The following is a 72,089-nucleotide window of genomic DNA, read 5'->3' as shown; positions in this document are numbered from 1 at the left end:
CCCATACGGGGAAAATCAATTTGAACTAACCAGTACCCCCAGAACTCCTTGGAGCTAAACCACCAATCAAAGAAAACACATGGTGGAATTTGTGGCTCTAGCTGTATATGTAGCAAAGGATGGCCTGGTCTGTTATCAATTGGAGGAGATGCCCTAGATCCTGTGAAGGTTCTATGCCCCTGTATAGGGGAATGCCAGGACCAGGTATGGAATTGGGTGTATTGGGGAGCAGGGGGTGGGGGTGGGATAGGGGATTTTCGGGGGGGGATAGGAAAGGGCATAACATTTGAAATGCAAATATACAAAATATCGAAAAAGAAAAAGAAAGAGAAAAAGGAAAAGAAAAAGAAAAAGAAAAAGGAGTTCAAATTCCAGGGCTATTAGATTACAAATTTCCTCAAATATTTCCCATTTTGATGAAATTCCTTATAAATACATGAATCACATTTTTTCCTGGAAAAAAAATACAGGGTTTTAAGTCTTTATTCAGACTTTTATTTATGTATTTATTTATGTATTTATGTATTTATGTATTTATTTATTTATTTATTACTTTTTTCTTTTTTAACAATCCAAACATTGCCCATTCCCATAGTTCTTCATAACATTCCTCCTGCCTCCTGTCTCCAAGAAGATTTCCTCCACACACCCCTCCTCACCTCCCAACTCTCTGGGGCCTCAAGTCTCTTGAGGATTAGGTGCCTCATCTTCCACCTAGGCCAGGAACAGGCAGTCTTTTGCTGTATATGTTTCAGGGGCCTAGGACCTGCTCCTGCATGCTCCCTAGTTGGTACCTCACTATCTGAGAGATCTCAGAGGTCCAGATTTGTTGAAACTCTTGGTTTTCCTATAGGGTCTCCCTCTGTCTTCCTGTGAGGTTGTCCTCCTCCTCAGCTTCTTCTAGCCTTTCCCTAATTCAACCACAGGGGTCCCCAACTTAAGTTCAATGGTTGGGTATAAATATCTGCATCTGTCACAGTTAGCTCCTTGTTGGGCCTCTCAGAGGACAGCCATGCTAGGCTTCTGTCTATAAGCACACCATAGAATCTGTAATAGTGTCAGGCCTTGGGGCATCCCCTTGAGATGTGTCTGTCACTAGACCACCTATCCCTCAGTCTCTTTGTTTTTGTCCCTGCATTTCTTTTAGACGTAACAATTCTGGGTCAGAGTTTTTGACTGTGGGATGCCAACCCCATCCCTTTACTTGATGCCCTGTCTTTCTAGTGGAGTTGGACTCTATGTGTTCTCTCTCCCCACTGTGATCCTTCACAGGATCATGGGCCTCCCCTCCCATTGATGATTGAAAAGGCCATCCTCTGCTACATATGCAGCTAGAGCCATGAGTCCCACCATGTGTACTCTTTGGTTGGTGATTTATTACCTTGGTGCTCTGGGTGGTTGGTTAGTTGATACTGTTGTTCTTCCTAAGGGGTTGTAAATAAATGTTAATTCAAATTTGTATAATAGTTTTACATGGATTGATGGGTTGTGTAGTTAATTTTCACAGCTGACCTCTGATGATACGTTGAGGATAAAAATAAACAAAATAACAGGACTAGCCACTTTTTATAAGATGATTTGGCTCATCTCACTTATCAGAAAGCACTTTTCTACTATCAAATAAATTAAACACTGATGAACAATAATATGACTTAGATTTTATGTAAATAGAATTCACTTACTAATACTTTTAGAATCTAATTTTGTATAAAGCACTTAGGAAAAACAAAAGACAAAATATCCTTGGGTCAACTTAGAATTAAAAAATAACCGTAAATCAAACAGATATATTCATTGTAAATTTGCTTTTAAATTATTGCAATAATTATGCTGAAGATTTATTGGTCTTCTAATTTTCCTTCTATGTTTAACAGAGATGAATTCATTGCAAGAAAGAAAAAAATGTCTGGACTATTTGTAATCTGTAACACATGTATGATGTTCTAACATACAACTTTATTTTTTAGTTGAACTAATTCATAACATCTCTAACATAGCATCAGCTTTCTTCTAATCTCTATGATATGGGGAAACATTTATTGCATATTTACAATGTTATAGTCACTCTCTAGTTTTCTTTATAACCAGACTATAAGGGAAGCACTATTTTTATTATATTTTTTAAAAGTTCAAGCCTTCCCAAGGACATATAGAGAGGTGGTATACACAATACTATTTCTAACAAATGTGATTGTTCTAGCACATTACAATAGAGCTAACCACAGAAGAATTTAAAGTTATCAAAATCAGCCATCTAGTTTATTTCTAAAATGTGACTGAACAAGGAAATGACAACTGACACCCAAAATGGACAGAAAAAAACACTAAAATAGACACCCCCCCCCCAAAAAAAAATTACAGGCCACTAAGAAATGCTGAAAGTGGCAGAAATATCTTTCCTAGAGAACACACTAATGTATTATCCAATAACAAATGTTCAGTTTTCAAAACATAAATACAAGTAAACATGGAGATAATTGACACTCTACAGACTATGCAGGTGCTATTTAGGAATGTTTATGTAGCAATGATTAATGAAAAAAATAGGCCATGAATGTAAACAGTGCAAGCTCGACTATATCATTTAGAGTGAGAAAAAGGAGGGGAAATGTAATTATATTAGAGTCTCAAAAATAAAAGAAACTCACTACTCACTGGATATCTAAGAGGCCTAGGCTACAACAATAACAATAATGACAACAACAACAACAAATGTCAATGACATGATTCCTAATGATACTCTGCTGTAATCATAGACCAGTGCTTACATCAAACATCATCAAAGAGACTTCATCCAACAACTTAGGAGAGCATATGCAGAGAGGGACACCCAAGCATTAGGCATAAAAGAGAGTAAAGGATTGTAGGAATCAGAGGGTTCCAGGACACCATGAGAACATGGGTCACTTAGTCACCAAAAGGGAGGGGAAGGAAGAGTTTACAAAATGCAAAGTACTATTTTTAATCCAATTCTAGCAATCTAGTCATACTTACTTTTAATGATTATTCCTTCCATAATTTTGTGATTATCCTTATTAAAATGTACTAATTCTTTATTATATTATATTATAAGGCTGCTCAAATTTTAGCATATGCCTACATGTAAATAGAAAAATACAGTATCACATAAGATGTGGCAAGTTCACATGATCTCAATGTCACCATGCCCCAGCTTCGGTTCATAGGATTTTCCTGTTACCTCTGATGGTTTATGTGGCTATTGAGGACCCCAACTCAAGTTCTGATGCTTGCAAAGGAAGCTCTTTACTGAGTGTGTCCCTAAGTTAAAAAGTTTGAGTTAGTTTATTTGTATAAACAAATTAAAAAATAAATCTTTTGAAGTTGTGCAGTTTTCTTACTCTGATAGACACACTTATTAAGAAAGCAAGATTACATGCTTTCACACCAGAAAAAAAATATACAAATATCTTTATGGAATTTAATAAGCAGCTAGCTCAAATACTAAACACTGTATAATTCGACCACTCTACAGGTAAACCTGCTATTGGCTGATGGAATATTAAATGCTTGTTGTCAACTTTGAGGGTTGAATTAATATTTTATTGTTTTCTTATTATTCATTGATTATCATTTTTTAGTTGTAATCTTTTTTTGTTATATATCAGGACATGATAAATAAGACAAATATATAGTGAGAGCCAAAGAAATGCCCAATATAGTAATTTATATTTTAAGAATAATTTTAGATAAGCATAATTACGTATTTCCATAAATTTAGAAAAGAGAATGATGATATTTCTATTTCTAACCACATTGCTCTGTTTCAAACCTCTGCTCACTGCACCAGTAGTTTATGAGACCATTATTTCACTGAAGCAGAAGCCTCTGCTGTTGAAGTGCATACAGGATGACATATCCTTAGAAACTTCATCTCACATTTTCACAGATCCATCTCAAGTGAGCACCAGTTGATCCAACAACCACATGTTAAATCAAAAAATTACTAAGCTGACAGCCTCCCATAGGAGGTACACACCATGTCTATATCCAGGTCTGACACAGAAGTTCCTTGGAGGGTTCAGGAGTGCATGTGTTCTGCTGTATAGCATGGTCCAGAATCACATAATTAACTCAACTATTGGGAGGAGAGATTCTAAGGCTGTCCAGAGATGATGTACATTTACGCTAACGATATCCATCCAAATTGAGCATCTTTATCTAACTGGAAAATTAACCATAGCTGTGCCCCCACCACTGAATGTTCAATTTAATTGTTTCTATAATGACCTTGAACTTCTCCATGCAAGTTTAACTTTTTAAATAATATCTAGTTTATCACTGCTTAGTAATTATTTTTGAGAATTGATATTTATACTACAAGATGGAATGAAGTAGTTTTTCTTTGAAAAAGGACTTCTCAGGTTTCCTTAAATATTGCAATCTCACTTGTAGTGTTGCCATGTTTTCACACCCAGAGAAGAGAGCTGTTGGACCTATATGAAGTTGTTTGATCTTAACCATTCTTGATGATATAGTTTCTATGTTATAATCTGATTGTTTCATTTCCCCACCCTGCTCCCCAACCCACCCTCTCCTGCTTCCTGGTCCTGGCATTCCTTTGTACTGGGGCATACGATCTTTGCAAAATATCAAAGAGTAAAAACACCCAGTCATTAACAACACATGTTATTACCATTCATACACACATTCACACATACATAGTCAATTTGTGTTATTGGAGGTTACATTCTATTAAGTTGCTATCAACAATGAATTGGCAAATATTGAACCATTTCTCCTAGGAGAAAGACAGGGTTAGGAAGCAATGTGCCTACAGTTACAGTGCTTGCAAAAGTCAATCAATACAAATGTTTAGTTCCTGTTTCCATTTAAAAACAGTAAAAGTACAACCATTTACCAAAGATTTTTTTTCACTTTTTTGAAAAGCAGATATATTATAGCAGTCTCATAAAGCTACATGACCCACTGACTCTATAACTGCCTTGACATGTGTGATTCTACTCTGTAAAGTTCTCACCAAGAAGAAAATGCCCAATGAAGCATTTTTAGAACCTGTCTCCCATTGTTAAGCAAACACAGTGATACATGAGTGATTAAATAACAGTAAACTCTAGGAAGTGTGGGCATAACCAAACCAGAGGGAAGCCATAGAGTGCAGGATATCCATGCTTCCATTCATAGAGGCAAGGAAGCTAAATAGCATGGAGAATCCAAGAGAATATGCTTGAATCTCACACATAGGGGGAAATAAAATAGTCATTGGAGGCAGATGAAGTGAGAGAACTGGGTGGGAGAGAGAATAGGAATGGGAACTGGGGCAGGGGGTGGTCATGTGAAGGAAGAGCCTGGATCAGGTCAGAAGAGTGAATTTAAATTTGAATGCTAGGGGTGGGTCAGGGCATCTCTAGGACCTGCAAGAGACCTTGGTTTGGGGAAGCTCCCAGGAGTCTTCAGAGGTAACTCTAACTGAGATGCTTAGTAGTGGTGGGGGTTTGGAACCTGAAGGCAGGAGTCCCAGTGGAGAAATAAAGACACCTACACAACTACAAAAGTTTTGACCCCAAATTTGTCCTGCCTCCTTGAATTGCAGTGACAAAGATGGAGCAGAAGCTAGGGAATGGCCAATCAATGACTGGCCCAACTTGAGACCCATCACATGGGCAAAAAACAGTCCCTGACACTATTAATTATACTCTGTTATGTTTGCAGACAGGAGCTTAGCATAACTGTCCCCTGAGTGGTTCTGCCCAGCAGTTGACTGAAAAAAGATGCATAGACCACAGCCAAACATTAGATGAAGCTTGGGGAGTCTTATCGAAAAGTTAGGGGAAGAATTGAGGAATCTAGAAGAAAGAGGAAATTCACAGGCAGAACAACATAGTCAACTAACCTGTACCATTGGGAGCTCTCAGCAGTTAAATCACCAACCAAAGAGCATTCATGGGATGGACCTACTTCTCCCCTCTGCACATATGTAGCAGAAGTGCAGCATGGTCTTCATGTGGATCACCCTAAACCTGGAGCAGGCGTTGTCACTGATTCTGTTGCCTGTCTGTGAATCCTTTCCTGTTAACTGGGCTGATCTTTTCTGCCCTCAGTGGGAGAGGATGTGCCTGGACACTTCATGTGCAAGCATGTGTTGTTACTCAGGGGGATATTTCCTTTCTCATAAGAGAACTGGTGTGGGAATAGAGGAGGGGTTGTGAGGATAGGGACTGCAATTGAGATGTAAATAAATAAATAAAAACTGAATAAAGAGATAAAAAACATAATTTAGACATATGTTTTTAAGTTGTTTTTGAGAATATCATATATGAGTACAGTATACAATTTATGCTACCACCTTTATTCCACATATGACCATTAAGTCCCTCTCAAATTCATGACCTCTCTCTCTCTCTCTCTCTCTCTCTCTCTCACACACACACACACACACACACACAAATACACACGTACACGGTTTATCCATTCCTTATGCAGACATCAACAGGAGCCTGATACAGCTGTCTTTTGAGAGGTTCTGCGCTATCCTGACTAAAAGAGATGTGGATGCTCACAGCCAACCATACTAAGCACAGGGACCCCAATGGAGCAGTTAGGGGAAGGACTGAAGGAGCTGAAGCAGCCTTAGCTGGCACCGATGGGAGGGGAGGCCCTTGGTCCTGTGAAGGATTGATGCCACAGTGTAAAGGAATGCTAGGGCAGTGAGGCAGGAGAGAGTAGGTTGGTGGGAGAGTAACATCATAGAAGCAGGGTAAGGGGTGGATGGAATTGAGGATTTACAGAGGGGAAACTGGGAAAGAGAATAACATTTAAAATGCAAATAAATAAAATATCCAATTAAAAAGAAGAAGAAAAAATATGTAACGGTATTAAAGATGATTGAAAAAGAAAAAGGGAAGTTTATTATTTCAAAAGGCTACTCAATAAGTAGTACATATACACATATGAATATATGCATATACACAGTTAATGCTCCAAGTATATTAAAGATGCTCACAGTCAGCTATTGGATTGAACAGAGGGCCCCTAATGAAGGAGCTAGAGAAAGTACCCAAGGAGCTGAAGGGGTCTACAAACCTATAAGAGGAACAACAATATGAACTAACCAGTACCCCGTAGAGCTCGTGTTTCTAGCTGCATATGTATCAGAGGATGGTCTAGTTAGCCATCAATGGGAGAAGAGGCCCTTGGTATTGTGAAGATCATATGCCCCGGTAGAGGGGAATGCCAGGGCCAGGAAGCAAGAGTGGGTAAATTGGGAAGCAGGGGGGGAGGGGGGAGGATATAGGGAGTATTGGGGATAGCATTTGAAATGTAAATGAAGAAAATATCTAAGGAAAAATAAAGAAAAATAAAAGATAAAAAGAACCATTTTTATTATATAACTATATTGAAAATAATTTTCAGTGAGAGCTGAAGAATAAAATATGCTCTATTAGACACTTGGTGTTCAGATGTCATGTATTACATTCACATTGCTAATTGGAGACACCTTGAAAGTCCTGAAGAAAACATAGCCATGCACAGTATGCTACCACTGCCTTTTATGAAAATGTACACTTACTGTTTTCCAGTCTCCTTCCAAACAGCAGCTAACCCATTGTAATGAATCTTAATTTAGCCATTATTTAAATAAAACTTGCAGCGAGCATATTTTACTGCCTTGCTAAGACATCCTCAAAATCTTTGAAAGCAGTGTGTTGCCTTCATTTTTTTCATTGCACAGTTATGTGTTCCTTTGACAATCTCCGGTCCCTGGAGATTAAAGTCTCTAGACTAGTTTACTTAAGGGGGAAAAAAAAGGACTAGAAACAGTACCTTAATACAAAAATCTTTAGAGGCTCTGTAACTCCATTTTTTCCTGCTATTTTCTCATTGAAGACAAGAATTTGGTTTTTCAGAATGGGACGGTTGTGATTTTTTCTTATACTTTAGCATGGAAATGAATCTCTGACTTGGGGAAATGCTGTAAGCCTTTTAATTTATTTGGCTTCTTCCGTATATATTCCTGTGACTCCTTCATATTTCTGTGTAGTCTCTTGTGGAAATATATTATTTATATTGAACAAGAAGTTGACACTCTCCTGCAACTTTTCTTCCAAATCACTTAATTTTAAAAGATGGAGTTGAGGAGAGAGGCATGTTGAGTTGAAAGATCTGTCTTTTAAGTTAAGCGTTTGCTTTTCTCGTGTGTATTTTCTTCTTTGCTCTGATTCCTGAATCAAAATGAGAAAAATAAACCAAAATATTACTTTTTAGACCAACCATATCACTCAAAACTCACAAGAATGAACATCGTCAAGTCATTCTCTGAGGAGACCCCATCAACTACTTAGTTGAAAAAAGAAAGAACTGTTTAAATACCCTGACATGTACTTAGAAATTTCATTGTCCTATAAAAACAACTTGCTCAGAAGAATAAGTTGGCCTATTAATATTTATTTAAGTATTTCTTTGGTGAAATTTTATGATCAATTATAAGAATAAAATTGATGACTGTGAAGTGAATATTGATGCAAACAAAACAAACTCCAGCAAAAATTGCCCACATGATTTCATGTTCTCAACAATACTGCAACTGTCAATCTTTTTAAAAACAAAAGTAGAAAAATTAATTGATTAAATTGCTTCACACTCTCTCTGCCAAATCTTCCCTGAGTCATCATTTCATCAGTTCGTCAATTAGACACCATTTTCAAACATGGTTGGTTTCTTTTACAAAATAAAACTATCTACATTGTTTGAGATGGAAAGTGTGTACTAAGGATATGTATATATTCTAGCGAGAGGGATTAAATGTGTGTCATTCCAGATGAATTATGCACACATAGGATGTCTTTGTATGTAATTCTTGCCAGAGCAGTCATTTTGCTAGATTAAAATTTCTCTGTAAAGAATAAAAAATTTTCTCTCTTAAAATTCTTTGTATTTTTTTCTTTTTTTTTAAAATTAGGTATTTTCCTCGTTTACATTTTCAATGCTATCCCAAAGGTCCCCCAATCCCCTACCCACCCACTCCCCCTTTTTGGCCCTGGCGTTCCCCTGTACTGGGGCATATAAAGTTTGCAAGTCCAATGGGCCTCTCTTTGCAATGATGGCCGACTAGGCCATCTTTTGATACATATGCAGCTAGAGTCAAGAGCTCCGGGGTACTGGTTAGTTCATATTGTTGTTCCACCTATAGGGTTGCAGATCCCTTTAGCTCCTTGGGTAATTTCTCTAGCTCCTCCACTGGGGGCCGTGTGACCCATCCAATAGCTGACTGTGAGCATCCACTTCTGTGTTTGCTAGGCCCCGGCATAGTCTCACAAGAGACAGCTATATCTGGGTCCTTTCAGCAAAATCTTGCTAGTGTATGCAATGGTGTCAGCATTTGGAAGCTGATTATGGGATGGATCCCTGCATATGGCAATCACTAGATGGTCCATCCTTTCGTCATAGCTCCAAATTTTGTCTCTGTAACTCCTTACATGGGTGTTTTGTTCCCATTTCTAAGAAAGGGTAAAGTGTCCACACTTTGGTCTTCGTTCTTCTTGAATTTCATGCGTTCAGCAAATTGTATCTTATATCTTGGGTATCCTAAGTTTTTGGGCTAATATCCACTTATCAGTGAGTACATATTGTGCGAGTTCCTTTGTGATTGGGTTACTTCACTCAGGATGATACCCTCCAGGTCCATCCATTTGCCTAGAAATTTCATAAATTCATTTTTTTAATAGCTGAGTAGTATTCCATTGTGTAAATGTACCACATTTTCTGTATCCATTCCTCTGTTGAGGGGCATCTGTGTTCTTTCCAGCTTCTGGCTATTATAAACAAGGCTGCTATGAACATAGTGGAACATGTGTTCTTCTTACCGGTTGGGACACTGAGATTCCACTTCACTCCAGTCAGAATGGCTAAGATCAAAAATTCAGGTGACAGCAGATGCTGGCGAGGATGTGGAGAAAGGGGAACACTCCTCCATTGTTGGTGGGATTGCAAGCTTGTACAACCACTCTGGAAATCAGTCTGGCCGTTCCTCAGAAAATTGGACATAGTACTACTGGAGGATCCCGCAATACCACTCCTGGGCATATATCCAGAAGATGTCCCAACCGGTAAGAAGAACACATGCTCCACTATGTTCATAGCAGCCTTGTTTATAATTCTTTGTATTTGATATTAAATTTACATCTTTAAAAAAACCTTCACTGGTGATTTAATAAAGTATATTGGAGTGGGTGTCAGGAGTGAGTTTTACCTAAATATAATTTGTATCTAAATACTGTAAGTACAATCCAAGAAAGATTTTTTGATTAGTTGAACCTCATTAAAAGTAATTGCTCTTTTTTAATTTTCTCCATAAGATATCTGTGTGCCCTATAGTTGGAGAGCCCTCCTTCCTGTAAATAGTTCTTGATCTGAAGAATGAATGAGTAATTGGTCTTTGAGTGAAAGAGATAACCTGAAAAGTTAATACTCAGAGAAACCTTTGCTTTGGAGAATTTACAAACAGGTCTTTACGATCTTTTCTCTCCATCTTGGAAAGCAGCCTTATCAAGCATACTCAGCCATACTTGTGAAGCTACCAACTCGTTAAGTCCTATGGAGACCATGGACTTATTATCCTTATGTGTCCATGATCCTTGGTTTTCCAACATATTCTCTACCCTTTTCCTACACATGAGCAAGAATTTAAAATCTATGAGAATGTGCTGTCATAGAATGGAAATTATTGTTTATTATTTTGATATTTATTAGTTCTAACTGCACTAGTTTTGCTTAAGATCTTTGTTCCAGTTTTCTATTCCAAACAGAACTATATTATTTATAGAAATTGGAACAATTTTTCTAAGGTCACTGTCAGAAATTTAAGAATGCAAATTGCAGTCACTGCCCCCTCTGCTAAGTACTTATTGTAGTCTTGTGTATAAATGTTACTTCTTTATAGACTTTGACCAAATAGTTACCTTACCACAGTCATTGGAAACTTCCTCAGCTAGTGATGTCTTCTGACTCTGTATGTCTCTTTACACCATATGTGTGAATTTTTTTTGAGGCACATTTTAACAATAATTTAAATTCACTTAGGTTGATTCTAATAGTCCAGGTCTTCCCAAAGCTCCTAACTCAAGTCTTTTTATATTACTCTTTATCACCTAGATGTTTTTTTCTGTGTGACAGATGAATGCATTATTAGCTTTCAATGAGTTCAAATAAATTCATACTCACTCATTTCTTTTCTTTTCCTGTCTTTTCTTTACTTTTCTTCTCCTGTTTCTTAGTCTAACTTTTCCTCAAACATTCAAGTGCTTCCGCATGACTAAATGAATTTACTTGTATTTTTTTTTAGTTGGGGGTGGGGGCTGGAACATGTAGTTAGAAATAAAACATAACCCATAATTTTCAATTTTGAAATTGTCATTCTTTGAAAACTTCTGTGAGGACATTCAAGAATCATGTCAGTAATTATAATAACACATCATTATAGATTAATTTTCATGCCTCAGCGTTCACTAGTTTGACTTAGGCTTACTATTACATGGAATAGTACTAATAAGACCTGTTGTATTTGACTGCACAGTGTATCACAAAATCATGTTCTATACTTCAATTATAAATCTACTTGAGTTACCCCACTATTCATTAATGTCACAATGACAAACAAAATCAAACTATTCATCACCATGTAATCAAAGGACAAACAAAATAGACTCATAACAAAAGGGAATATTAACTGGAAAGAACACAGTGCTGTCATTCATGACAGCAAGCATGCAAATGGGGATTATTATGCTAAGTGTAATAAGCCAGACACAGAAAGGTGAGTACATTGTGCATTATAAAGATGATTTCGCAGAAATTCAAGTAAAGTAGTGGTTACCTGGAACAGTAGTGAGTAGAGGGGGAGTGAGAGACATTGAAAATGTTTTACGTATATTTAGACTGAAAACAAACCTACTGGTATATTATTGTACTTAGGATGAAAATAGGTAGTAAAGATGCATCATTTACATCAAAAAGAGACTTTTAAAAAGTTGAAGAAGAAATATCTTTCCATTCACTTAAACATAGTACAACTTATACATGTATTGAACATTACTTGGACTCAATATGCCTCATGAATATGTACAATTATCTATTAGTTTGTTTGTATCCAAAACTATTTTAAAAACAAAAAATAAAGAATAATATTGTAAAAATGGTAGTAAACATATTTAACTTTTAATAAAACAATATTTTCAATATTTTGTATTCTTTATGTGAATCCTTAAAATGAGGAATCCTGACAATAATTGCAAGTATGCTTTTGCTGTTTTTATTCCTCTCTAGAAATGTACTATCTGGAACCCCTCCTACGGCAACCACAACCATTTGAGGACCATAATCATTTTGACTAATCTCCTGGGCTGCCATTGGACAACTGTTTTTTCCCCATGATCTTTTTTTTTCCATAAAGAATTTTTATTAGATATTTTCTAATTTACATTTCAAATGCTATCTCAAAAGTCCCTTATACCCTCCCCACACCCTGCTCCCCAACCCACCCACTCTCGCTTCATGGCCCTGGCATTCCCCTGTACTGGGGCATATAATCTTCACAAGACCAAGAGCATCTCCTCCCAATGATGGCCAACCAGGCCATCTTCTGCTACATAGGCAGCTAGAGACATGAGATCTGGGGGTACTGGTTGGTTCATATTGTTGTTCTTCCTATAGGATTGCTGACCCCTTCAGCTTCTCAGGTACTTTCTCTAGCACCTCCATTGGGGGTCCTGTGTTCAATCCAATAGATGAAAGTGAGCATCCACTTCTGTATTTGCCAGGTACTGGCATAGCCTCACACGAAACAGCTATATCAGGGTCCTGTGAGCAAAATCTTGCTAGCATGTGCAATAGTGTCTGGGTTTGGTTGCTGTTTATGGGATGGATCCTTGGGTGGGGCAGTCTCTGGATGGTCCTTCCTTCAGTCACAGCTCTGAACTTTGACTCTGTAACTCCTTCCATGGGTATTTTGTTCCCCATTCTAAGGAGGAATGAAGTATCCACACTGTGGTCATTCTTCTTCTTGAGTTTCATATATTTTGCAAATTGTATCTTGTGTAGTCTAAGTTTCTGGTAGTATATTCACTTATCAGTGAGTGCATATGATGTGAGTTCTTTTGTGATTGGGTTGCCTCATTCAGGATGATATCCTGCAGATCCATCCATTTGCCTAGGAATTTCATAAATTCACTCTTTTTTTTTTTTTTTTTTGTCTACCAGATGCTTTTTCTTTCTTTCTTTTTATTTATTTATTTTATTGGGTATTTATTTCTTTTACATTTCCAATGCTATCCCAAAAGTCCTCCATATCCCCCCACTCCCCTACCCACCCACTCCCACTTCTTGGACCTGGCGTTCCCCTGTACTGACTTATATAAAGTTGGCAAGACCAATGGGCCTCTCTTTCCATTGATGGCCTACTAGGTCATCTTCTAATACATATGCAGCTAGAGACATGAGCTCCAGAGGGTACTGGTTAGTTCATATTGTACCCCATTTTTAATGGGATTAACTGATTTTCTGGAGTCCAGCTTCTTGAATTCTTTTTATATATTGGATATTAGTCCCCTATAGGATTTAGGGTTGGTAAAGATCCTTTTCAATCTGTTGGTGGCATTTTTGTCTTATTGACAGTGTCTTTTGCCTTACAGAAGCTTTGCAATTTTTTGAGGTCCTATTTGTATATTCTCAATCTTACAGCACAAACCATGGCTGTTCTGTTCAGTAATTTTTACCCTGTGCCCATATCTTTAGGCTTTTCCCACTTTCTGCTCTATAAGTTTCAGTGTCTCTGGTTTTATGTGGAATTCCTTAATCCATTTAGACTTGAGTTTGTACAAGGAGAAAAGAGTGGATCAATTCACAATCTTCTACAAGATAACTGCCATTTGAGCCAGCACCATTTGTTGGAAATGCTGTCTTTTTCTACTGGATGGTTTTAGCTCCTTTGTCAAAGATCAAGTGACTGTAGGTATGTGGGTTCATTTCTGGGTCTTCAATTCTATAACATCGATCTACTTGTCTGTCATTGTATCAGTACCATGCAATTTTTCTCACAATTGCTATATAGTACAGATTGAGGTCAGGCATGGTGATTTCACCAGAGGTTCTTTTATTGTTGAGAATAGTTTTTGCTATCCTATGTTTTTTGTTATTCCAGATGAATTTGAAAATTGCTCTTTTTAACTTGGTGAAAAATTGAGTTCAAATTTTGATGGGGATTGCATTGAATCTGTAGATTGCTTTTAGCAAGGTGGTCATTTTCAATATATTAATCCTGCTAATTCATGAGAATGGGAAGTCTTTCTATCTTCTGAGATCTTTGATTTCTTTCTTCAGAAACTTGAAATTCTTATCATACAGATCTTTCACTTCCTTAGTTAGAGTCACACCAAGGTATTTTATATTATTTGTGACTATTGTGAAGGGTGTCCTTTTCCTAATTTATTTATGTTTATCCTTTGTGTAGAGAAAGGCCACTGATTTGTTTGCATTAATTTTATATCCAGCTACTACCCTGAAGCTGTTTATCAGGTTTAGGAGTTCTCTGGTGGAATTTTATGGTCACTTATATATACTATCATATCATCTGCAAATAGTGATATTTTGACTTCTTCCTTTCCAATTTGTATCCCCTTGATCTCCTTTTATTATCTGATTTTTCTGACTAGGACTTCAAGTACTGTATTGAATAGGTAGGGAGAAAGTGGGCAGCCATGGCTAATCCCTGATTTTAGTGGGATTGCTTCAAGTTTCTCTCCACTTAGTTTGATATTGGCTACTTGTTTGCTGCATATTGTTTTTATCATGTTTAGGTATGGGCCTTGAATTCCTGCTCTTTCCAAGACTTATACATGGTGATGGATTGTGTCTAATGTGTTCTTTGCATCTAAAGAGATGATAATGTGATTTTTGTCTTTGAGTTTGTTTATATAGTGGATTGCCTTGATGGATTTCCATATATTATACCATCCCTGCATCCCTGGAATGAAGCCTACTTGGTGATGATGGATGATTGTTTTGATGTGTTCTTGGATTCGAACTGTGAGAATTTTATTGAGTACATTTGCTTCGATATTCATAGTTGAAATTGTCTTAAGTTCTCTTTCTTTGTTGGGTCTTTGTCTGGTTTACATATCGGTGTAATTGTGGCTTCATAGAATGATTTGGGTAGAGTACCATCTGTTTCTATTTTGTGGAATAGTTTGAGGAGAATTGGAATTATATCTTCTTTTAAGTTATGATAGTACTCTGCACTAAACCCATCTGGTCTGGCTTTTATTCGGGGAGGAGGGAGATTATTAATGACTGCTACTATTTCTTTAGGTGATATGGGGCTGTTTAGATCATAAATCTGATCCAGATTTAACTTTCATACCTGGTATCTGTCTAGAAAATTGTCCATTTCATCCAGATTTTCCAGTGTTGTTCCAGTATAGCCTTTTGTAATAGGATCTGATGATGCTTAGATTTCCTAAGGTTCTGATTTTATATCCCCCTTTTCATTTCTGATTTTGTTAACTAGGATACTGTCCCTGTGCCCTCTAGTTAGTCTGGTTAAGGGTTTGTCTTTCTTGTTGATTTTCTCAAAGAACCAGCTCCTGGTTTGGTTGATTCTTTGCATATATATTTTTGCTTCTACTTGGTTGATTTCAGCCCTAAGTTTGATTATTTCCTGCTTTCTGCTCCTCTTTGATGAATTTGCTTCCTTTTTTTCTTGAGCTTTTTGGTATGCTGTTAACCTGCTAGTGTATGCTCTCTCTAGTTTCTTTTTGGCGGCACTCAGAGCTATGAGTTTTCCTTTTAGGAATGTTTCTTTTGTGTCCCATAAGTTTGGGTATGTTGTGGCTTCATTTTCATTGAACTCTAAAAAGTCTTTAATCTCTTTCATTTCTTCCTTGATGAAGTTATCAGTAGAGTGTTGTTCAGCCTCCAGGTGAATGTTAGCATTCTATTATTTATGCTGTTATTGAAGATCTGCCTTAGTCTGGTGATCTGATAGGATGCATGGGATAATTTCAATATTTTTGTATCTGTTGAGGCCTGTTTTGTGACCATTTATATCATCAATTTTGGAGAAGGTACCATGAGGTGCTGAGAAAAAGGTACATCCTTTTGTTTTAGGATAAAAAGTTCTGGAGATATCTATTAAATCCATTTGTTTCATAACTTCTGTTTGTTTCAACGTGTCTCTCTTTAGTTTCTGTTTCCAGGATCTGTCCATTGATGAGAGTAGGGTGTTGAAGTCTCCCATTATTATTGTGTGAGGTGCAATGTGTGCTCTGAGGTTTACTAAAGTTTTCTTAATGGATGTGGATGACCTTGCATTTGGAGAATAGCTATTCAGAATTGTGAGTTCATCTTGGAAGATTTTACCTTTGATGAGTATGAAGTGCCCCTCCTTGTCTTTTTTGATAACATTGGGTTGGAAGTCTATGTATTCGATATTAGAATGGCTACTCCAGCTTGTTTCTTCAGACTGTTTGCTTGGAAAACTGTTTTCCAGCCTTTTACTCTGAGGTAGTGTATGTCTTTGTCCCTGAGGTGGGTTTCCTGTATGCAGCAAATTGTTGGGTTCTGTTAATGTAGCCATTCTGTTAGTTTATATCTTTTTATTTTTCTCCACTCTTCTTAGTTTCCTAATCTCTATTGTCGTTTTTGTTGAGATTCATTTTGCCTCTCCTGTTGGAAATAGTCTAATTCTCTTCCTTTTCCAAAATTAAGAACTTTTCTGAACCTTTCCTCACTTGACATAATAAAAGACTGATTACTGACCTTACAACTATAAGCAAGGACCAGAAAGAAAGTGAATGAATGCACATATTCCACTTTTGGGTATCCTTTGGAGAAGAAACACTAGCATGTTTATTGTTTATTGATTATAAGTATGTTGGAGTCCAGATAGACTTCAGTTCATTTCTCAATCCCAAACCCTGACAAAGATGTGGTGTAATGATGTCATAATAATCCAAGCAGAAAGTAATGCATGGGATATATGTCTTCTAAAGCAAATAAATTAATAAATTATTTAATTAATTAAAAAAAACAAAGAAAAAACAAAAAAACCTGTTTGTGGGAATTGCTCAAGTTATGCTTTCTTGTGCTGTATCTAGTAGCTAATTAAACCATATATAAGCAACATTGGGTATATATATTCCCAGTGAAATATACCTGTATTTTATTCTTCAAGTGAACCCAGGTTTGGGTGTCTTTTCTCCTATTATGCTCCCTTTTAGATCCCTTTATTTTTTCCACTGCCATGCTTGCTGCTGCATAAGAGGGTGTGATAAGGCCTTTTGAAAACATCCACTGAAATTTGTTCTAAAGACTATCTTCAAGAGACTCAAGGCAAGCCCAATGGCTCATGGTATTAATGTAAATTTGCATCAAATTTAATGGAAATAGTGTGTTGGTTAAAACCAGATCTTTCCAAAATGGCATCCTGATAATATTTTCAAAGCGAGATACTTACCTTTATTTTATGTATACTAGAATATAAATTTGTTTACATTAGCATTTAAGAAAATGCTTTCTACAGGTCTTTTTTGGTTCTTTGAAGGACAGTCAATATTTTCCTAAGAGTCTTCTTTGCTTATGTGAGTAGAAAAGGCCAAGAGGGGTGATATATCTTTAAATTTTCCATTCTGAACAACCTAATCAATCTACAGTTGGGAGGAGAACCTACATGTGCTCCTTTAGGCAGATATTTTATATTCTGGGCCCATGAAGAGGATGAAATCCATGCAATTGCTGTGTTTTTATTTTATAGATTATAGTAGCTACCACTGGTGTTTTAAAATCTGAAATTTATAGGTTATTTCTAGTAATATTTGATAATATTTAATCTGTTATTGAGACCCCTTCCCAAGCCACATAGAACAACTGAAAAAAACCTCATGATGTATTCAAACAAAACAGCAACTAAGCAAACATTTGTGGGAAAAGAGCAATATTCTTACATTTTAGTCCTGAGATGGTATGTTACTAAAATTGGAAAAGTATAATTGAGAACAAATTCATTCTCCAATCCATAAATCCTATGTGCAAATGTAGATTAAAAGATAATTTCATTATCAAGTAAGTAATATATATCATAAGCAATGTAATAAGACATATTAAAAAGAAAAATAAATTTTATCATTTTATAATATAGAGATTAAACAAAAATATCTGTATGAGTTTTGAGATATAAAATGAGTGAATATCAAGCTAGAAGACCTTCCCTAACAGTATATGTAACTGGTAACAGGTCCAGTACATGTGGTCAAATGCTTCCATCCAGAGTTAAAACCACCACTGTTTTCAAGGTAGACTTCACAGCCTAAATAATGGTACCATGCAAATAGTTTTTTAACTTTCCTATTACAGTGTGGGGATGGTGTTACCCCTGTTGCTCCTATTCTAAGATGCAGGTTCATGGCATCAAGGTCCCTAATGCAACAAATGAGCAACAAACCTCTCTAGTTTTCAAACGAACTTAAAAGCATAACAAAGGATGGAGAAAAATATTCTCCAGCCTTCTAAACTAAGTGCTATGCATAAAATAAAGAAACATTGGAAAATCAAGGGGTCTAGAAAAATAAGTTTCTTTTTAAATGAGTAGTTCTTATCCTTCCTCTAATGTATATCATCACAGTGGATACATGTGTAATAAACAAATGGAGCATAAGCATAGTAAACATGGTATAAGCTGAGAAAAAATACTGTCATGTCTTGAAGGAGATAAAAAATTAACATGTATGAAACACTACAAATACACCAATATACATGTGATTCACAGTACTAGGAAGTCAGCTATGCTTTGTAATGTTTTAACTCACAGATAAAGTCACATTTATTTCTAGCTTTTAAAACAGTGACCATGCAAATCTATCCTTCTTGGGACAGCCAAACCTCTGTTTATTTCTTATCTTGATTTTGGATGTACAATATCAGTATGTGGCTGATAAAATGTTGTTTAAAGGATTATATCTAATAGAATGAACATATAAATGTGGATCTACTAGACTTTTTGCCCTGCAATTGCTGTCTCATACTACAGAACCTGAGAATCTGGTAGCCTCTCAGTCCAAAGGGCTGAATGTCTCAGTAGTCACACATTAGTGCTGACTGTGGAGATTCCTAAAGAGTGAGTGGGTCTTCAGTGTACATGGGAAAATTGAAGATGCTGGTTTTAATATCTGTAAAAAAGTGTCACAACAATAAAATAGACAAATTTTCTAGCAAAAATAAAGCAGGGTTTGGGGGAAGACAGGGTTCCTCCTTCCTGTATTTTTAACTGAGTTGTCACCATATTTAGCATGAGACTGCTTTCTGTAAATAATCTGATTTAAAAGAGAGAGAGAGAGAGAGAGAGAGAGAGAGAGAGGGAGAGAAAGAGAAAAGAAAAAACTCTCCCAGCAGTGTTTTTAGTTGATTACAGATGCACTAACATTGGCATCCAAGAATAGACATTGAACAAGAGAAAGCAGCTAGGGCATAGACATGGCAGAGTTATTCCTCAGCTACCAGCAAACTACTCTAAAAATCAGTAACCGAGTCCATTTCCTTTCCTTTCCTTTTAGCTCTATGTTATAACTGAGAACAAGAGGTAAAGATTTAAATATCTTAATTTCACAAATATACATTTCCTAGCTTCTGGAATTATAAAGTTCAGTGGTCTGTTAGATATACTTGATAACTGTTTTGGTTTGTTTGGTTATTGTTTTGCCTTTTTATTTACTTACTTACTTGTTTGTTTGTTTATTTGTTTGTTTGATACAGGGTCTGAGGGGACTGCATTAGAGCCAGGCTGACTCCATGATAGGTTGCATATTTGCAGTTAGGGAGACTAAGCCTATGTTTCTGTTTCCCAGAAATGAGAACATGGATTGGAACCTGTGGTCACTCAACTAAAGCTGGGAACCACCTTTTCATCTTCGTTGAAGTAAGAATAAGTATGTAGAATGAGCAAGCAAACCCCTGGGATGTCTTTAGAACCTAACCAATAGTAGAATTTGTCAGACTCCTAGAGGTAGAGCTAACCAATCAAGGTGAAAGGGCACATACCATTCCCTGAAATTCCCCTAACTGACAATAAAAGTTGAGCCTGTGATCCCACCAGGTGTCTCTGTTCCAAAATGGGGAGACCCCTGAATGCATGAAATTCAGCTGAATAAATGCTCTTTTTGTTTGCATACTATATGAGTCTAGAACCTAGCAAGTAGGCATTGTTTGTGTTTTCATCTGAAAGCTAATTCCTGACCTCCATACTTCTTGAGCCTTTTGCTATTAACTGCTTAGCAAGGTCAACAACAGGTTTCTTTATAGGAATAGTATCACTCAAATACTTCAAAAATGTGTTTAAATATAAACTCCAAGGAGGAAATCGCAAAGAAAAAGGAATTTTCCTTTGGTATATTTCAAAACATCCTGAGTTCTTCACTATATGATGAAATCACTTCTTACAAACAGTACTTGAGATGTCCATTTCCACAACAGATCTCATCTCCCACTAAAAGATTCCAACAAAATAATAGAACATTATTAATGGAATACTCATGTTGATAGCTAAAGAAAAGATAATATCACATAAAGCTCTCCATCTTCCTTCTTTTATGTAGTGAAATCACTATTGGTTCTTTGATGATACAGACATCCATACACAGCATTACTTATGTCTTCAATACACAAAGAATAAAACAATATATGGGGGATTTTCATAATAATAATTTAAAACTCTTCTTTAAACATGTTACATAATAACACACTAAATTAAATATGCATAATTCTATGCACATATACACTTTTATTCATATTATAAATGCACAAAAACAAACATACTGACATAGGGCAAGTGCACAAGCACACTGACAAATATATTTAAAGCTTCAACAAATTGCATGGGCAGTCCTCAAATATCCTGCTTCATGTATAGAATATGTATCATCAGAAGTGGCAGAGCAGCTAGGACAGGGACCTACAGGCTTACATCTGCATCCAAGAGGTGGGACTGATCCTCAGCCCTCTGTGTACCTTCCATGCCAGAGATGCTTGCCTCCAGGAAGTGTCTGACTGGGGGACACAGATGAGATCGCCATTCTGTCTCCAGTGACTTTCTAAGGCCTGATCACTCAGGAAAACACAGTCCACAGAAGCAGCAGAGCACCTGGGACAGGGTCCTACAGACCTATATCTGCACCCAGGAGGTGGGGCTGTTCTGCAATCCTTTGTGTACCGGTCTTTCAGGGAAAGAGCTGGTCTCCCAGGAGTGCCAACACAGGCTTACAGACTCATAGGAGGAACAAACTCCAGCCAGAGACAGCAAGAACATCGAACATCACAGATTACCAGATGACAAAAGGCAGACACAAGAGTCTTACCAACAGAAAACAAGACTACTTGACATAATTAGAACCCAGTACTCCCAACACAGCAAGTTCTGGTTACCCAAACACACCAGAAAAACAGGATTTTGATTTAAAATCATATCTCATGATGCTGGTAGAGAATTTTAAGGAGTACATAAATAACTCCCTTAAAGAAATATAGGAGAGCACTAGTAAATAGGTAGAAGTCCTTAAAGAGGAAACACAAAAAACCCTTAAAGAATTAGAGGACAACATGGGTAAACAGGTAGAAGCCGTTAAAGGGGAAACATAAAAGCCCCTTAAAAAATTAAAGGAAAACACAAACAAAAGGTGAAAGAATTTAACAAAACCATCCAGGATCTAAAAATGGAAGTAGAAACAATAAAGAAGTCACAAAGGGAGACATCTCCAGAAATAGAAAACCAAGGAAAGAAATCAGGACCATAGATTCAAGCATCAGGATCAGAATACAAGAAAAAGAAGAGAGAATTTCAGGTGCAGAGGACTCCATAGAAAACATTGATACAGCAATCAAAGAAAATGCAAAAATGCTAAAAGATACTAAGCCAAAACATCCAGGAAATCCAGGATACAATGAGAAGACCAAATCTAAGTAAGGGTAATAGATGAGAAGAAAGATTTCCAATGTAAAGGGCCAGTAAATATCTCCAAAAAATTATAGAAGAAAACTCCCCTAACCTAAAAAAAAATGTCCATGAACATACAAGAAGCCTACAGAACTGTAAATAGACTGAACCAGAAAAGAAATTCCCCCGCTCACATAATCATCAAAACACAAAATGCACAAGCAAAGAAAGAATATTAGAAGCAGTAAGGGAAAAAGGCCATGTAACATATAAAGGCAGACCTATTAAAATTACACCAGAATTCTCACCAGAGACTATGAAAGCCAGAAGATCCTGTACAGATATCATTCAGACCCTAAGAGAACACAAATGTAAGCCTAGGGTAATATACTCAGCAAAATTCTCAATTACTATAGAAGGAGAAACCAAAGTATTCCATGACAAAACCAAATTTACACAATATCTTTCCAAGAATTGAGCCCTTCAAAGGATAATAAAGGGAAAACTCCAACACAAGGAGGGAAACAATGCTCTGGAAAAAGCAAGAAAGTAATCTTTCAACAAAATTAGAAGAATATAGCTACTTGAACACAATCCCGACTCTAACAACAAAAATAACAGGAAGCAACAATTACTTTTTCTTAATATCTCTTAACATCAATGGAACCAATTCCCCAATAAAAAAGACATAGACTAACAGACTGGTTATATAAACAGGACCCAACATTTTGCTGCATACTGGAAACACACCTCAGTGACAAAGATAGACACTACTTCAGAGTAAAAGGCTGGAAAACAATTTTCTAAGCAAATTATCCCAAGAAACAAGCTGGAGTAGCCATGGTGCAGATGGCAGACCCATATGGCTAATTTCTGTTTTAGCTTCCTTTGTTTGCTGTTGTTGTTGTTGTTGTTGTTGTTGTTGTTGTTGTTGTTTTGGGGTTTGTTTTGTTTTGTTTGTCTGCTTGTTTTTGTGAAATATGAATAAAAACAAACCTGAAGTGGAAATTTCTGCTTTCTTTGAAGGCAGCTGTGACATGTGATGCTTTTCTGGAAGTTGTCTTACAGAGCATTTTTGCTAAAGCAGACACATGACAGGATGTTTTGCTGAAGCAAATACTTGAGAGGATATATGATGCTTTGATAAAATATAATTAGAACCCAAAATAAAGTGAATCACACTCTTACATTGGTTCACCTTGCCATGCTTCACTGGTCTTCGCTGATGATGCTCTATTGGTTTGCCTTGCAACTCTTTTTCCTGGTCTTCACTGATCTTTGCTTTTCTTTACTTTGTAGACAGAAAAGCTTCAAAGAACTTCTGAGGGCATTCTGGTGGAGCCTTACGGTTTCTTCTGTAGCAGGCCATTGTTACGGCTTCATGCTTGGTATTTGCTGATTGGACTGTACTCTTGCTACTGATTCATGTTTGATATTTTGAAATTAACTGCTAATATCCTGACAACAAAGATTGGAATTGGCCTCAAAGAACTACTTTTAAATAGGTCTATATCCCCTTGTCTTATTAACCATCTTTCTCCCTTGTCTTTGGTTGTTGGGCTAGAAGGGAGGTTGGAACATTTAAAAATCCTTATTAAAGTAGGTTTTGAAAAATGTAAACCTACAAAAACCTGAAAATATAAGCAATTGTAAAGATCCTTTTGGCTGATATTTCAAAGAAACACTCTCATTGTGGAGGGTTCATTGCACAGAGCTTAGATTAATAATTATATTAGATCCATATTCTGGAAGTAGGTAAAAATGAATACTTGTGTTCAGCTTACTATATTGATTTTATACTGTCTAGTTATCAGACATAGAATATGTTGTAACTGACAGTTACAGTGTGTGTGTGTAGATGTCTTTCCACCTCAACTAATATAATCAAGAGAATCTCCACAGGCATGCTTGGAGACAAATTTATTCAAAACCTTCCTCACAGGTGTTTCTGGAGTTGTGGCTCCTGGATGAGTCTAAATCCAGCCAAGTTAATCAGTACTCAACATCACAAACTATTTTCAAATCTCTTCAAAGATTGCATGGTATAAATTCATGTCTCTTAAAAGTATTATCCTGTGTATCTAATAGAAGAAGTGAAAGATAATTTCTACTATCTTCCCAATATATTTGCAATTTAATCTTTAGGTATCAGTCATAGTTTTCACTACAATCCAACAAGGTAGAAAAATATAGAGAAAAAAATTAGATAAATCTTGATATAGTTACAGTCAAGTGAAGCTAGGTCACTTCATTGTTACATATCATTATAAAAGTACTTTTATTATAGAAAGATTAAGCAGAAAGTATCTGAATTAAGTGGGCAGAATTATCTGATTTGTCATTGAAATAACAGAAAACTTAGATGGCCTTGGTATAAAAATCATTTCAAACAATATGTGAGTCTTAAATAAACAATAAGGAATGTCTATCGAAAAAGACAATAAAAAACTTTTTCTACTGAAGCAAAAGTAATGCTACTTTCTAAAGATTAAATTTGTCCTCTCACTTATTACTATCAGAGAATATAAGCAATGATAACTTTAGAATAAAATTTTAAAAATTTAAAACTTGTGCACGAGTCTCTGCTACTTTTATTGTACTTTTTAATCAATTATTCAGAGTAACAAAAGTTTTAAAAATTAAAAACAAATTAGCACTCACATTATCAGGTACAGTCCTTGATGAATGCATAAGAAAATTTTTAATAAACTCATTATTTTAGGCAAACGGATGAATCTGGAGGATATCATCCTGAGTGAGGAAACCCAATCACAAAAGAACACACATGATATGCACTCACTGATAAGTGGACATTAGCCCAGAAACTTAGAATACCCAAGATACAATTTGCAGAACACATGAAACTCAAGAAAAAGGAAAACTAAAGTGTGGATACTTCATTCCTTCTTAGAATAGCTAACAAAATACCCTTGGAAGGAGTTACAGAGACAAAGTTCAGAGCTGAGACAGAAGGAAGGACCATCCAGTGACTGCCCCACCTGGGGATCCATCCCATAAACAACCACCAAACCCAGACACTATTGCATATGCCAGCAAGATTTTGCTGACCGGACCTTGATACAGCTGTCTCTTGTGAGGTTATGCCGGTGCCTGGCAAAAACAAAAGTGGATGCTCTCAGTCATCTATTGGATGAACACAGGGCCCCAAATGAAGGAGTTAGAGAAAGTACCGAAGAAGCTGAAGGGGTCTGCAACCCTGTAGGAGGAACAACAATATGAACTAACCAGTACCTCCAGAGCTTGTGTCTCTAGCTGCATAGGTAGCAGAAGATGGCCTAGTCAGCTTTCAATGGGAGGAGAGGCCCTTGGTCTTGCAAAGATTATGCCCCAGTATAGGTGAATGCCATGGCGAGGAAGCAGGAGTGGTTGAGTTGGGTGGAAGGGTGGGGGTGGTGTACAGGGTACTTTCAGAGAGGAAACTAGGAAAGGGGATAACATTTGAAATGTAAATGAAAAATATCTAATAAAAATTGTAAAAAAAAAAAAAGAAAAAATGTAAGTGATTTTTATTTATGGTAATTTTTTGAATCACTAGTAGTTATATGATCTATTTACCTCATCCTTTTCTTCCTCAATGTTATTATAATAACATCATATCTACTGCAAGGCAAATTTCTTTTATTATGAATGATTCCAATTATAGTGGTTTCTTTTTAATCCCCTGTCAGATAAACAGTCTAAAGTACTGAAGGAAAAGTGCCTTCTTTGACAAAAGCAATTTATTGTGAAATTGATATTCTCTTGACTTGAGAAGAATCACTTACTTTCATGTCTCAGTTTAATTTTGAAAGTCAGCAGACTATTATTCCAGTGCCAGAGGTGGCAAGTTATTTCATACTTCTATAGTTAGACATTCCACTGATAGTACATTTTAATAGCACTAAATAGATTAATCATTTAACATGGTAGTTTTGTGCTAGAAGATTATGTTTATAACTGACTTAATTCTACATTTAAAATAAATAAAATTGGCCTTACCTACTTATAAGTGAAGATAAAAATCTTTATTGAGAGAGCTGGTACTTTTTGAGAGAGAACATATCAATACACTGAAATGAGAAAATAAATTATGAATAAATTAAATAAATTAAAAGGCAAAGAAAAACAAAAGTAAAATTAAGTACACAGCCACCTACATCACATCTTATAGTGGCTTTTGAAAATAGTGCTTCATTTCTACATTAGACTTCTTAAAATCAAACAAAATAAGACAGATATTGAGAAAGGTCTTCTGTACTGTGCAGTGCACAGGAAATGCACAGATTCCAGGTAAAAAGCACACATTGCTGCTGCTGGAGGAGTTGCTTTTTTCCCACTTTTCCTCTCCCTCCCCTCCCCTCCCCTCTCCTCTCCTCTCCTCTCCTCTCCTCTCCTCTCCTCTCCTCTCCTCTCCTCTCCTCTCCTCTCCTCTCCTCTCCTCTCCTCTCCTCTCCTCTCCTCTCCTCTCCATTTCTTCACCTCTCCCTCTCCCTCTCCCTCTCCCTCTCCCTCTCCCTCTCCCTCTCCCTCTCCCTCTCCCTCTCCTCTTCTCCTCTTCTCCTCTCCATTTCTTCCTCTCTCTCTCTCTCTCTCTCTCTCTCTCTCTCTCTCTCTCTCTCTCTCTCTCTCTCTCTCTCTCACATTATCATTTCTTGTATTCTAAGTTTAAAGACTTACAATCTGGGTAATGTGGACTCAGTCACCAAATTCCTAAGTTCTTTCTTTTGTAGAAACAATAAAGACAAATCAGGTTAGTTATTCTGTAAGTAAAGTCAGCTTATTATTAAAAAGTTGTAGCTATAATAGATGTTATTATGATATAGGAAATATGGATCTTTCAAATTAATAAGTTATTTTATTCACTTTCCTGAAATTGATGAGAAGCATTGCAACCTGTGTCATATACCAGTAGTCATCCCTGATCCTTTTTATAATCCAAATGATTCACTTGGCAAAAAATATTTTTGAGAAAAGAACACTAAAAAATCATTTAGCTACTTCTGTCAAATGGTACAATGTATTGAATGAAACTAAAATATTGTGACAACCATAAAATGAATGTCTATGAGAATATGTGACACTGAAATTTTCATTGGATCTATGTAATGCTGAGTGTCCACGGTTTTTACTAGTGTGTGCTAGACATGTAGAAATGTGCTGTATTTACAGAAATCAGTTTTTTATAATGAAAGTGATTGGCTCTGTAAACATTGCCATACAAGAGCATAAGCACTGGCATTAAGTGAAGGAATAATTTCCATAGAAAAATATTCTAATGCAAGTAAATTATACTACATGTACCTCATAACGTATCATTAGAGTACTAAGATGGCAAAATATTTCCAGAGATAAGGAAGTACTTCAATGTGGGATGGTAAAACCATGTCAGGAGACATGGTAAGGTAGAGCAGGCTGTTACCTGGAGACTCAGTGGGCACACACCTGAGATTTAGGAGACTTCCTGATTCCTGTCAGGTTCCTGACTGAGAACACATGCCACATTTCTCACATAAGGAAATATGACCTGTGTTCACGTAGGCCCAGAACAGAGTTCTCCATCATAATGAGGTACCCAGGGGCCCTGAGGGGTAAACGCAGCCAAACTCTCCAGGTTCCGCCTCCCAAGAGCACAGTAGCACAGTGGACCTGCACATCGACTAGTTGAAGCTACAAATGAAGCTTACTTGTGTCTTATCAGAGAAACATTAAATAGAAAGTTCTGGGGATGTAACTCAGTTGCCTCAGTGTTATGCTCATATCTACAAATCCCTGTGTTTGATCACCAGCAACATATATAGTGGTTATTATGGCACATTCCTGTAATCCTAGCTAGGAAAATTCAAGCAAGTACAGTAAAACTTCAAAGTCAGTCTTGGCTACCAAGAAAATTTTAGGCCAGCTGAGGACACATTAGACTTTGCCTCAAAGCTACAAAAGAAGAGGCCTGTTCAATATATTTCTTATAACAAGACCAACAAACCTGATCTTTATAGAGCAATAGGTAGCTTCAACTTCTGTTTATTATATTCATATTTTAAACTTTCTCAATATAGCATTATATTATAAAACTGGGGTTATACCTTTAATAATCAAAATTTATTATCATATATTGAATTTAGATGTACTAGTTTTGATTTAACATTGCTTCAGCCCATTACCATACATCACAGAATGAAAAGCAAGCATCGTGTGTTGTGGGTACTGTATTGGCACTGGAGAAATAACTTTTGTGAATAAACATTCAAATCCAAGCGTTTTTCTAATCAGTTCATCTAACTGATCAGAAAAGGTAAGTGTATTAATGATTCTGAGCCTTTTGAAACTAAATAAAAATGTGTAATTGTTAACTTAATGAGGTGTTAAATAATTTAAAGATAGTCATAAGCAAAAATCTGAAACACCATTCACTCTCATAAATGTTGGTTTCTATGTCTTTTCTTTCTTAGTCTGGTAGTTTACCTCATTTTTAGACATAATTTGCCACATTGAAAACTGAAATGTCTATGGGAGTTATAAGAATTTTATCTGTCAGTCATTTTCAATTGCATATAGTTTTTTTGTTTGTTTGTTTGTTTTGTTTTTATTTGGTTAGGGATGGGAACTCATACCCACTTTCTCCTGTAAATGTTGGAATCTATCTTACTTGAACATGTGTAGGTTGTGTGTGTTGTAGAAGTCTTTGTGAGTTCATATTTGTCTCAAGAGTGTGTATGGAAGACACTTTTTTCTTTGAAGTCATCCATTGCCTCTGGCTTTTAAAATCATCTGGTTCCCCTACTACACAGAACCCCGAGCTTTGAGGGGAGTACTTTGATGAAGATATTCCATTTGAAAATGAGTAATTGAAGTTTCTCACTCTGTACATTGTCAAGTTGGTCTCTGTGTTAATTCTGATTGCTTTAAGAAGAAGTTTCTCTTTTTTAAAACTTTTTATTGGGTATTTATTTCATTTACATTTCCAATGCTATCCCAAAAGTCCCCCATAACCCCCCCCCCACTCCCATCTCTTGGCCCTGGCATTCCCCTGTACTGAGGCATATAAGGTCTGCACGACAAATGAGCCTCTCTTTCCACTGATGGCCAGCTTAAAAAAAAAAGAAACTTATTCTCAATGACAGAAGAAGAAGAAGAAGAAGAAGAAGAAGAAGAAGAAGAAGAAGAAGAAGAAGAAGAAGAAGAAGAAGAAGAAGAAGAAGAAGCTTCTCTAATGCTAGCAGAGTGGGGCACAGATCTATGGATTCTATGGATTTAGTGGAATGTAATTAGGGCTCATTTTATTGTTATATTCATTTAGCAACGTAATATTATTTAGTTTTCCATTCAGTCTGGGATCCATGTAAAATCAAGTTCTTAGAAACTTCAGCAATGCCAAGTATGAGTTTTCTTCCAAAGAATGGGCCATGACTCCAGTTATAAAATGGTTGCCTGTTACCATAACATCCAAGCCACTATTGTACTAGTATATCTTTCAAGCAGGTCACTGTTGTAGGGCTCAGGATTTATAGTCGGGATGATGATCATCACCTATCTCTTCTGGCTGCACAGTGAAAATCTCCCACTATCATGTTTGCTAGCTCCTGTAGGTGAAGTTTTTAGTGAGGAACATACTCGACTTCTACATGTCCAATGATATTTTGTGGAAGATAACCTTGGCAATAGCCTGTGGCATTTAGGAGGTATCCATGAGGCTGCTTTGGCCAAAGAGTCAGAAAAATGTAACCAATTTCTGGCACTGGAGTTTTAAATTGGTGGTATAAGTAAGTAAGGTAGGTATTACTTAGTGATATTTTTGAAGTTTATAAACCTGAGGAAGACTTAATTGTAAAACCACCAATCAAATGCACTTTTTATGTTAGTAGAAAAGATTTAGATCTACTAAATTGGAAAAGGTTTCATAGCATACTTGATACATCTGCTTCTACTATTGGGGTGTTGTGAAAGAAGAGGATGAAATAAGTAAAGGAAAAACAATAAAGGCAATGGCACATGTGATTGAAGAGCTGAATTGTTCTTTAAATTGTATAATTTCAATGAAAGAGAACCCCAGACATTCCCTATGGTCATGAGAATGACATGAATAACAAGATACCTTTCTCTTCATGGTCATGATTCCAAACACCTACCTTTGTATATGTGCTATTCCACCATACAATAATACAAATAAGTAACAAAGAATATTCAGCATGCATATTTAATTAGTTTAGATACACACACACACAAACACAAAATGTGATAAAATAAAATAAAAAATACTGAGTGAACAGGTTATTTTCTAAGGATGACATTAAAATGGATGCTTACTGCCTTTTATTGCAGAAAAGGCCATCGGTAATTACTTCTGAACTGTGTAGCTTATTCCATCCTTCTCTATCAGAGTTTCCTCTGCTAGTTAGGTAGAATTTCAGGTCATATATTTACCAGGGCTAGGGTGGCCTTGGTGCAGGTTTCTGACAGTAGATCATAGAGAGCCTGATGACAGAGCCCCTAAGCCTTTGTGCTTCCACCACCTCCTCATTGCATTAATATGACATTCATTTGCACAAATTAATCTATGAAACAGAAAAGCCCCAGGCCTTTGTAAAGAGGTCCCCAACACACTTTTGCTGTGTGAACTCTTGGACAATTGGTCTGCTTTCATGCTTTTCTTATAATACATTTGGAAGTAATTGGTATACCCAGAAAAAAAATCTTCAGAAAATCTGCCATTTCTTTCGGATGGTCCTGAAAATATGATGATTATATATCAAGTAGCATCCATACTAAACCAGCACCAAAAAGCTAACAGAGTTAGAAGTGGAGAGTTATCTAGCCAATAAATCATCACTTTTTCTTCTTTCTTACTCTCTTCTGAGTACATGCTAGAATGTCTGATAAATTTTATGAATACTAAATTCATCACTCAAAACTAACAAGGCAATGAAAAATTGTGATTGTGTTCACACACATTTATAGGTGGTAAAAATTGTATAGAATCATACACACTCATGAACAAAGAGTACTAATGTGTTAAGCTGATAATCTCTGAATTACATCTATTGGTTGTCTCAGTGTTAATTTACTGGTTCTGACAATTTTGTTAATCACTATTATATACCATTTCATTTAATATGCACAAAAGTTTATAAGAGAAAACAATAATGTTTTATTGCAATGATGAAGAAACAGACACAGAAAATCAACTGAATTTCATGAAGCCACACGTCTAGAATTTAATAAGAGTCTTTAATTGCTCTGTCACTCTTTTGCTTTGGTGAACTTAAATTACCTTTAAAATGTATAACTCATGCCAGAGAGACATCTCAGAGGTACACTTGCTGCCTTCCAGAAAACCAAGTTTTGTTTCTAGCATAGAGTTCAACCAATTTAAGCTTATCCCTGACTAGCTTACAACTAAATAAGAGTCAGATTGTTAATTTATTTGGCTTTGATACTTACTCGGGGTAACCTCTAACCTCCTTTTCTAAGTGCTAGCCTGGCTACCTCCACAGTGATGGTCTCCAAATCCTTGCTGTTTCTCCTGGCCATGTGCTCATGGTACTTCCCCTCTCATGGCCCTTCCTCCTCTCACCTATTACTCAACCCTTACTGCTGCTCTCCAGGTAAATAAACACCTGCCCAACTCTAATCCCCCCAATAGTTGTCTGTAGCAATTTTTATTTAAACAATACCTTTAAGTTAAGAAACAACAAAAATGGTAAACATGAGAATTCACTCATAGGTGAATTTAGAATTCCAGTACAAAATTAAGCATTAAAATATATATAGCAACAGACCAAACCTCAACAATTCCTGCTTTTTTGCCTAAATAAAAGGCTCTTTCTTTTATAATAATAAACAACAAACAGGAACAATTATGAAACAATTATGTAAGAGTTACATTTTAAAAGTTCAGTCTGTCAATTCAGGAGAAAATATTATATTATCTGTCATATCCTGGTCAGTTCAGAGTTCTGTATCTAATTCAATTTCTATCCTAACTAACATTTTAAACTATAACCAGGAGTGGTATAGCTGAGTCCATAGGTAGTACTATGTCCTATTTTCTGAGGAACCACCAGACCAATTTCCAGTGTGGTTGTAACAGCTTACAATCTTATCAACAATGGAAGAGTGTTCCTCTTTTTCTATATCCTCACCAGCATCAGCTGTCACCTGAGATTTTGATCTTAGCCATTCTGACTGGAGTGAGGTGCAATCTTAGGGTTGTTTTGATTTGCATTTTCCTGATGTTGAGCATTTCTTTAGGTGGTTCTCTGCCATTCAATATTCTTCAATTGAGAATTCTTTGTTTACCTCTGTATCCCATTTGTTAATAGGGTTAGTTGTTTCTCTGGATTTTAACTTCTTGTGTTCTTTGTATATATTGGGTATTAGCTCTCTATTGGATGTAAAATTGGCAAAGATCGTTTCCAAATCTGTTGGTTGCCATTTTATCCTATTGACAGTGTCCTTTGCCTTACAGAAGCTTTGCAATTTTATGAGGTCCTGTTTGTTGATTCTTGATCTTAGAGCATAAGCTATTGGTGTTCTGCTTAGAGGTTTAGGCCATTATCCTCATTCCAGGAATCATAACAGCATGCAGGATGACATAGTCCTCAAGAAGGTGTTAAGTGTTCTGAATATTGATCTGAAGGCAAATAGGATAGACTGTCTTAAAAGCAGCTATGAGAAGGAACTCAAAGCCCACCTCCAGAGTGATAAACTTCCTCCAATAAGGCCACACCTACTCAAACAAAGCCACACCTCCTAATAGTGCCATTCCCTGGGCCAAGCATACTCAAAAGCTATAATAACCAATGCTATTGCTGTCATTATTATTAAGATTTATGTACCAGCTATTATGTCACAAAATTAGCATGTTTAAGATTAAAATTTTTATTTGTTGAATCTGTTCCCAGTAACTATACATATTGTGGTTATAGTCACAAACAATATAAAATACCTTGGTGTGACTCTAAATAAGCAAATGAAAGATCTGTATGATAAGAACTTCAAGTTCCTGAAGAAAGAAATTGAAAAAGATTTCAGAAGATGGAAAAATCCCCTATGCTAATAAATTGGCAGGATTAATATACTGAAAATGACCATCTTGCCAGAAGCAATGTACAGACTAAATGCAATCCTCATCAAAATCCCCACACAATTCTTCATAGAGTAAGAAAGAGCAATTTGCAAATTCATTTGGAATAACAAAAAAAATAGTAACAAAACAAAACAAACAAACAAACAAACAAAAAAAACACAGGAGAGTGAAAACTATTCTCAACAATAAATGAACTTCTGGTGAACTCACCATCCCTGACCTTAGGATATATTACAGAGCAATAGTGATAAAAACTGCATGGTATTGGTACATTGACAGGCAGGAAGATCAATGGAATAGAATTGAAGACCCAGAAATGAACCCACACACACCTATGGTCACTTGATCTACGACAAGGAGCTAAACCATCCAGTGGAAAAAAGACAGCATTTACAATAAAAGCTGCTGATTCAACTGGCAGTTAGCATGTAGAAGAATGCAAATAGATTGATTCTTATCTCTTTCTACAGAGCTCAAATCCAAGTGGATCAAGGAATTCCACATAAAACTGAATGCACTGAAACTAACAGAAAAGAAAGTGGGGAAGATCCTTGAACACATGGGCACAAAGAAAACACTACCTAAGACAATGATTTTGAAAGTGAGCTTTGCAAGGCATTTTATTACAAAAATATGTAATCCTTTTCAAGGAATGAATAAGATATGACAAACTTATATTTAACATTTCTTATTCATTTATAATTTGCATATGTAAATTACCTACTTAAAAAACTCATTTGAATTTTTAATAAAAAATTGAGTGCCTGGTCAGAATACATCTCTAATAGGAAAAAAAAAAAACTAAGTGAATTGACTGATTATTATCATAAAATCCCAATAGAGTGATAATTTTTTCCCTGTTTAAGTGTGGGTAAATACCTTATTGTACTTTATTCTTGTGGTCTCTAAGTAAAGGGCATTTTCCCTAGTCTCTTGAGGCTATCTTGCATGAGTAAGTTTATTCACAGACTAGATGCTTGTCTGCTAGTAACTAAAATCTGTGTGTAAAAAGGATGAACAATATTTCCATTTGCCAGTAGGAAACAAGCCTAATGATGCTCACAGCTGTGTTACTCATAGGGTCATTCTTACCATGATTTGGCTTTTACTGGACCTTTTTTTCCAGCTTTCTACAGTGAAGATGAAGCTCTGTAGTCTCTTATACTTCATCTCATGCTGACTTGACTCATTAACTGATTCCAGCTGTTCTTCCATGGCAACAGACAATTTCACATCTGCAGAGCCATTTGGATCGCACATGTGTATAGCAAAGAGCTGCTTGACTGTTTTGCAATTTCAGGTTGTAGTCAGAATTAGAGCCAATTAAAATGAAACATTTTGATTAACTTATATTCTGACAACATATTTAATCGCAACAACTTTATGCTAGATGATCACTAAACTCTACCGTTTGATAAGCATATTAAAATAAGTGAAGACTTCACACAGAGAAAGTAAACAAAAAAAAGGGCTAACATCCAAAAATAAGTGGAGAAAGTCATGTTAACTTTGAATGAAAAATAAGAATGATGGATTTACATTAATGAGCAAGATGACACTAGCCAGTTAACAATCTAATTTTTAGTTGATAAAATAAGGTAAAATTAGATGAATTGTAGTCATCTTTTGCTTTCTAATTTAATGGTATTATAACTTCATTACATAGGTAATATAAATGCCAACAAATCACAATTATTTGAGAAATGAGGATTGTTTTGCAAATGGAAAAGATTATTGTGTAGATTCAAGAAACCTATACTTTGTGTATATAATGTCAAACCACAGTGGTCAAGCAATACCGAGAAAGAGAATCCCAGGCAAAATGGCAATGAACTGTGATATTCATGTTAGTGGTGTTACAAAATATGAATGAACATTAAAGTTAGTGACTTAAGGAACAAGGAGATTGATTGGTTTGATAGGCAAAACTGTGCTCAGTTCTTCTCATTCTCTACCAGAATAGTTGGGAACATTAGAGCAGAAGATTCTCTTAAAGTCTTTTCTTGGAACATTTCCTTCATTCTTCATTACATACTTGAAAAATAAAGCCTTTCCAGTACTTTTGTTGAGAAAGAGTTTTACAAAACTGGTAGATTTTTCTCAGGAAAACAGAAATGTCATGCTTACTTTGAGCACTTTAGGCAGAAGTAATCCAGGCTGATGAATCTCATCTTCAGATCTCCTTCCTCTTCTTTCCTTCTTCTACTCTTCCAGGCTATCTTTGCTCCTTACATCCCTATTCTTTTCAGTAGCCAAAATGAGTGTATTGATTTAGAGAATATATTTTTTAATGTTAAATGTTACTTTAATACGGCATTTGAGATATCAACTACACATTTAAAACGAATTAATCATTTTGGTAAGTCACTCATTTATGCATTAATATTTAACACCAGGGATTCCCATTTATGAATATACTGTACGAAGCAATCCCTTCTTCAGCTAGTATTACGGTAGATATTCATTGGTTAGCTCTTTAAGCTAACACCTTTGTTTCCATTCTATGCAGATATTATTATAGTATTTTCCATCCCTGGAGATTTCTAGTGTTCTCTGTTTGATGTGTTATATGGAGACACTCCGTGGACTACAACGGATAGAAACAATACATTTGCTTTCATAATTGATCTGGGAATTTTCATAAAGACAAGGAGCACTATTTAGCTCTAAATGTTGAATTATTAGAGATATGATATCTCTTGTATAATTTGTTATATCCAGTGAATTGATGTTTCCTCTAATTTTTTAAGGTAAAGAGTACATGTCATATTAGGGAATATGGGAAATGTAGGAATTTTTTTTTTTTTGAGAAATGGGTGGTGTGTATATGGAACAATTGAATTTTCTACATTTTCCTATATACATCTTCTAAACAAGCTGCTGATAAATATTAAATGTCCTTTGAAAATATACTACCCATTTTGTAATTTTAATTTTGGAAACAAAAATAAGAGCTTGCTCTTGATTATCAGAGAAACACACACACACACACATATATGCAAACACACACACATGTCAAGTGTAACTGAGCAACATTTTTAACTGATAGTCTATATTCAAACTCAAGGAATTTGTGTTTAAATATAATCAGAAGAGAGAAGAAAACTTTTTATAAATTCTTAATTTTCTATTCTTTGATATCCTTCTCAAAATAGTAGATACATTTAAATAAAAGAAAATAAAATTATCGACACATTTGTCTAACAATTATGACTAAATATAAGATATAACATATATTTTAGAATGTATTTCAAAAAAATTTTAAAGACAACCAGCACAAGCAAAATGAAAAAAATAGATATATTTGGACTCATGACTTCAAAACCAACCTATTTTTAAATTAAAAGTACCTCCCTCTAATAATAAGTAACACTCCATTCAATAATTTTTGCACTGGGAATAGATGTTAAATTGCATCACTAAAAGTGGTGCACTTAGAGAGATGTGTACAGAAAGATGAACAAGCATGTGTTGTACATTATGAGGAAAACATTTGCAGTTTGTTAATTTCATTTATATCTAGTGGGGAACATACTTTGTCTTTTTTTAATTTCTTTACTTGGTTTGAAAAATATCTCATCCAAAAGCTCTCTCTCTCTCTCTCTCTTGCTCTCTCTCTCTCTCTTTCTCTCTCTCTCTCTCTCTCTCTCGATTTTGTTGGACCACTCCTGGATATCAATCGAAACTATAATTAAGGCACATCATTTATGGCTTTAATGCTACTTTAAGGCAGAAAAGAATTTATGAGTTGTGACAATGACATTTGTTATTGCTTCAATATGAAAGGTCTTCTATTTTCATGCTTTTGGATTTGGACCTCAGCTTATGATACTTTTTTGAAGGCTCTGGGTCTTTATGTTCTCTAAGAAACGGACACAATCCCTTGAGTGAACATTTTCAAAATATTAAAATCACTTTATTATAATAAATTCACAAATAAAATCATCATACATCTAGATTAAGTTAGCTGCTTAAAGAAACACATGTCCATTCCCAAACTCTAACCAGGTCAAAAAGCTTCTACATAGCTTTAATGACCAATAGGAAGCCAGGGAATGTCAATCCCTGTTTTACAGTTTCACCATCAACTACATTTTTATGTAAGTATGATGAGATGTAGATAGATAGAGAACTAAAAAAGAATCAGCTCTATGTCTTATTGCAGAAATCATGTACATTTTGATACAAAGTCTCATATCCTATTTACTACCTTTTAAAAATCTCCTTTATAAATTTTATAGTCCATGTAGACATACAGTTGCTTATTTTTTTATTATTGGGTATTTACTTCATTTACATTTCCAATGCTATACCAAAGTCCCCCATACTCTCCCACACCCACTCCCCCACCCACCCACACACACCTCTTGGCCCTGGCGTTCCCCAGTACTGAGGCATATGAAGTCTGCACAACCAATGGGCCTCTCTTTGCACTGATGGACTACCAGGCCATCATCTGATAAATATGCAGCTAGAGACACGAGCTCTTGGGAGGGGGTGGTGTTACTGGTTAGTTCATATTTTTGTTCGACCTATAGGGTTGCAGATCCCCCCAGCTAACTGGGTACTTCCTCCAGCTCCTCTAATGGGGGCCCTGTGATCCATCCAATAGCTGACTGTGGGCATCCACTTCTGTGTTTGCTAGGCCCCTGCATATTCTCACAAAAGACAGCTATATCAGGGTCCTTTAAATAAAATCTTGCTAGTGTAAGCAATGTTGTCAACATTTGGAGGCTAATTATGGGATGGATCCCTGGGTATGGCAGTCTCTAGATGGTCCATCCTTTTGTCTCAGCTCCAAACTTTGTCTCTGTAGCTCCTTCCATTGGTACCTTGGTCCCAATTCCTAAAAGGGGCAAGTATCCACACCTTGGTCTTCGTTCTTCCCGAGCTTCATATGTTTCACAAATTTTATCTTATATCTTGGGTATTCTAAGATTCTGGGCTAATATCCACTTATCAGTAAGTACATATCATATGAGTTCTTTTGTGATTGAGTTACCTCACTCAGGATGATGCCATTTGCCTAGGAATTTCATAAATTCATTGTTTTTAATAGCTGAGGAGTACTCCATTGTGTAAATGTACCACATTTTCTGTATCCATTCCTCTGTTGAGGGACATCTGTGTTCTTTCAAGCTTCTGGCTATTATAAATAAGGCTGCTATGAACATAGTGGAGCATATGTCCTTCGTACGGGTTGGAACAACTTCTGGATATATGCCCAGGAGAGGTATTGCAGGATCCTCCAGTAGTACTATGTTCAAATTTTTGAGGAACCACCAAACTGATTTCCAGAGTGCATGTACAACCTTGAAATCCCACCAACAATGGAGGTGGAATCTCAGGGTTGTTTTAATTTGCATTTCCCTGATGATTAAGTATATTGAACATTTTTTCAGGTGCTTCTCAGCCATTCAGTATTCCTCAGGTGAGAATTTTTTGTTTAGCTCTGAGCCCCATTTTTAATGCGGTTATTTGATTTTCTGGAGTCTAACTTCTTGAGTTCTTTATATATATTGGATATTAGTCCCCTATCTGATTTAGAATAGGTAAAGATCCTTTCCCAATCTGTTGGTGGCCTTTTTGTCTTGTTAACCGTGTCTTTTGCCTTACAGAAGCTTTGCAATTTTATGAGGTCCCATTTGTCAATACTCGATTTTACAGCACAAGCCATTGCTGTTCTATTGAGGAATTTTTCTCCTGTGCCCATATCTTCAAGGTTTTTCGCCACTTTCTCCTCTATAAGTTTCACTGTCTTGGGTTTTATGTGGAGTTCCTTAATCCACTTAGATTTGATCTTAGTATATGATAACCTTCTACATGATAACCGCCAGCTGTGCCAACACCATTTGTTGAAAATGTTGTCTTTTATCCACTGGATGGTTTTAGCTCCCTTGTCAAAGATCAAGTGACTATAGGTGGGTGGGTTCATTTCTGGGTCTTCAATTTTATTCCATTAGTCTACTTGTCTGTCGCTATACCAATTCAATGCAGTTTTTATCACAATTGCTCTGCAGTAAAGCTTTAGGTCAGGCATGGTGATTCCACCAGAGGTTCCTTTATCCTTGAGGAGAGTTTTTGCTATTCTAGATTTTTTGTTATTCCAGATGAATCTGCCGATTGCCCTTTCCAATCGTTGAAGAATTGAGTTGGAATTTTGATGGGGATTGCATTGAATCTGTAGATAGCTTTTGGCAAGATAGCCATTTTTACTATATTGATCCTGCCAATCCATGAGCATGTGAGATCTTTCCATCTTCTGAGATCTTCTTTAATTTCTTTCTTCAGAGACTTGAAGTTTTTATCATACAGATCTTTCACTTCCTTAGAGTCACACCAAGGTTTTATATTATTTGTGACTATGGAGAAGGGTCTTGTTTCCCTTTTTTTCTCAGCCTGTTTATCCTTTGTGTACAGAAAGGCCATTGACTTGTTTGAGTTAATTTTATATCCAGCTATTTCATTGAAGCTGTTTATCAGGCTTAGGAGTTCTCTGGTGGAATTTTTAGGGTCACTTATATATACTATCATATCATCTGCAAAAAGTGATATTTTGACTTCTTGCTTTCCAATTTGATCCCCTTGATCGCCTTTTTTTGTCAAATTGCTCTGGCTAGGATTTCAAGTACAATGTTGAATAGGTAGGGAGAAAGTGGGCAGCCTTGTCTAGTCCCAGATTTTAGTGGGATTGCTTCCAGCTTCTCACCATTTACTTTGATGTTGCCTACTGGTTTGCTGTAGATTGCTTTTATCATGTTTAGGTATGGGCCTTTTATTCCTGATCTTTCCAAGACTTTTATCATGAATGGGTGTTGGATTTTTCAGATGTTTTCTCTGCATCTTACGAGATGATCATGTGGTTTTTGTCTTTGAGTTTGTTTATATAATGGATTACGTTGATGGATTTCCTTATACCATCCCTGCATCCCTGGAATGAAACCTACTAGGTCAGGATGGATGATTGTTTTGATGTGTTCTTGTATTTGGTTAGCAAGAATTTTATTGAGTATTTTTGCATTGATATTCATAAGGGAAATTGGTCTGAAGTTCTCTATCTTTGTTGGGTCTTTCTGTGTTTTAGGTATCAGAGTAATTGTGGCTTCATTGAATGAGTTGGGTAGAGTATATTCTGCTTCTATTTTGTGGAATAGTTTGTGAAGAACTGGAATTATATCTTCTTTGAAGGTCTGATAGAACTCTGCATTAAACCCATCTGGTCCTGAGCTTTTTTTGTTTGGGACACTATTAATGACTGCTTCTACTTCTTTAGGGGATATAGGACCATTTAGATCATTAACTTGATCCTGATTTAACTTTGGTACCTGGTATCTGTCTAGAAATTTGTCCATTTCATCCAGGTTTTCATGTTTTTTTTGAGTATAGCCTTTTGTAGAAGGACTGATGGTGTTGTGGATTTCTTCAGGATCTGTTGTTATGTCTTCCTTTTCTTTTCTGATTTTGTTAATTAAGATGCTGTCTCTATGCTCTTTAGTGAGTCTGGCTAACGGTTTATCTATCTTGTTGGTTTTCTCAAAGAACCAGCTCCTCATTTGGTTGATTCTTTGAATAGTTCTTCCTGTTTCCACTTGATTGATTTCGCTCCTGAGTTTGATTATTTCCAGCTCTCTACTCCTCTTGTGTGAATTTGCTTCATTTTGTTCTAGAGCTTTTAGTTGTGTTGTCAAACTGCTAGTGTGTGCTCTATCTAGTTTCTTTTTGGAGGCACTCAGAACTATGAGTTTTCCTCTTAGAAATGCTTTCATTGTGTCCCATAATTTGGGTACTTTGTGGCTTCATTTTCATTAAACTCTAAAAAGGCCTTAATTTCTTTCTTTATTCCTTCCTTGACCGAGGTATCATTGAGAAGTGTGTTGTTCAGTTTCCACGTGAATGTTGGCTTTCTATTATTTATGTTGTTGTTGAAGATCAGCCTTAGCCCATGGTGATCTGATAGGATGCATGGAACAATTTCAATATTTTTTGTATCTGTTGAGGCCTGTTTTGTGACCAATTATATGATCAGTCTTGGTGAAGGTACCATGAGGTGCTGAGAAGAAGGTATATCCTTTTTTTTAAAGATAAAATGTTCTTTAGATAGCTGTTAGATCCATTTGTTTCATAACTTCTGTTAGTTTCACTGTGTTCCTATTTAGTTTCTGTTTCCAATATCTGTCCTTTGATGAAAGTGGTGTGTTGAAGTCCCCCACTATTATTTTGTGAAGTTCAATGTGTGCTTTGAGCTTTACTAAAGTTTCTTTAATGAATGTGGCTACCCTGATATACAGAATTGAGAGTTCCTCTTGGAAGATTTTAACTTCGATGAGTATGAAGTGCCCCTCCTTGTCTTTTTTGATGACTTTGGGTTGGAAGTCTATTTTATTAGATATTAGAATGGCTACTCCAGCTTGTTTCTTCAGAACATTTTCTTGGAAAATTATTTTCCAGCCTTTCACTCTGAAGTAGCATCAGTCTTTTTCCCTGAGATGGGTTTCCTGTAAGGAGCAGAATGTTGGGTCCTTTTAGTGTAGCCAGTCTGTTAGTCTCTGTTTTTTATTGGGGAGTTGAGTCCATTGAAACTAAGAGATATTAAGGAAAAATAATTGTTTCTTCCTATTATTTTTGTTGTTAAAGTTGGCATTCTTTTCTTGTGGCTGTCTTTTTTTTAGGTTTGTTGAAGGATTACTTTCTTGCTTTTTCTAGTAAGTGGTTTCCGTCCTTGTATTGTTTTTTTGTTTGTTTGTTTGTTTGTTTTCTGTTATTATCTTTTGAAGGGCTGGATTCGTGGAAAGATAATGTGTGAATTTGGTTTTGTTGTGGAATACTTTGGTTTCTCCCTTTATGGTAATTGAAAGTTTGGCTGGGTATAGTAGCCTGGGCTGGCATTTGTATTCTCTTAGTGTCTATATAACATCTGTCCAGGATCTTCTGCCCTTCATAGTCTTTGGTGAAAAATCTGGTGTAATTCTGATAGGCCTGCCTTTATATGTTACTTGACCCTTTTCCCTTACTGCTTTTAATATTCTGTCTTTATTTGGTACATTTGTTGTTCTGATTATTATGTGTCGGGGGAATTACTTTTCTGGTCCAGTCTATTTGGAGTTCTGTAGGCTTCTTGTATGATCATGGGCATCTCTTTCTTTAGGTTTGGGAAGTTTTCTTCTATAATTTTGTTGAAGATATTTGCTGGCCCTTTAAGTGAAAAATCTTCATTCTCATTTACTCCTATTATCTGTAGGTTTGATCTTCTTATTGTGTCCTGGATTTCCTGGATGGTTTGAGTTAGGATCTTTTTGCGTTTTCCATTTTCTTTGATTGTGGTGCTAATGTTCTCTATGGAATCTTCTGTACCTGTTATTCTCTCTTCCATCTCTTGTATTGTGTTGTTGATGCTCACATCTCTGTTCCAGATTTTTTCCTAGGGTTTTTATTTCCAGCGTTGCCCCACTTTGGGTTTTTTTTATTGTGTCCACTTCCTGTTTTAGGTCTAGTATTGTTTTCTTCATTTCCATCACCTGTTTGGATGTGATTTCCTCTTTTTTTTAAAAGTACTTGTAACTATTTAGCAGTGTTCTCTTGTATTTCTTTGAGTTATTAAATTCCTTCTTTATGTCCTCTACCATCATCATGAGATATGCCTTTAAATCCGGGTCTAGCTTTTCAGGTGTGTTGGGGTACCCAGGACTGGCTAAGGTGGCAGTGCTGAGTTCTTATGACAGTGTGTGGTCTTGGTTTCTGTTAGTAAGATTCTTATGTCTTCCTTTTGCCATCTGGTAATCTCTGGAGTCAGTTGTTATAGTTGTCTCTGGTTAGAGCTTGTTCCTTTCATGATTCTGTTAGCCTCTACCAGTAGACCTGGGAGACTAGCTCTCTCCTGAGTTTCAGTGGTTAGAGTACTCTCTGCAGGCAAGCTCTCCTCTTGCAGAGAAGGTGCACAGATATCTGTTGATCGGATTTGCCTCCTGGCAAAAGATGAAGGCCCGAAACAGGGCCTGTCCCAGAAGCTGTTAGCTTCTGTAGTCCATACTCTCACCTATGCAGACTAGTCTTGGCGGGATCCAGGAAGAAAGATGGCTCCCGTGGATGCTCAGGCCTTATATTTTTATCTATATACACTATAGGCACATAGAATTTGCATATGAGAAAGAAATGTGTTTTTTTTCTCTTTTTGAGATTTGGTGCCCTTCCTTAAAATTTCAACATTATAAGTCCATCCAGTACTTACCAAGTTAATGACTTCATTTTTAAAAATAATTGCATATCCTGTCAGATTTTCTTTATCTGTTCATCTGCTGATGGTTATAGGAGTTTGTTCCATTTCCTTGCTAGATTAACATATAGAAATATTTCTTTGGAAGGATATGAAGTTTTCTGAGTTTATTCAGCAGTGGAATAAATGAACAAAGGACTTCAGATAGTTTTCAAAACAGAAATACAAATTGCCATTAGCTTACTTTAAAAGCATTCAGCATCCTTGGGGAAATACAAATTAAGTCTTCTTTGGGATGCCATATTAATGACAATAAGTCTTGTGGAGGATGTGTGGGGGCAAAGACCTTTATTCATTTTGGTGAGAGTACAAATGATAAAGTGATTCATCAATTCAGGTTGAATTTTATCAAAGAAATAGCAAGGCCTCTTTATTCATTAATTATTATTGATATAACTATATTATTATCTCAAAATAGAAAAAAATCTAGGAATGGGTTTTTGAAAGTAATACCAATATAAGTTTCCATGTTAGATCCCTCTGGTTGCTGGTTTACTGCCATATAAAGACATCACTCATCATATTTTCACCATGAAAGACAAAGCACAAATTAAATCCTTCTGTCCTGCCTTCTCTGCAATGGTTGGCTAAAATTACCTAAGGCATAAACCCAAAGAAATATTTCTTGTAATTTCTTCACCACAGTGTTGTTCACCACCGTGGTCTTCCTGGATGCCACACTCTACTGAATGTCTGGAACATTAAATTCTCATTAGAAAGAATGGAAATGTGTTTGTCAATTTGCTAAGTTTCCACTATCAAAATTCTGATACATTTTCTTCAACCTCAGTAATGAGTAATTTTATTTAACATTTTATTTATTCTCTGTGAATTTCCCATTAGTTGCACCCAATCCCAATCATCTCCTTATCTCTTAGTATATAACCTCTGCCCTTGCAAACCTCTTCCCCCATTAAAAAAGAAAGAAAAAGAAAAAGAATCTCATTGTGAAATCTGTAATTTGTCCCACTGTATCCCACAGTATAACCTTTTCCTCAGACTTCTTTATTCAAAAATATTCACTGAAATGACTTCTGATATACAGCATCTGATTCTGCTACATTATCAATGCTGCATACTCACCAGAGCTGCTTGGATTTTATGTTGTTGACATGTGTCATTGAGATCCTGCAGCTCTGGATCTGTAGGACTTGATCTTTCACATAGTCCAGTAGTTCACTGCTGGGATAGATGTTGAGGTGGATCAAGTTAAAGCCCTGGATCTGGGCACATGTGGCAGCTGAGCTTCTTAATCCACCAGCCATTTCACACTCATACAACCAGGCCAAGCTGTCTAACACTGTTCAGACAAGCTCACCCAGTGCTGCAGCTGGCAAGAGTAAAAGTCAGATCTCCCACTCTCATTCCCTCAAGGACCGCCCACCAGTGTTCACAACAGCAGAGCCAGCTTTATTTTGTTGCCTAGGTAAGACACAGGGCCCAGTTTCCTGAGTGCTCCTCTGGAAAGTGTCTGGGCCAGATCTCCCACTCGTACCCTCTCAGGGCAGGATTACCTGCTACTAAAGTCCTTTCTACTATATTGTCCAGGCAAAGTGCAGGGCCAGCTTGCCACAGACCCTCTTTGGTCCCTGTCTGCGTAGAACGGGTCTCTGGTTGCAGATGGACAAGGAGTCAGCGAATGACAGACAGACGCAACAGAGGAGATTGTGTAGAATCTGAATGTATTTTTTCAAGTCAAGCATCAAACTTTTTATACAGAAGAATAACAAGAAATCAGGCGAGATGCATCCTCTGAGTTACAGTGATACAACACATAAGGAATGTATACATCAAAAGAAGGCAGGGACCAGGCGCTGCTGTTTACCTCCAAGAAGGTAGCCAGGTGTAATGCTAGTCTATTGTTAAACCCACCACCAGGGATTCTTAGTAAAATGCTGATTATGCTGTTTCTTTGGGCCTGGTGAAGAAACCTGTCTCAGGGGGTTTCCCTAACTCTTTCATGGTGAACCTGTCTGGGTAAGACTGGCTATTGTCCCAAGTAAACACTGTGCAGACCAGCCGCAAGCTATTCTGGCTCTGTTCTTTGTAATGCCTAATTAGTTTTACGTTCTCTACTAGAAGTAAATCTGAATGTTACTGAATAGATAACCTTCTTACTGAACTCTTATTGCACTCCAAGTTTGTCGGCTTCAAGGATTTTCTGGGACGTTGGAACACTGGTGAAGGCTTAGCTATGTCAGAATACAATCTTAGAAGGCACTTATAAAATAGTACTAAAAGAGAGCAGGTAGATCCATACACCAGACTAACGTGGGGATAGGGTGTGAGTATATGGGTTATGAGAACGCCAAAGTTCCAGGAGGTGAGTTTCTCTGAAACTCTTTGTCTAGTGAGCACTCCCAGGCCTTTCGGCCTGCCAAGGAAACTTCATTGGAACGTGCGTAGCACCAGCTCTTTCAAGTGTTGGAGCTGGTGAGTCATAGGGCCAGATCTCTTCTCTTGTGACCTTGGGGCCAGCTCTCTCCCTGCCATATGTGGAGAGGATTAAAGGGTGGGGTGTGGCATCTGTTCTTGCCTATGCCATCTCATAGCAGAGAAGTGGCAGGGCCAGTTCTATACATAGACCCTTAGGGCCAGCTCTCTATTGCAACCTCTGCCATGAGGGCTTCCTCTACTCTACTTCCCAGGTGAAGTGCAGGGTCTACTCTCCCAAACTTACACTCTTAACCCTGGCAACTAGGGCCTGCCCCACTGTGCTTCTTGGGCAAGGTACAGGCATGTTTTCCAAAATACTATAGATGGAAAGGAGCATAGAACAACCCTGAGCTCTTGTCTTTAAGGCCAGCTGTCTCAGGATCCCCTGGTGATTGGCGGGGCCAGTTCTCCACAGCAGACCAGAGAGGTATATCTGTCTGGCCTTTGGTGGTAACAACCCTCACTGCTGCAGGTCCATGGACCCAGACATGTCCTTCAGAGGGAACACAGATCAGGATATGGCCATGGCCATAGGTAGCATCACTCACTAATCACATTAGGCTACTTTTCATTACTTTCTAGTCTTTAGTTTTGCCTCTTCATTGTGCATACATCCTTCTGCTTCTCTTTCTTTACTACATACTTGCTCATCTTTGTGGTGCCCAGAGCCTCTAAGTTTCTGGGATTCTCTAAGGGGTACTATGTTTTCCAGGTACCAAATGATGCCATGCTATGGGTTTTCACAGCACGGTCTGCCAACTTGGGCCCCATAGTGTTGGTCTTACTCTTTATCTTGTCTAAGTTGAGCATGGCAAGAAGTCCTGAGCACTTTTTTGTTTGTTTGTTTGTTTATTTCAAACATGTTTAGATATCAGAAAAGGTATATTATAGGAATGTTTAGAATGTATGAGCTTATTAGCAATACATTTTGTTGAAAAAATTTAATACAGCAACATGTCTGCTTTGGCAAGGGATCACATCCAAAGACATTCTAGGTCTGTGTGATCTCTCTCTAATATAGACATGTCTTTAATCCCAGGAGACAGAGATAAACAGATCTTAAAGTTCAAGACTACTCTGGTTTAAAGCATGTTTCAGAGAGAGAAAGGCTTAGGTTCAGGCATGGTGGTACATGCCTTTAATCTCAGCACTCAGGAGATAAGAGCATTCAGATTCCTGAGTCCTAGTCATTCAGTTTGATTGAGTCAGTGAGTTGAGAGGCAGTTCAGTGAAGTGGTGTTTATGGCAGTTCAATTCATGGGGTGCAGAGTTAATTTTTACAGTAAGGTTTTATAAACAGGTTAGAACGAGAAGAAGAAGAGGAAGAAGAAGAAGAAGAAGAAGAAGAAGAAGAAGAAGAAGAAGAAGAAGAAGAAGAAGAAGAAGAAGAAGAAGAAGAAGAAGAAGAAGAAGAAGAAGAAGAAGAAGGTAGACACAGTTCTAGAAAAAAAAATGAGCCAGGTAATGGGAAAGAGCCAGAGATTGGAACAGATTTCTAGAATGAGTTTGAAACCAAGTAAAGCAATTCAGTCAGAAGCTGAAAGAAGCCAGTTTGAATCAGTCATCTTGGAGAGGAGTTTGAGCTAGAAAAACTGAGTTGAACCACACAGCTAGAATTCAGAAAGAGCTAGAAAGGGTGAGTTTATTCAGCAGTAAGCCTTTAGTACAACAACTACATCAGGTGAATTAAGGATACATTTGCAACATTTAGAATCTTAAATGTGTTTGATTCCACTATAATCATGAATATTTGCAAACACTTTGTAGGTTACTCCATGTAACACATATTTTTAATTTACTTCTCATAATTCTTTGAGATGAGAATTATTGCTTAAAGTTTATCCATGTTACAAGAGTACAGAGAACATGAGAATGTCCTCCCGGTGTAGTGAGTTATTCATTTGATATAAGAAATTAAATGAGTTATAATTTGAGATAATTAAGACATTAACTCAGTTTACTTACTGGTACATTTACCTCTCGCACATATAGTTTAGTCTTTATGCTATAAGTAAGGACAAAACTACTACATCTATTACTTGCTTACATATAAATAATTAAATATTTGTAGAGCATAATTAAATGGTTCAATAAGTTTATTCATAAAATACATGGCCATTTCAAGGCCAGTGAGAAATATATTTGAATGTTAAAGCTGGGATTGGCTTACCAGAGAGAACAGCACTTTGAAATGAACATTGAAAAGGTGGAAAACTTAGATGAGCATGGGCATGATTCCTCTACCTACCATCTCAGAACATGGGAGGCAGTGGTAGAATGATTGTCAACATGTCCAATTCAACCACAGCCACATATAAAGATTCTATGTCAATAGGAAAGCAAATAAGAAAAACACAACTGTAGGTCACTTATATAGTTAGAATTGGGTAAAATATTAATGTAGAGGAAAAATATGTGCAAAGGCCTTTCAGTCACTTGTAGGTTTTATTAATGCTTTTACATTCTTCTGTGAAACATAAGAATACTATGCTGTACCTTTACTTTTACTAAGTTACCATAGCTTTTGACACTTTATCTATAACATATCATTTATTTAAAACTTAACTACATGTAAAAACAGTTAAGATATATTCAAATTTCATAATTTTTCCCATAATGTATATTTGTTCCTTGTAGGAAAGAACAACTGATTATTTTTTCAAGTTATATCAAATAAAGTAGAAGGGTTTGAAATTAAGCAATTCAATTACAAATTGTTGCTGAATTTTCTTTTTCAAATTTTTTCTGTTCTTTCTCCAGATATGACCTTATATACTGTGCACCATCTATATTCTTATTTTTATTCTTAACATGAGAATCAATGTTTAACAAATAATAGTATAATCTTTGTTATTATAATTTTATCATTTTTCTTTTCTCATCTTACTACAGTTTTCACTTCCTCTACTCCTCTTAACTTCTCTCTATCTTCTATTGTCCCTCTATCCTCTCCTGCTCTATCTCCTTTCAAGAGATGACAACCAAGCACAACAAAACAAAATATAATAAGTGTAGGCCAAAGTCCTCACATTGATACTGGCCATAGAAACCCAACTGGAAGGAATGAGTCTTAGGTGCAGGGAATAAGTCTGGGACACACCAGTTCCCACTGATAGATATCTCACACCAAATTAACGTCCATATTATATATGCAGAGGACCTAATGAAGATCCCTGCAGACCCTTTGGATGTCTTCTGCCTCTATGAGCCTGTATAAGTCCTACTTAATTGGTTCAGTGGGATATATCCTCCTAGATTCATCCAAACACTTTTACTTCTAAAATGTATCTTCTTCCTCCTCTGTGCTGTTCCCAGAACTCCTAAGCAAGTGGCCCAATGGAGACCTCCAATTGGTCACTCTCTCCACTGTGTTTCTCTCTATATAATCTTATTTGCTGCTGAAGAAAACCTCTGATGATAACTAGACAAGACACCAATCCATGAGTATAGCAAAATATCATTAATAATCATTTCAATAATTTCTTGTTATTGCTGTTGTTTTTGTTTACAGTTCAGTTCTAACCTAGGTATGTCAGTCATCTGGTCTCTGGTTTTTGGACATTAAAGCAGGGTAGGGCAAAGGCTTGCTTCCATGATGTGAGCATCAAATTAAATTAAACACTGGTTGGTCACTTCCTCAAGTTCTGTACCATCAATGTCACAGCATAACTTGAAGGCAGAATTTGACTAGAGGGGTTTACAGTCAACCACTGCACTGAGCACATGTTCCCCTTTGGAAGAATTGGAGAAGGGACTAAAGGAGCTGAGAAACTTTGCAGCCCCATGCGGGGAGCAACAGTGTCAACTAACCTGAACCCTTGGAGCTCCCAGGGACTGGACCACCAACCAGAGTGTAGATATGGAGGGACCATGGCTCCAGCCACATATGTAGCAGAGGATGTCCTTGTTGGATGTCAATGGGAGGAGCAGCCCTTGGGTTTCAGGGTGTTCAGTGGCCTAGTATAGGTGAATGACAGGGCAGGAAGATGGAAGTTGGTGGGTGGGTCAGGGAGTACCCTCACAGAGGCAGGGAGAATGGGATGGGGAGTTTCTGAAAGGAAGACCTAGAATGGGGAAAATTTGAAATATAAATAAAGAAAGTATCCAATAAAAATAAAAAAGGGAAAAAAGTTAAAGATCAGCCTGGGCTGTATAAAAAATAAAAAAAAATAAATGAAATAAAATAAAATAAAATAAACACACACACAAAAAATAAAAAAAGAAAATGGCCAATGATATGACTAATTAAGAATGTTATTAATGAATATTTTATTAATATAAATGGGACATAGTTTAAGTTAAGTTTTAATATGTAATTTATTTTACTTACATAAAAGTTTGTAGTATCTACTAATGCATATATCTATGATTATTGTCTAGTGATAAAGTTTTTTCAAAATTGTGCAATATCTATCTTCTTGACTTTGTGATTAATGCCATTCTAAGATGAAATAATATGCTGTTTTTATGTAAACATAAATGTCATTCACACTCCCTAAAATTATAGCTGTCTCTGATGAATATAATTATTTATGTATAGCAAACCATTTGGTTGATTGCTGATGGAAAACTCATTCATTATGTGGAAAGACACAGAAGTAGAGTACTACAGAGCATGGGAAAATTCAATCTCTCTCACAATTCTCTACATTTCTTAATTCTATAAATTCATTCTTTATAATATAGATAATAGTGAATTTGACATTTTTCTATAATGAACAAATTTACCTATAAAGCTATAAAAATTTATAGTATACTTCAACCAAAGTACTTCATGTGTACTCTTCAGGATAGATGTTCAGAAGTGATGATTAACAATATCTACATAAAGGTCTTTATTTTTCATAGAAAGTATTCCAAAATTGTATTATCTGATAACACAGTTCATCTATCTTCCCAGCTGTTAAGTATCCCCTAGTTTTGGTTTTCTTCAAATATTATAGTTTTAGATATACGTAGGACAAAAACATGTTGTTACCTTTAAGACATCTGCTATAACTGTGTAAGTACTTCACAATTTGCTCCATCACATCATTTTTCTTAGCATATCAACATGACCTAACATAGTGGTTTCTTTTACTAAGAAATTGTATCTATTGGTGGGTTCAGGAAATGCCTCTTCGTTCCATTCTCTGAGTTGTTGCTCTTCTGAAGTGACAAGCTGTCTATCGGAACAGGTTTAAGCCACTCATCCTGTTATCTAGAATTGGTTATACTTTAATTGGTCACTGAGGGTAGAGAATGAAAGCCTCCACTTAGAGAAACCACTTGCATGAGATCTTTCTAGAAAGAAAATTTCGTCTCATCATATTTACACTCTAATGCCCATGAATTGGGCAGCTTGGCATAATAATAGATACTGAAGCTTAAACATCATGAAAAGAAGTCAATTAGCAATAAATGTATATGGAATTATGCAGATGAAGTTGAGGAAGTAAGAAATTTATGTGGAGAAAATGAAATTCAAAGAGAAAAATAGCTGTCGTTAGAGAAAAGCCATGCAGAGAAAAGGACAAAAAGAGGTTCTATGCCTTTCAATTCTCAATGACTTTAAATATCATGAATATGAATTCATTTAGTAATTACTCTACTCACTGCTTAGAGTACCCTGAAAATTGTCTCTGACCTTGTCAACAGGTAAGTCATTAATTCATCACTGTAAATTTTCTGGAAATATTTCACCTGTACCATTTTATTACTTCTATGAAGGTTATATAGAGATTCAAAATATGATCAGTCAAATAGAAAGTATTAAAACATTTTATGAGATATTTTCTTTATTTATATTTCAAATGTTATCCCCTTTCCTAGTTTTCCCTCCAAAAATCACCTATCCTCTTCCTCCTCTCCCTGCGCACCAACCTACCCACTTCTGCTTCCTGGTCCTGGCATTCCCCTATACTGGGGTATAGGACCTTCATAGGACCAAGAGCCTACCCATCCTTTGATGACCGACTAGTGATTGTTTTGTCATTTATGTTTTAAGGATAGATATTGAGATCTGTGAGAAATGGTGTTTTAAAGAAATAGGTGAGTTAGTTCTTCCCTTTAAAGTTGTTTGAGCAAAGTTAAGCTAGCTTATCATACATTTCTAGCTAGTTTATTTGTGTGTGTGTGTGTGTGTGTGTGTGTGTGTGTGTGTGTGTGTATGTGTGTGTTTACATATTGTTGGATATATGTGTAAAGGCATGTGTGCATGTGTGTGGATTCATGTGTCATCAAGAGAACATTCTCTGGTGCTATTCCTAATGTAGTCACAATGGGAAACAGGTCTCAGTGGAATACAGAGACCACTCTTAGAATAAGAGTGATCAGCACACCTGTGAATTTTGAGGCTCTGATTACCAATGGAGTCAAGCTTGTCTTTCTATATTATTGATTAGAATCAGACACCACTCCATTTGCATATGAGAAACATTTTACTGATTGCACTATCGTTGCTCCTGACAACAAATTTCAAGATAACAACTGGTTCTATTCTACATGAACAAAGGCCCTGTAATAACAATGTGTGTCTACTATTGTAGATGCCAACAAGATTTTGCTGGCAGGAGCCTACTTTAGGTGTCTCCTGAGATAATCTGCCAGTGCTTGGCAGATACAGAAGTGAATACTCACAGTCATACATTAGATGGAGCACAAGGTCCCCAATGAAGGAGCTAGAGAAAACACCCAAGGAGCTGAAGGAGTTTGCAGCCCTATAGAAGGAGCAACAATATGAACTAACCAGTTCCCCCAGAGCTCCATGGGACTAAACCACCTATCAAAGAAAACATGGTGGGACTCGTGTCTCTAACTGCATATGTAGCAGAGGACAGCATAGTTGGTCATCAATGGGAGGAGAGGCCCTTGGTCCTGTGAAGGTTCTATGCCCCAGTATAGGGGAATACCAGGGCCAGGAAGGGGGAGTGGGTGAGTTGGGAAACAGGGGGAGGGGGGTAGGGGGTAGGGAATTTTCAGAGAGGAAACTAGGAAAGGGGATAACATTTAAAATGTAAATAAAGAAAATATCTAATTAAAAAAAACAATGCATGTCTGACTTAGAAATGAACAATAAGCAGCATTACAGAAATAAATAACCTAGATCTGATTTGGCATGTAAGTAACTATTTTAAATAAAAATCAATGCTGTTTTGTTTTATGAAATAATGAATAATCTATGTAATTTGGTTTTAGAAATTATTTAAATTCAAAATTTTAAATATAACATGAATTATCAAAATATAGTATCTGAAACATGTAAACTCTAGTTTGAGAAAGTTTGTTTGCTAATTCCATCAACACATTAATATTCTGTGTTTGAAAACCTTTCTTTAACTTTTTATATAAAAAGAACATGAAAAAGGAAGATTTTCTTTATGACATTATCTGTCATAGTTGTTACAGTAACTGAATACTATCCTGTTAACTCTTCCCATTTCTAGCTGCACAACTTCCTTAGCAATAATAGAGTATTCACTTTTGCTTTCTTGGCTCACAAATGCACACACAATATATACATATCTATTGTGTATGTATGTATATATATATATATATATATATATATATATATATATAATATGTATATATATGTGTGTACATATATATACATATATGCACATATGTGTATGTATATATACATATATTGTAGGTACATATTGTATATATAGCATACACATGTATATGTATAGTATACTCATACATATGTGTATATGTGCATATTATTCATAACAGAGAATACATGTGATATTTAATTTATCTGCTGCTCTTGTTAATTTCTGGTCTTCTGCTTCTTTCTCCATGTAGACAACTTTCTCTATTTTCATGGTATCCAGATTTTACAATTTTATATGTGCATATAAAACATATATTCATATTTAAATCAAGGTTCTATGTGAGAATAAATTGATAGTAATGATCTTTATGTTTTTTTTCTTATTTCACTTAACAATCTAATTCCATCCATTTCTGTCTTGGTCAAGTAATTTCATTTAGCTTTATAGCTAAGTAAGAGTCCATGTGGCTTCGTAGCACATTATCTTCTTGTGTTTATTTGTTAATAAACATCAAGGTCTGTTGAACATCTCTGTTTTTATGAATAGTGCCACAAGAAATATGTATGAAAAAGTATTTCATCAATCTAGCCAAATAAAATATTTTATTATAGCATAACTGATTCCTTGAAACTTCAAACTTAGAATTTAAATTGTTCCTAAATTTGAAGTACTGTTAGCATTAAGCTGGCAACATAAGTGCAAGACTCTTCAGGACATGGAGAATACACAATTGTAATGAAGTTCGTGTTCAGAGTCAGTTTCAGACTATGTTTAAGGAGTGCAAGAAGAAAACAAATTATGTATTTAAGACCTGATTTTCGTTCAGAGGACATATCATGATGAAAATGTAGCTATTTAATACACCCTCTAAATAATCAGAATAAAAAAGAAATTCTGTTGTTAATGTCTGCCAAATCTAACTGTAAACATCGGTATTGTCCTTGACTTAATTCTTTGCATATCAAATATGAAATAGTAGAAAGTCACATAAAAACTAAGTTTATTTACTTCTGTGTAGGGATTCTCTTATTTGCTAAAAAGTAGATAGCTTTTCTTTTCACTAATCTTCATGTTTCTAAATCACACTAAAATGAATTAATTCATTTTTCTTTTGTTGTCCTTAGAATTTAGTAATCACATTGTAAATTCACTCTTTGGGTTAGATAACATTTCTCCCATTTTATCTTCAGTTATAATTTGCTCTATAATTTATTATTTACTTGGTTTTAAAAACTATATCATACAAATGGCCAAGTAATGACTTTGGTTTACAATGAAGAGAAGCCTATGTTTATATGTTATGTTAGATCACTACATTGATATTAAATTCTATGCATGTGAAATATACAAAACTGCAGATAAACAGTTTTACATTTCTTAGGTATTATAAGAAAGCAAGAAAGAAAGAGAGAGAGAGAGAGAGAGAGAGAGAGAGAGAGAGAGAGAGAGAGAAAGAAAGAAAGAAAGAAAGAAAGAAAGAAAGAAACAAACCAAGGAAACAAAGAAAGGAAGTAAGAAAGGAAGGAAGGAAGGAAGGAAGGAGGGAGGGAGGGAGGGAGGGAGGGAGGGAGGGAGGGAAGGAAGGAAGGAAGGAAGAAAGAAAGAAAGAAAGAAAGAAAGACTAGTTGAATAAGCTTTATTTCTAATTGTGCATGCAAATAACCTACTTTTATCAAGATGACAGCAAATAACCTCTGCCTTAATGGTGATTTTTTTAAAAAATTACCCAGGAGACTCATTTATAATATAATTATTTTCCATTTTCTGGTTCTAGCTGTTGACCACATGTTTTATTTCCTGACCCATTTTACTTTGTTCTGGATAGAACAGTTTTTCATATAGTGCATATGTTCTCTGTGAGTGCTTATGGTTGGAGTGTGAGCATCATGATATCATAATGCTTATCTTATGAATTGTCAAATATCAGTAAAAGATGAAGCAAAAATGTGAATTATGTCATTAACTGAAATGCTGCTATTGGATGTCATCAGAAACAAAACACTTTGCTGTTGTGTATTACCATAAAAATGTCATCTATAACAATTCAAATTTTCACACTGCTTTAGGAACATAACCATAAGACCAAGATCATTTCTTTATTGTGCCTGCTTGTTGTCTCAAGAATTTCTAAGCTTTTGATTTTATAGATAAATGAAACACTTGTTTTAGTTTTATTATTATTGCTTACTCAGTCTGTCCTCAAACACAGATGTTTCCTTTTTAGTTGGCACCATTTATATATAGCTCTATTCCTCTTCCCAAATGGGGCTTGGGATATTCCCGACCGACAGAGCACTTACTCAGCATATGTACAACCTTCTACTAAGAACTGGGAAAAACTCAAAAAGAAAATGGAAATAAGTCATTTTTATGATAATAAATATTTCATAATCATTTTCAAGATATAAGAGAAATTTAATCAAACATAATAATGCTGCATTTTATTTACTTTACTGAAAATATATCAGAATTTTATTTTTCATATATGAAAGTTACTGAGCAAAGAAAAAAATCTTTTGTACGTAAGATTCTCTTCACAGGTTTAATTTTTAGAATATTACATAAAAATTTTAGCTTCACAATATATTCTTTTTTAACTGATTCAAGAAGTAATGTGGAGGACAAATGACCAACTAGTACTAGTAAAGAAAAGTTCACAAAGAATATATGGAATTTAATTTACCATTACTTTAAATCATACTTAAAATCAATCACTTCTACTTAATTGATAATCTGATCATATCCAATTTTGAAAAGTCTCTATATGTAGAGCCCCCTCTCTTGTTCTTTAAACAAGATAATGACAAACTGTAATATTTATCCAGCACACAATGACTGATCAGCATTCATATTTTTCAATGTTTCCCTGGGCATTTATCATGGGTAAAACAATTGTTGAACATACAGTACAATCATTCTTAAATGATTATAAGAACATTTGGTTTAATGGCAGTAAGAAGCTATCAAAGGTAGAAACTGCATACACAGAAAAGTTTCTAGATTGTCTTTGTTACAGGGATTTTAAGGAAGACAACATATATTGATGTTAGAATTACTCTAATTGTAGTATATGCCCAGGTTCACTCTACTATGTTTTGTGGCTTTCTAGAAATACAGTTAGCTATTTGACTTGAGTTAAAAAACAAAACATGGCTGGGCATGGTGGCGCATGCCTTTAATCCCAGCACTCAGGAGGCAGAGGCAGGCAGATTTCTGAGTTCGAGGCCAGTCAGGTCTTCAAAGTGAGTTCCAGGACAGCCAGGGCTATACAGAGAAACTCTGTCTCAAAAAACCAAATAAATAAATAAATAAATAGATAGATAGATAGATAGATAGATAGATAGATAGATAGATAGATAGATAAATAAATAAATAAATCATGTGGGAAATTTTCTGAAGATAAGGTTATCACAGTGTGAACTGAACCTGGAAAGAGTTTCAGGTCTGTGTTTCCACTGAATACATTATGTTTCCACCACCACACTTTCACATAAGAGCTGAAAAAACAAAACAAAACAAAAAAAAACTAGAGAAGAAAGAAAAGTGGAAGAATTCCATTTATCTTATGAGAATGACACTGAAATTTAGCATGATGAAAAATAACCAAATCTGCACTGGTTATAGACACAACACATGGGTACACAGTGGTATGATCTGTTCTTCCTAAAATTAAGGAAGGAAATGGAAGCAACATTGATAACACTAAGAAAACAGAACTCTAGAAACACACATCTCTGAGCTACAGTAATATCTCTGTCAATCCTGTTTTTTGTTGTTGTTGTTGTTGTTGTTGTTGTTGATGCAGAAAAATATTCAGTGTGTACCATCAGGATGGCACATTATATAATTTAACTCTTAAAGAACTTTCTAGTTCGAAAGTTCTTTACCCCTGAAAAATTCAGAAGTTTAAACATAAATTTAAATGTCTACAACAGCTTCCATGCTATTGGAGATGAAGAAAGACTGCACAACAAATATTTAGTGTGATTATAAATTTCATATTTATATCAGAATGTACCTGATCAGTTGCTGTTATTGTGTGAAATTATACATGAGTCTCCATGACCTTGTCATATTTGTTCCAATTCAGAGCATCCTATTTCTCCATCAAGGAATGGAAGATGCTATTTTCCCTGTTCCAACAGTGAGGATGAAAATAGTGCTCCTGGCAATAAAAAAAAAGAGTAAAAGATTCTTCTATATTTTCAAAAGGAAGTATTAGATTTGTGATAATCGACAGAAAATATTTTTCCTAGATAACTTGTAATGTGCTTTTCTACAAAATGATTTTTTTGTTCAAAGTATTTGTAAGTTAATTAATGTCCTTTTTAATTTTTTTATTTTTTATGGTATTCTTTTTAAAAAGCTCAAGTCCAAATGGATCAAGAACCTCTACATAAAACCATATACACTGAAACTAATAGAAAAGAAAGTAGTGAAAAGCCTCAAAGATATGGGCACAGGGGATAATTTCCTGAACAGAACACCAATAGCTTATGCTCTAAAATTATTGTCCTTTCAGTACTCAGAATTAATCTGGCTTGCCAGTCAGAATGTGCAGTAAATAGTCTTAGGTCTGCAGATACAGGAATCTAGTGGATATGTGAGGGGACCAAAGCCTTCCATCGAGGGCTTACAAATGTTTTAACACATTTAGAGTTGTCCTCCAGTGAGCTAAGACAAACCTAGTTTCTGTGATATTCAAAGTAATACATAATAATCCAAATACATAACACTAAAACTAGAGTTTATTACGGAAGAGCTTATTAAATACAATTCTGCAGCTTTGTTGTCATATCGATTTAGGTTTATTATTTAATTTTTAAAGCCCTAATTTTCTTTCTTTTTGGTTTTCTCTTTAATACTGGCTGTTCTGGAGCTAACTATAATACTTTCTTCATTCACTAAGCTTAGTTATAAAGGGGTATATGTTTTAGAAAGTCTTTTACCATATAATAGTAGTTAAAATTTAGTATTGATTTAGTTTTACATTTTAGTGTTAAAATTAATATTAAATTTAGCTACAATACAATCTGTGATGCTTTCTACATTCACAGAGCTTATTCATAAAGGGCTATACATTCTAGAAATTCTTTTACTGTATAAATACTATATTTAAATTACTCTGAATGTTTAATGCCATTTATTTTAATTTAATAAGTATAGGCGGAGACTCGAGCCCCGGGCTACCTTGCCAGCAGAGTCTTGCCCAACACCCGCAAGGGTCCACACGGGACTCCCCACGGGACCCTAAGACCTCTGGTGAGTGGATCACAGTGCCTGCCCCAATCCAATCGCGCAGAACTTGAGACTGCGGTACATAGGGAAGCAGGCTACCCGGGCCTGATCTGGGGCACAAGTCCCTTCCGCTCGACTCGAGACTCGAGCCCCGGGCTACCTTGCCAGCAGAGTCTTGCCCAACACCCGCAAGGGTCCACACGGGACTCCCCACGGGACCCTAAGACCTCTGGTGAGTGGACCACAGTGCCTGCCCCAATCCAATCGCGCGGAACTTGAGACTGCGGTACATAGGGAAGCAGGCTACCCGGGCCTGATCTGGGGCACAAGTCCCTTCCGCTCGACTCGTGACTCGAGCCCCGGGCTACCTTGCCAGCAGAGTCTTGCCCAACACCCGCAAGGGTCCACACAGGACTCCCCACGGGACCCTAAGACCTCTGGTGAGTGGATCACAGTGCCTGCCCCAATCCAATCGCGTGGAACTTGAGACTGCGGTACATAGGGAAGCAGGCTACCCGGGCTTGATCTGGGGCACAAACCCCTTCCACTCCACTCAAGCCCCGGCTACCTTGCCAGCTGAGTCGCCTGACACCCGCAAGGGCCCACACAGGATTCCACACGTGATCCTAAGACCTCTAGTGAGTGGAACACAACTTCTGCCAGGAGTCTGGTTCGAACACCAGATATCTGGGTACCTGCCTTGCAAGAAGAGAGCTTGCCTGCAGAGAATACTCTGCCCACTGAAACTAAGGAGAGTGCTACCCTCCAGGTCTGCTCATAGAGGCTAACAGAGTCACCTGAAGAACAAGCTCTTAACAGTGACAACTAAAACAGCTAGCTTCAGAGATTACCAGATGGCGAAAAGCAAACGTAAGAATCCTACTAACAGAAATCAAGACCACTCACCATCATCAGAACGCAGCACTCCCACCCCACCTAGTCCTGGGCACCCCAACACAACCGAAAATCTAGACCCAGATTTAAAAACATTTCTCATGATGATGATAGAGGACATCAAGAAGGACTTTCATAAGTCACTTAAAGATTTACAGGAGAGCACTGCTAAAGAGTTACAGGCTCTTAAAGAAAAGCAGGAAAACACAGCCAAACAGGTGATGGAAATGAACAAAACCATACTAGAACTAAAAGGGGAAGTAGACACAATAAAGAAAACCCAAAGCGAGGCAACGCTGGAGATAGAAACCCTAGGAAAGAGATCTGGAACCATAGATGCGAGCATCAGCAACAGAATACAAGAAATGGAAGAGAGAATCTCAGGTGCAGAAGATTCCATAGAGAACATCGACACAACAGTCAAAGAAAATACAAAATGCAAAAGGATCCTAACTCAAAACATCCAGGTAATCCAGGACACAATGAGAAGACCAAACCTACGGATAATAGGAATTGATGAGAATGAAGATTTTCAACTTAAAGGGCCAGCTAATATCTTCAACAAAATAATAGAAGAAAACTTCCCAAACATAAAAAAAGAGATGCCCATGATCATACAAGAAGCATACAGAACTCCAAATAGACTGGACCAGAAAAGAAATTCCTCCCGACACATAATAATCAGAACAACAAATGCACTAAATAAAGATAGAATATTAAAAGCAGTAAGGGAGAAAGGTCAAGTAACATATAAAGGAAGGCCTATCAGAATTACACCAGACTTTTCACCAGAGACTATGAAAGCCAGAAGAGCCTGGACAGATGTTATACAGCCACTAAGAGAACACAAATGCCAGCCCAGGCTACTATACCCGGCCAAACTCTCAATTACCATAGATGGAGAAACCAAAGTATTCCACGACAAAACCAAGTTCACACAATATCTTTCCACAAATCCAGCCCTTCAAAGGATAATAACAGAAAAGAAGCAATACAAGGACGGAAATCACGCCCTAGAACAACCAAGAAAGTAATCATTCAACAAACCAAAAAGAAGACAGCCACAAGAACAGAATGCCAACTCTAACAACAAAAATAAAAGGGAGCAACAATTACTTTTCCTTAATATCTCTTAATATCAATGGACTCAATTCCCCAATAAAAAGACATAGACTAACAGACTGGCTACACAAACAGGACCCAACATTCTGCTGCTTACAGGAAACCCATCTCAGGGAAAAAGACAGACACTACCTCAGAGTGAAAGGCTGGAAAACAATTTTCCAAGCAAATGGACTGAAGAAACAAGCTGGAGTAGCCATTTTAATATCGGATAAAATCGACTTCCAACCCAAAGTTATCAAAAAAGACAAGGAGGGATTGGCAGGATCAACATTGTAAAAATGGCTATCTTGCCAAAAGCAATCTACAGATTCAATGCAATCCCCATCAAAATTCCAACTCAATTCTTCAACGAATTGGAAGGAGCAATTTGCAAATTTGTCTGGAATAACAAAAAACCTAGGATAGCAAAAAGTCTTCTCAAGGATAAAAGAACTTCTGGCGGAATCACCATGCCAGACCTAAAGCTTTACTACAGAGCAATTGTGATAAAAACTGCATGGTACTGGTATAGAGACAGACAAGTAGACCAATGGAATAGAATTGAAGATCCAGAAATGAACCCACACACCTATGGTCACTTGATCTTCGACAAGGGAGCTAAAACCATCCAGTGGAAGAAAGACAGCATTTTCAACAATTGGTGCTGGCACAACTGGTTGTTATCATGTAGAAGAATGCGAATCGATCCATACTTATCTCCTTGTACTAAGGTCAAATCTAAGTGGATCAAGGAACTTCACATAAAACCAGAGACACTGAAACTTATAGAGGAGAAAGTGGGGAAAAGCCTTGAAGATATGGGCACAGGGGAAAAATTCCTGAACAGAACAGCAATGGCTTGTGCTGTAAGATCGAGAATCGACAAATGGGACCTAATGAAACTCCAAAGTTTCTGCAAGGCAAAAGACACCGTCAATAAGACAAAAAGACCACCAACAGATTGGGAAAGGATCTTTACCTATCCTAAATCAGATAGGGGACTAATATCCAACATATATAAAGAACTCAAGAAGGTGGACTTCAGAAAATCAAATAACCCCATTAAAAAATGGGGCTCAGAACTGAACAAAGAATTCTCACCTGAGGAATACCGAATGGCAGAGAAGCACTTGAAAAAATGTTCAACATCCTTAATCATCAGGGAAATGCAAATCAAAGCAACCCTGAGATTCCACCTCACACCAGTCAGAATGGCTAAGATCAAAAATTCAGGTGACAGCAGATGCTGGCGAGGATGTGTAGAAAGAGGAACACTCCTCCATTGTTGGTGGGAGTGCAGGCTTATACAACCACTCTGGAAATCAGTCTGGCGGTTCCTTAGAAAACTGGACATAGTACTACCGGAGGATCCAGCAATACCTCTCCTGGGCATATATCCAGAAGATGCCCCAACAGGTAAGAAGGACACATGCTCCACTATGTTCATAGCAGCCTTATTTATAATAGCCAGAAGCTGGAAAGAACCTAGATGCCCCTCAACAGAGGAATGGATACAGAAAATGTGGTACATCTACACAATGGAGTACTACTCAGCTATTAAAAAGAATGAATTTATGAAATTCCTAGCCAAATGGATGGACCTGGAGGGCATCATCCTGAGTGAGGTAACACATTCACAAAGAAACTCACACAATATGTATTCACTGATAAGTGGATATTAGCCCCAAACCTAGGATACCCAAGATATAAGATATAATTTGCTAAACACATGAAACTCAAGGAGAATGAAGACTGAAGTGTGGACACTATGCCCCTCCTTAGATTTGGGAACAAAACACCCATGGAAGGAGTTACAGAGACGGAGTTTGGAGCTGAGATGAAAGGATGGACCATGTAGAGACTGCCATATCCAGGGATCCACCCCATAATCAGCATCCAAACGCTGACACCATTGCATACACTAGCAAGATTTTATTGAAAGGACGCAGATGTAGCTGTCTCTTGTGAGACTATGCCGGGGCCCAGCAAACACAGAAGTGGATGCTCACAGTCAGCTAATGGATGGATCATAGGGCTCCCAATGGAGGAGCTAGAGAAAGTAGCCAAGGAGCTAAAGGGATCTGCAACCCTATAGGTGGAACAACATTATGAACTAACCAGTACCCCGGAGCTCTTGACTCTAGCTGCATATATATCAAAAGATGGCCTAGTCGGCCATCACTGGAAAGAGAGGCCCATTGGACTTGCAAACTTTATATGCCCCAGTACAGGGGAATACCAGGGCCAAAAAGGGGGAGTGGGTGGGCAGGGGAGTGGGGGTGGGTGGATATGGGGGACTTTTGGTATAGCATTGGAAATGTAAATGAGTTAAATACCTAATAAAAAATGGAAAAAAAAAATAAGTATAGGCATTTTCTTTTCTTTAAACTTCCCATTTCTGACTATGCAACTGAAACATGAGAAAGATATGTTTTCATACTGATCCTTGTGAAACACACGTGTCAAATAGATAGCAAATTCACTCATTCTCAAATATAATTGTATACCCACACATAATTTCAATAAAATCAGCTGTGAAGTGAAGTTTAAGTGTTTGAATGCTCTCAAAATGCCTCCATAAAGAATTTTTCCCCTGGTAATCCCCTGAGAATTGGGTCTGCCTGGATCACAGACAGCAAAGCCAGGTTCATCTGGGTCAGAGCCAAAGGAGGTAAGCTGCACACTGTGGGGATACTGTGCTAACTAAGGTCACAGACTACCATGTCTGTATAGCTCATCCAAGTTAGGCTCAAAATGCAGACACAATTCACCAGCTGGGTTTCCCTTTCTTTGCAAAGAGATCCAAGAAGCAAGTTAGAGTAGCCAGTCTAATATCTAATAAAATATACCTACAATGAAATTTAATCAAAAGTGTTGAGGAAGGATACTTCATACTCATAAATGGAAAAGTCCACCAAAATGATGTCTAAATACTAAATATCTATGCCACAGATACAATGCTACCCACATTTGTAAAATAAACATTATTAAAGAGTAAATCACACATTGAAACCCTACACATTTAAAGTAGGAGACTTTAACACCTTATTCTCACCAATAGATATGTCATCTAAACTGAAACCACAGAGCAAAATAATGGAACTAACAGATATTATGAATCAAATGAACCTAACAGATATCTATAGAACATTTTATGCAAACAAAAAGATTATACATTCTCAACACCTCATGGAATCATTTGCAAAATTCATACCATAGTTGTTCACATAGCAAAACGCAACAGATACAAGAAAATTTGAAATAACCACTTATATCCTATAAGACCACCATGGATTAAATCTGAAATCCAACAAAAACAGAAACAAAAGAAAAACTACAAACACATGGAAACTGAAATCCTCTCTCCCAAATCACCACTGGGTCAGGGAAGAAATAAAGAAAGAAATCAAAGATTTTTGATAATTCAATGAAAATGGATGCATTTATGTGACAAAATGAGAGGAGATTTTAGGGAAATTTCATAGTATTAAGTGCCTTCATTTAAAAAAAATGAGAGGTCTTATACTAGCAACTTAAAGCAAACCAGAAAGCTCTAAAACAAAAAGAATCAAAGGCAGCCTTGAGAGGTAGTCACAGGAAATAATCAAACTCAGGGCTGAAATCAATAAATTAGTTACAGAGAACACTACAAAGAATCATGGAACTCAAGAGCTGGTTCTCTGAGAAAATCAACCAGATAGACAAAACCTTGCAAAACTAGTGAGAAGGTAGCGATACAGTATCAAAACCAAAAATGAAAAGGGAGACAGAAAAACATACACTGGAGAAATAAAAAGAATCATGAGGTCTTACTTCAAAAGTACATAGTCAGGGCTAGAGAGATGACTAAGAGCAATGGCTGCTCTTTCAGACTTCCTGATTTTAATCCCCAGAAACCACAAAATGGCTCACAACCACCTGCAATGGGTTCTGATGCTCTCTTTTGATGATTCTGAAGACAGCAATACTGTGCTTACATATGTAAAAATAAATAAATCTAAAAAAACAAAGGAACAAGAAATCTCCCCATCGCTAAAAGTTCTGTACTCCATAAAATTTAAAAATCTAAATGAAATTGATGCTTTTCCTGATAGATAAAATTTAGTAAGGTTAAATCAAGATCAGGCAAACAATTTAAGTTGTCCTACAACACCCAAGGAAATAGAAACAGCTAGTGAAAGTCTCCTATCCTCCCCATGTCTCTCAAAATCAATCAATCAAAAATAAAAAATAAAAAAGTCAAAAAGCAAAAACAAACAAAACAAAACAATGACAACAGTAAAACTCCAGGGCCAGATTGTTTTAACATTGATTTCAAATAGACTTTCAAAGAAGAGCTAATACCAATACTTTTCAAAGTATCCACAAAATAGAAACGGAAGGTATGTTGCCAAACTCATTCTGTAAGGCAACAACATGATACCTAAGCCAAACAAAGACTCATCAAAGAAAGAGAATTTTAGACATTGATGAAAAACTACAAATACTTAATACAATCCTGGCAAGCAAATCTAATAATACATCAAAAATATCATACACCATCATCAAATAGGCTTCCCAAGGATGCAGGGGTTGTTCAATATACAAAAATATATCAACATAATTGACCATATAAACAAACTGAAATAATAAAACCAAATAATTTTCTCATTAGATGCTAAACAATCCTTTAATACAATGTAGCACCCCTTCAAGTTAAACATCTTAGAGGGATAAGAGATACAAAGTGTACACCCAAACATAATATAAGCAATATATTATATTATAAGCAAGTCAGTAGCCAACATCAAATTAAATGATGAGAAATTTAAATCTGTTCCAGTAAAATCAGGAACAAGACAAGGCTGCCCACTCTGGACATTTATTTTTGATGTGGTAATTGAAGTTGTACCTAGAACAATAAGAGAAATAACAGAACTCAATAGGATAGAAATTGGAAAAGGAAATCAAATTATCATCATAGCATAGCTTATCAGATAGTTTCATAAGTGACTCCAAAATTCTACCAGAGAACTTCTACTGCAGGTAAAAACCCAATAAAACCCTTCAGCAAAGTGGCTGAGTACAAAATTAACATTTAAAAAAAAAAAAAAAACAGGAAAACTCCTTTACCTAAAGGTAATGGGCTGAGAAGGAAATCAGGGAAACAACACCTTTCACAATAGCCACAAATAATATAAAATATTTTAGTGCAACTCTAACCAAGCAAGTAAAAGACTTTTATGATAAGAATTTAAAGTCTCTGAAGATAGAAATGGAAGAAGATATCAGAAGATGGGAAGACCTCCCATTTCATGGATTAGTAGGATTAACATAGTAAAAGTAAACACCTTACAAGCAATCTACAGAATCAATGCATTTTCCATCAGAATTCCAACAGAAGTCTTTACAGATGTTGAAAGAATAATTCTCAACTTCATATGGAAACATAAAAAACCCAGGAAGGCTAAAACAATCATGTACAATAAAACAAATTTTGGAAGTATCACCATCCCTGATTACAAGCTGTACTATAGAACAATAGTAATAATAACTGCATGGTAGTGGTCTAATACAGACATGTTAATCAACAGAATCAAATCAAAGACTCAGTAATAAGCCCACACAACTATGGACACTTGATTTTTTTTTTTTTAACAAAGAAGCCAAAGCCATACAATGGAAGAAAGAAAGCACCTTCAACAAATGATTCTGGTCTAACTTGATGTCTCAATATAGGAGAATGCAAGTAGACACACAATTATCACCTTGCACATGATTTGAGTTTAAGATCATAGACCTCAACATAAAACTGGATCTACTAAAATTAGTAGAAGAGAAAATGGAGAACTGCCTTAAAGACATTGGTGCAGCAGACAAATTCCTAAACAGAACACCAATTGCTCAGAACCTAAGATCAACAGCTAACCAATGACTGGCCCAACTTGAGATTCATCCCGTGTAAGAGAGCCTACCCCTGACACTTTGCTGTTCTTTCAGAAAGGAGCTCAGCACAACTGTCTCCTGAAATGCTTCATCCAGCAGCTGATGGAAACAGGCAGAGATCCACTGCCAAACATCAGGAGGAGCTGGGGGTCTTGTGAAAGACTGGGAGTTAGGATTAAGGGAGCTGGGGGGGGGGGGTCAAGGACACAACAAGAAAACTTACAGAGTCAACTCTCTTAGGTCCATACAGGCTCATACAGACTAAAACACCAATCAAAGAGCACATAGGGGCTGGATCTAGGGCCCAGGCATATTTGTAGCAGATTTGCATTTTGGTACTCATGTGGCTCCCTAACCATTGAGATGGGGCTATCTCTGAGTTTATTGCCTGCCATTGGATCCCCTTCCCCTAGTTGGACAGGCTGGTTGGGCCTTGATGGGAGAGAATGTGCTTAGTTATGCTGTGAGGTGTGGTACCCAAGGGGGCTTTCCATTCACTGTGAGAAATGGAGGGAGCAAAAGGTTTATGAATAAGGGACTGGAAGGATAGGAGTGAGAGAGACTTCAATCAAGATGTAAAGGGAAAAATATATAAAGAAAAAGAAAAGTTTCTTTTTTCTGTTGAGTTTCATATGTGTGTGTGTGTAGCAATTTTTTTTCTTCTTTACTATTTTACACTCCAGATTTTATTTCCCCCAACCTGTCCACACTCTGACTGTTCCATATCCCACATGTCCTCCTCCCCAACTCTTGTCTCCATAAGGAGGTCTCCACCTCCACCCCATCTCATCTGACCTCTAAACTCACTGGGGCCTCCAGTCTCTGGAGAGTGAGGTGTATCATCCTAGATTGAACCAAGATCAAGCAGTCCTCTGCTATATATGTGTTTGGGGCCTCATATCAGCTGGTGCATGCTGGCTGGTTGGTGGTCCACTATTTGAGAGATTTCAGAGGTCCAGGTTAATTGAGACTGCTGGTCCCCCTATAGGGTTGCCTTCTTCCTCAACTTCTTTCATCCTTTCCCCTAATTCAACCACAGGGTGCAGCAGCTTCTGTCCATTGGTTGGGTGCAAATATATGCATCTGACTCTTTCAGCTTCTTGTTGGGTGTTCTAGAATTTGTTCATACTAGGTCCATTTTGTGAGCTTTCTATAGCCTCAGTAATAATGTCAGGCCTTGGGACCTCCCTTGAGCTGGATCCCACTTTGGGCCTGATGCTGGACCTTCTTTTTCTCAGGCTCTTCTCAATTTCCATTCCTGCAGTTCTTTCAGACAGGAAGAATTATGGGTCATAGTTTTTACTATGGGATGACAACACCCTTTCTCGTTTGATGCCCTGTCTTCCTGCTCTATAAGTTCCCTCTATCTAATGTCCAGTATTTCATCTAAGGTCCCTCCTTTTGAGTCCTGAGGGTTTCTCACTGTCTCTGGTACATTTTGGAGGGTCCCCCAATCTCTTACCTCTTGAGGTTACCTGTTTCCATTGTTTCTGCTGGCCCTCAGGACTTCAGTCCTTTTTCTACTCCCAATCCCAGATCAGGTTCTCTTCTCCCCAACCCCTATTCACTTTTCCTCCAGTCCCTTCCCTCCCTCCCCTTGTTATTCCTTTCTTCTCCCTCCTACGTGGAAATGAGGCATCCTTACTTGGGTCCTCCATCCTGTCGACCTTTTTGATTTCTGTGGACTGTATCTTGGATATTCTGTATTTTTTTTTTTTTGCTAATATCCACTTATTATTGAGTATATACCATTCATGTCCTTTTGGGTATGAGCTACCTCACTCAGATGATATTTTCTAGTTCCATCCATTTGCCTGGAAAACTCAGGATATCCTCATTCTTAATAGCAGAGTAGTATTCCATTGTGTAAATGAACCAACTTTTCTTTATTCCATTCCTCTGTCATAGGACATCTGGGTTGTTTCCAGCTTCTAGCTATCACAAATAAGGCCACTGTGAACATAGTGGAACATGTTCCCCTGTGGAATGGTGGGGCATCTTTTAGGTATGTTCCCACGAGTGGTATTGCTGGGTCTTTAGGTAGATCTATTTCCAAATTTCTGAGGAATTTCCAGATTGATTTCCAGAGTGATTGTACCAGTTTGAAATCCCACCAGCAATGGAGGAGTGTTCTTTCTCCACATCCTCTCCAACACGTGTGGTCACCGGAGGGTTTATTCTTTGCCATTTATAGGGAAAGATGTAATCTCATGGTCGTTTTGATTGTTACTTATCTGACCATTAAGGACTTTTATTCTTGAGGTGCTTCCCAGCCATTGGAGATTCCTCTGTTGTGAATGCATAGTTTACAAATATTCTCTTACATGCCAGGTTTTTCTTCATTTTATTGAATTTTTACATTATAGTATAGCCTCTTTGGTGTTTGAAAAAAATTCCATTGTCTATCTTTAATCTCATTTGCTATACATGAACATCATATAAAACAAAACAAACAAATCAAATCAATGTGTCTGTTCTGAAGTGTTTCTTCAATGCTTTCCAGAGTACCAACAACATTTAATCAAAGTTATAGAGGGGTTGATAAAAGATTTTCATTAATTTTAGAGATGTTTAGCAAACTAGACTCCAGCCATACCACCTTAAAAAAATCCAATCCCATTGGAATGAAGCAAGTCAGTTTGAAATAAAAGCAAATTGTCATAATTATAACGGTATAAAATAAAAGAATAAACAAAATATATGCTATAAATAATCTATACTTGTATTGATCCCTGCAATCTGGATTTTTGATATCTCTATGTCAAGCCTTTTTCTCTTCAATATATTATCTTTGTATTGTTATTTTCTTCTCAGTACTATGCTGTTCTATAGTTGGCTTATTCTTGATTTTTTGTCAAGACTTGACTTGGAATGTAGTTTCATTGACATCTTCCAAAAAGTGCCATCTCTTTCCATGATTTTGCATTGCTTAGAGGAACAGAAAGCAGGGTTTCAGCAAATATGTGGCTAATCAGAGACACAAGTGCTATACAAGGTAAATTAATTGCCAAAAAAAATGTTCACACTATCTTGCTTTTTTCTTTTTCCTATTAGGGTTTGTTTTTTGTCTCTAAATATTATTCCACAAACATCACATCTATATTACCAATATTTTAGCTCAATAAAGAGGTAATGTATGTCTGATACTGTGACACTGGAAGGAAAAAAGAGGAAGGTGTGTGATAAGGTAAGACACAGTGATGCATAGCTGCAATGCTTGTTCTCAGCAGGCTAAGGCCAAAACAATACCTCAGTTTATCATAGTATCAATTACTCTTTCAGATTGCATCAGCTGGTATTAAATTGCACTAAAGTTCAAGAGACAGATTTTTCTTATATGCTTCCCAGGCAAGTATCAGATGACCGTTGGGGAAGACCTTCAGGTCTTCTGCATTATCCTTTACTGTACAATTTGTTGGGCATAGACTCCAGAGTGAATCGATTGAAAATACTTGCTATTATTCTGTAAAAAAAAATTGTTTTTGGAGTTATTGCTAACTTCTAAATGTTTCCTATTAGTTAAATCATTATTATTTCATCTAGAATAGAGAAAGTTAAAAAAATTCACATTTCAATCCATTATATAGTAAAAATGACACATTTTAGGAAGTTCTTGATTTGTGCAGGAAAGTTTTCAAATTATGATCATTTTTCTTAATTGTTAGTGTTATATCTTAATTGGATTATATTTCCATTATTTGAGAATTCTTTATCTCCTTATTTAAAGCTGACATTGGGAAATAAAATTCAAGCAAGAAAATTTCAAGTGGCTTTATTAGTAGAGATAATAGCAGGCTTCCCACTCAGTAATTTCTTTTTCTGAATACTTAATATGAAAGGCTTTGAGCAGAAATTTTTTCAGTATGTCTTTTTCAGTAAGCACACTGGTGAAAACACAAGCTGAATGTTCTGTCAGGGGAAGCATAGCCTTACTTACTTCATCCATCTTAAGATTACAGTCGACAGCTTGGCTTCTTGAGTGTTAAGGAATGACATAAATGTTATTGCCATTCATCTCTTATAGCAGCATGTGGGTATCAGAGACACAGAACAGCTACTGTTTAATATTGCTTTGGAATATTAAATGCCACACATTTTGTATTTGTTAACTCAATCAGTTCTTAGGTCAACATTGTGAGGAGAGGCCCACTTCTTTTCCCATTTTAAGAATAAAATGAAGCTGAGGTTTAATAGTTCCATAAATAGAACATGTTTCTAGGTATGACTTATATAAGATAATTTTCAAAGTATCTGTCAAAAATATATTCAAAATCTAAAATAGATTATGTTTAAATAATTAAAGAAAGTGATATGATTTATCATCTACCAGTATAAAAATAATTATTCACTTGAAACTTAATTTATTTATATATTTAATTTCATGTGTCTCCGTATGTGCATGTGTATATGTCTATATGTATAGAAGGCCAGAATATGGCCTTTTATCAAGGTCTAAATGATTTGTGCAGGAAAATTTTGCTGAATGTTTGTTACCCTTACTGCCTATTCCTCAGAAGCTGATTCTCACTCTGAACCCAAACCTTATTTTTTCTTAATGTGACTGGAAGCCACCAAGGTCCAGCTGTCAACTTGTCTCAGCTGTCAACAATTTGGGATGCACATGGAGAAGACTCTGACTTTTTCTGTGGGTGCTAGGTCTCTGGTCCTCATGGAAATGAAGCAACTACTCCTAACCTCTGAACCATTTGTACACATCTCAAATAGATATTTATAAATATCAGAATGTAAACTGACATTGGAATATACAAGCAATTAAGCTATATATTAATTAAAGGGCTTAGCAGCACATTTGATTTAACATTGATCTTCTGGATGTTTTAAAGATATTGTCTGCACAGGATTGGCCATGCTGTTACTTTCCACCCATCTATTTTTTTCAATATAAAGTGTGTCTACTAATATTCTGCATGGTATATCTACTCTCTATATTTTGGTTGAAGTGTCCAAACCAATTTTACCTAATACAACTATGCCTGTATTTAAATTTCAGTATGCCATACTTTTATGGTTTTTTTTCTTTATGGTTTTAGACTATTTTCTCAAAATTGCTTTTCTACTGATTTATCTAGTAACTAGAATATATACATATTGACTAACCTTTAAGGTGCATCATGTTAGCAATGTGTTAAATATGTAATAAAGGGGAACTTTTTTTCCATTATAAATGATTTTCCTTAGTTCATTTCCCTATTGTCATTTGTAACACACATTGTCTCAGACTAAACTCTGTAATGTCATACTCAATTTTCCTTGAACTAGTTATTCCTTAATGAATAATAAATGAAGTGTCCTAGCTATCAGATAATATTTCAAGTTATATTATAAAACTATAGTAATAAAATCACAGTATTGGCATAAAAATAGACAATGTGATAAATTAAATAGAATTGAAGACCCCAACATAATTCGAAATACACAGACAACTGATTTTTGCCCCCCCCCCAAAAAGACAAAAATAAACAGTGGGGATAAACAGCATCTTAAAAAAATGGCGCTCCTCAAACTGGATATATGTGAAAATAGAGGCATAATTATCATCCTCAAAAAAACCATTTTCATGTATAAATTGATCAAGAACCACAGCATAAGACCAGAACATTGAGTCTGATAGAAGAGAAAATGGGGAACAGGGAC

Source organism: Mus musculus, chromosome 2 (assembly GCF_000001635.26).
Source record: "Mus musculus strain C57BL/6J chromosome 2, GRCm38.p6 C57BL/6J".
Taxonomy (NCBI): Eukaryota; Metazoa; Chordata; class Mammalia; order Rodentia; family Muridae; genus Mus; species Mus musculus.
The sequence above is the reverse complement of the archived record's forward strand: the minus strand, read 5'-3'. Positions refer to the sequence as shown.